Genomic DNA, 72,089 nt, shown 5'->3' with positions numbered 1-72,089 from the left:
AAATGGATAGAACTAGGAAATATCATCCTGAGTGAATTAACACAGTTAGTAGATACTAGTCCAAAGCTTGGAATACCCAAGATGTAATTCATAGACCATATGATGCTCAAGAAGGAGGAAGAACAAAATGTGTACACTTCAGTCCTTCCTAGAAGGGGAACAAAATACTCAAGAGGGAGGGGAATATAGGGACACAGTGGAGCAGAGACTTAAGGAAAGGCCATCTAGATGCTGCCCCATCTGGGGTTCTATCACATCTGCAGCCACCAAACCTAGTCAGTATTGCTGATGCCAAGAAGTCCTTATTGATGGGAGCTTGATGTGGATGTCTCCTGAGAGACTCTGCCAGAACTTCACTGATATAGACAAGCATGCTTGAAGCTAACCATCGGACTCCATGGGGACTCCAATGAAGGAGTGAAGGAAGAGCTGAAACGGTGTGCAAACCCATAGGAAGAACAACATTATCAACCAACTAGACTTACCAGTGCTCCCAGGGATTAAACTACTAACCAAATAGTACTCATGTAAAAGCCTAATGCTTCAGTTGCATATGGAGCAGAGGATGGCATTGTCTGGCATCAATAGGAGGAGAAGCCCTTGGTCCTGTGAATGTTCCTTTCTCCAGTGCAGGATAACGGTATGCTATTGAGGTGCGAGTGGGTGGATGGGAGGAAAAGCATCCTCATGGAAGCAGGGGGTGGGTTCTGGGAGAGTGGGTAACTGGGCAAGGGAATAACATTTGCAATGTAAATATATAAAATATCAAGTTAAAAAATGTTACCACTGCTTTTAATAACCCTATATAAGTTTTTAAAATCCACCGGCCAAAATTCTTACTAAGTCTGTTTTCTGTTCCCACATGGACTATGATGGATTAAAAGCATATCTGGGAATATCTTCTCAATATTAGACATAACATCTGAATATATGATTATTTACACCCATTTTTTGTTCAAGATGAATCCAATGCCAAAGAAAATTTCCTCTTTTTGATTAGCATGGAAATTATATTCAAAATAAGCTAATAAAATAAAGGATACCTGAGTGTATACTCATTCACATACATATTCAGATATATGAATATGTGTGTACATATGTATATATAATGTAGGCCTCCTTCACAAGGCATCTAGGCCTTAACAGTTCCCTTAGGCCTACACATTGCATCTAGGCCTTCATGCTTTCCCTAGACCTTTAACAGCCAGCAGCTTTGACCTCTGAGCCATCAGTCTACAGAGGAATTCATAGGGAAACCCTGTCTGAAAAACTAGGGGAGGGAGACAAACAGATTAACAGATTGATCGCTCTCTCTCTCTCTCTCTCTCCCTCTCTCTCTCTCTCTCTCTCTCTCTCTCTCTCTCTCTCCTCTCTCTCTCTCTCTCTCTCTCTCTCTCTCTCTCTCTCTCTCTCTCTCTCCGTGTGTGTGTGTGTGTGTGTGTGTGTGTATTCAACTGAGGAGGCACTGGCAAGTAAATGATTGCCCCTCCTCTGTAAGCCACGCCACCCCAATACTGCCTTTCCTTTTCCTTAGTTTGTTTGGTTTATTCCAAGTTAATTGTATCTGTTTCTTTAATTTCCTCTTCATTTCTTAGTTGAGTCAGGGGTCTTTGCACATAAGCCCTGGAAATCAGTACCTGGATCAGGTCTGCAGCCTGCTCACAGGGTTCTACCCACCTCCACCACTCAAGTGATGCAATAAAAGACATGCAGCACCGCACCTGGCTTCTTTTCACTGAACATTTACTTTAGTTCCAATGTTCATTCAGGTCTGAGAGAGGAGGGAGGGAAGGCGGAAGAGAGACAAAGTGAGTGACAGTGAAACAGTGAAAGAGAGGGAGAATTGTAGGTTATTGTTCCATCTCTTCGATCACTGTCTGTTGTTTGCCATCTTGGCAACCATGCCCCGAAACCCTACCTTCGGTAAGACCAAGCATAATGGCAGCAACCATATAATTCCTACTTAGTTGCACTGAACACCCCAGTCATCACTACCTGTGGAGAATTGTAAGGGGGCTCCTCTGATCTAGAGAGTAGTACCCTTGAATGAGATGAGAAGCACAACAAGCATTATTTGTTTTGAAATATAAGACGTGGAAAGAACTATATGTGTGGATTTACAGACAGAAAGACAGAGAGACAGACAGACAGACAGGATGGGCAAGACAGAACAGGACAGGACAGAACAGGACAGGACAGGAGAAAAAAAACAAGAACACAAACAAAAACTCAAAATGGAAGTCTGGTTCCAAATAGTCTCAGTCTGCACTGTTACTCTAGTGTTCGTGGTCCAGCTTATAAAAGCTTATACATGGATGATTTTGGGAAATGCTGCTGGGTGTTCGGTTCAGGTCCAAGATTATTGCGGGTAACTAGACAACAAACAATGCAGTTAGACTGACTTCTACAGTGTTTGGCTTCTGAGTGTGTTATCACACAGAAGAACCTACCAGAATATGTAATGAATTCCACCAGTAACAGCAGAAACAACCAATGAGAAAGTGTCCTTTACTTATTTTCATTTATATGAGTATACTAAAGCCCTTTTCATATACACATGGCAGTAGAGTACACGGGATATCGCTTTGCAGAGTGTTGTGAGCCACTATATGGTTTCTGTGGAATGAAACTCAGGACCTCTGGAAGAGCACATTCTCCAGCCCCACCCAACCCCACCCCCTCTCAGCTAGCTCCTGTCCACCCCTCCCCCTTCCCCCACATACAGGGAGGAGGCCTTGTGTGTGTGGAGGGGAGAGATGGAAGTATCTCTTGAGAGAGGGTTCGGGTCTCCCAAACAAATAAATAACTAGAATCTTCATTTATTTACTTTATTTCATCGAGCATACCGTGGCAGAGAGAAAAGGAACACGGCCAACTGGTAGAGCTCCTTTCATTTTGTTTCAAAAAGGAAAAGCCAAAGAAACAACAGTCCCTGGTTTTCCTGAAAGGAACATAATGGGAAAAGTTGAAACATCGACTCGCCACTTAATATTTTGGTTTTCAATAAAAGGGCCAACAGATCTACCTCCTATTTGGTAAAAAAGAGAATAAAAAACCACAAAAACGTTCTGTCAGCCAACTTCCCTTTAAACGTCTGTTAAACAGGAAAACTGTTTTTTTTTAGCATCATTTTAAATACTTAAATATGTATTTGTGTGTGTGTCTGTGTGTGTGTGTGTGTGTCTGTGTTTGACTGTCTGTCTGTCTGTCTGTCAGTGTCTTCTGTATGGAGAGGATGTGCGGTAACACTCGGGACGGGGTGGTCTGGGACCCGTTAGTGATGCCGCGCCGCACCGCCCCCCCAGTCACCTTCCCGGTAGGGCCTTCCCAGCGGTCCTGTAGCCAGTTTTGGCTCACCGCCGTGGTGGAAGGGCGCCTGGCTGCGGCCTGTCGCTGAACGGGGGGAGGGGCGGTCACCCACCAACCCCACCCACGGCCGCACCTGCGCCCCCGCGCCAGCCTCCTGAGCGCCCGCCGACCCCCCTGTTGGGAGGAACAGGGACTGTGACGGCAGGACGCTTAGAGGGGGGAGAAAAACGCGCCGGGGTGAAGGGGTCGGGAGGAAAGGGGAGTGGGAAAGATCTGCCAGGATCACCGGCACAGCCAAACGCGCGTCTCTGGGTTGAATCTTCTGGGCGGACTGCGCTGACCACACCCGTTTACCTCTTAACGGTTTCACGCCCTCTTGAACTCTCTCTTCAAAGTTCTTTTCAACTTTTCCTTACTGTACTTGTTGGCTATCGGTCTCATGCCGGTATTTAGCCTTAAGTGGAGTTTACCACCCGCTTTGGGCTGCAATCCCAGGCAACCCAACTCCAGGAAGATCCTGGCCCGGTGGGCCGGGCTCGCTATGAGTCTCACACTGTCCAAGGGCTGGGCCTCAATCAGAAGGACTTGGGCCCCCCACGAGCGGCGCCGGGAAGTGGGTCTCCCCTACGCCACATTTCACGCGCCACGGCACGCGGCGGGGATTCAGCGCTGGGCTCTTCCCGGTTCACTCGCCATTACTGAGGGAATCCTGGTTAGTTTCTTTTCCTCAGCTGACTAATATGCTTAAATTCAGCAGGTCACCACGTCTGATATGAGGTCGAGGTCAAGAGGGGAAGGAGGAAAGGAGGGCGCGCGCGGCCGCGGTCTGACGGACGAAGAGGAGAGCGGGAGGTTGCCGGGGGTCCCAGGCCGGGGCCTGAGACCTCTCTACCCCGGCCAGCTCCCACATCCCGGGGACAAGTCGTCTCAGCACCATGCTGGAGCGTCACTCCAGCTGGCACCCAAGCGGACGGCCCCACTAGAGGGAGTGGGGGAGGAGAGGTACCTGAGACCAGCCCCGGCGGGTGCAGTATCCTCCCACCCCCAGTCCGACCCTAGCAGGTTGCTCTCTCTGCACGCACTGGCAGGTGTGTGGCTGTGGCCCAGTGGGCGGGGCCCACGTCCCACCAGACTGGAGGCGTGATGACTGACCTGGGCGACACAGCCCCTCTCCCGCCCAGGCACCTGACCGGCCCCCGCCGATGTGTCCCCACGGTGGGGAGAGTGGGCGAGGACGGGAGCGGGAGCGGGAGCACCGGAGCGAGCAGGAATGAGCCTTGAGAAGGATGGCCTGCACGCCGATCTGGTGGATGGGGAGATCTAGGCCCACACAGACCCACCGGGCATGGATGACCGCCGGACACCGCCCAGTCTGAACTTCGGGAGAGGGAGGGTTGAGGGGAGAGGCCCTGTGAGCAGAGTCCAAGCTGCAGAACCCCTCGAGTGCACAGAGGGGGCTCGCAACACGCCACCCCCCCCCCAGGCATCGAAACCGAAGGGCCAGTGACAGCGATTCATCCTCAAGCGCCTCTCAGACAAGTGTAGCCCCGGGAGGAACCCGGGGCCTCTAGTGCGTTTGTAAGACTCTCAGAGAGAATCTTCCCTCAGCAGGGAGATCCTCAAGCCCAATGACCAGTTCGAGTCCACAGGCTGCAATCTGCAAGAGGATTTTTATTGATCAGGATACACAGGTATCTGTGGGTGTCCGAGTCAATTCGGAAGACTGGCGCGCCTAACAGAACCAGAGGCGGGTTTTTATAGTGTATTGGGGAGCAGAAGCAGGCTTACAGAAGCAAATGCGTGGTTGGTGGATTCAAGTGGGGCACACAGCAAGAGAATACGTGCAGGTTGGGGCTTCCGGAATATCAGGGGCTAGGGGCTTATCTCTTGTTAGGTGGCCCATAAAGCAATATCAATAATTTAGATTGGTTTCTGTATTTTGTTTTCTTTTATGGTCTGTTTCGTCTAAATGATGGGTCAGCTTGTCCCACAAAGCTTGGACACATCTGAACTTTCCCAGGCTTATTTTAGTTCTGAGTCTGTGTATCTAAAAACTTACTTTTTACTTCTATAGTTGAGGGCCTTGGGCTTGTACAATTCCCTTTCTTGGAGAGGGTCTTTCATGTTCATAGTTTCCATGATCAATGCATCCTGCAATTCACATTAATTCTCACAGCTAGCTGCATTCTTCATCTACGCACAAGCCAAGTGATCCACCTCTAAGAGTCTTATCGGTATCTGGGGTGTGAAAGGACTCATATGCATGCTAACACTGGCACAAGCTCCCCCCGCCCACTCCTGCTGCACCAGAAGAGAGGGGCCAACTGTGAGGCGGCTCCACCTCAGGCCGGTCAGCGGGAAATTAAAGAATACATGTGAAAAGAAAAAAAAGACAGGGTCGGGAACGGAAAGGCGGGACACACAGGACATGGAATGCCGCAAACCCAGCACCCTGCGGCGGGCAGCCAATGGGCGGGCAAGTCGGGAGCTCGGGCCGGGACCCCATGGGCACCCAGAGTGGGCCCGCAACATGGCCCCCCGACCGCCGCCTCTGGAAGCACCAGCGGCCAGAGGGGGTCTGCTGAGTCTCAGGGAGCACCAGGTGGAGGGAGGAAATGGGAAGCTCTCCTGCTTATGACCGACGGGCGGTAGGGCGACCCCTCCCCGGGGTCTTTAAACTTCCGCGCTGGAACAGGACAGCTAGGTACCCAGACAGGAGCGGGGCTGACACTCGAGGCCCCAAAGGCTGGGCAGGCTGCGAGAGCCCACCCGTGGCACAGGGACCCCCTGCACGCGACAGAGACACCCCAGCACCTTCAGAATGGGAGAGCTGTGGTAGAGGGGCAGCAGGTGCCTTGAGGAGAGTGAGCAGGTCCTGGCCACCGCGTACCACCGCCCCCCCCCCCCAGTGCACAGGAGATGAGATCACGGAGCAGGTCCAGAAAGAGGCACAATGACCTCGGTACGCCTAGGGCCTTGGCTGGCCAACCGGCAAGAGAGGTGCTGGCAGTGGAAGCAGCAGTGGTGGAGGCAGAGGCAGGCGCACGGAGGCAAGGATGTAGGCAGAAGAGCAAGGGAGAGAGAGAGAATGGAGGAGGTCCCTCGAAGGACCAGACCTGACACCCTCCCCACACCGCTCCTTAACGACCCCTGCCTTTCCCCAAAACGCTCACTTGGCTGGTGGCTGAGGCACAGGCCAGGAATGCAACCGGGACCGGGGACGCGCCTCCCAGTGAGAGGAGGGACTCACACAGGCCTGAGAAAGGACCAGACACCCCCTCGGCCTTCTCCATTAATGATCCTTCCACCAGTTCACCTACAGAAACCTTGTTATGATTTTTACTTCCTCTAGATAGTCAAGTTGGACCTTCTTCTCAGCCCTCCGACAGGGCCATGGGCTGATCAGGCCTCACTAAACCATCCAATTGTTAGTAGTGAAGGGTGGTGTGTACAAAGGGCAGGGACTTAATCAACGCAAGCTTATGACCAGCACTTACTGGGAATTTCTCATTCATGGAGAATAATTGCAATCCCCGATCTCCATCATGAATGAGGTTCAATGGGTTACCCGTGCCTGCCTTTGTAGGGTAGGCACAGGCAGAGCCAGTCAGTGTGGTGCTAATGCAGCCCAGGACATCTAAGGGCATCACACACCTGTTATTGCTCAATCTCGGGTGGCTGAACTCCACTTATCCCTCTAAGAAGTTGGGGGACGCCGACCGCTCAGGGGGTCGGGTAACTAGTTAGCATGCCAGAGTCTAGTTCGTTATCGGAATTAACCAGACATCGCTCCACCACCTAAGAACTGCCATGCACCACCACCCAAGGAATCGAGAAAGACCTATCAATCTGTCAATCCTGTCTGTGTCCGGGCCAGGTGAGGATTCCTGTGTTGAGTGAAATTAAGCTGCAGGCTCCACTCCCGGTGGTGCTCTTCCGTCAATTCCATTAAGTTTCAGCTTTGCAACCATGCTCCCCACGGAACCCAAAGACTTTGGTTTCCCAGAAGCTGCTTGACTATCATGGGAATAACACCACCGCATCACCAGTCCGCATCTGTTTAGTTATGTACCCCCATTTGTTTTTCTTTTTCTTTCTCCATTTCTCATACTTTTTCTTTCATTGGGGGAGGGGATTTTTTTAATTCACATTTTAAATATGATTTTCCTGATTTGCCCTCTAGAAACCTGCTATTATTTTCCCTCATGCCTCCTGTTCTGAGGGCAGTTCCTCACTCATCCACTCACTCCTTCCAACCTGCCCATTCTGACACTTCCCTACACTGGGGCATCAAGCCTTGACAGGACCAAGGGCATTTGCTCCCATTGGTGCCTGAAAAGGACATCCTCTGCTTCATATGCAGATGGAGCCATAGGCTCATCCTTGTGTATTCTTGGGATGGTTGTTTAGTCCATGGAAGATCGAGGGCAGGGGTTTGGTTGGTTGATATTGTTCTTCTTATGGGGTGGCAAACCCGTTCAACTACTTCAGTTCTTTCTGTAACGACTCTCTTTGGAACCTTGTTCTGAGTTCAATGGTTGATTTCAAGCATTCTCCCTTCTTCCCTCCCTCTCTTCTTCCCTCCCTCCCCACACCGCTCTATGTTTGTATGTTTGTGTGTTTGTGTGTCTCTGTGTATGTGTGTGTGTGTGTGTCTGTCTGTCTGTTTGTCTGACTGTATGTCTTTCTAAGTGAATGTCACTTTTCTTTTCTTAGATAAAGTGATGAGATAAGAGTCTTACCCAAGCTATGCAAATACGTCCTTTAGGCTGAGGCCAGAGTATTTTTTCCCTCTGTTCTACTATTTATAGACCTAATACTAGGAGCTTCTAGCCTCCATGTAATCCAACCTTCCAAGCTGACTGATTCAATATGGTTTCTCTTGGCATCTTCATGAGTTGTTCTACTTGGACTCACATTAACTTGGAAAATGTGTTACAATCTTCTGGATCCTTCTAATTCTCCTGCTTTTTCTGTTTTCCCCAGTGAATAGTTTGTTCTCTCAGAACCTGAATCTGTAAAATCATGTCCAGAAAACTTCCATAAACACACACCACACAGCACAACTTCTCTTTCTTGCTCTACTTCTCTCTGTCTTCCTTTTGTCTATTTTTGTCTCTCTTTCTCTACTCTTGTCCATTCTCTGATTCCTAAGCTGTTCTCAGGTGAATTGGGCATATTTTATCTGTGATACATTCTGTCACTTTTTTCTTTGAATTACTACTTTATCTGGCCCTCAGTTATATGACACTTTCAAACATGGCTACTTCCTGATATAAACTAACCTTACAATGTACAATCATTTTGCTAATATCTACCTACCTAGTTCTTACCTGGACCTATTGGTTGTAAAGAATTAACCTTTCAGGATGCCTATATTCATGGCAGAATATTTCTGACATTTCATATATGATGTCCTGTGTCTCAAAGTTGAGGGTATTAGAATAAAATAATTCTACCCATTTTCTAGAAGGTTTAAAGATTCAACTTAAGTCTTATTTTATGATCCCATTAGCGGCCATCAGTCCAAAACACAAAGTCACTAAAACAAATCCTAGTTGCATCAGGTAGGGTGGGAAGATATCCCAGTGATTAAGCAGGCAGGACATGGGAAGAAGATTGTTTATTGGTCTATATTTATGGCTTGCTCAGCCTTTGTTTTTATAAAAGCTAGAACAATAAACCCAGGAGTGGGACAACCTACAGTGACCTGGGCCCTCCAACAAAATTATTGATCAAGAAAGTGCCCACAGGCTTTTTCATTGGACAATCTTACGAAGAGTTTTTTCTCAGTTAAGATTTCTTCTTCCAAGTTATCTCTAGTTTTATATCACATTGATAAAAAAAAAACCTTATATAGTTTGTAGGTGAGAGTTTGTGGGTGTATATCTCTAAGCTTATGTATTGAAGTGATATCATTAAAAATTTTACAAAAGAATGGCTAATAATAACCTGTGTGTGTGTGTGTGTTTCTTTAATCCCGCAGGCTTTCGACCGATTCTCGGTACAATCTCGGTGTGGGCATTGGGCACCGACAGTGAATGTCAGTGAAATTATGTGTGTATATGTGTTTCGGCATGCCCACAGATATTATATGCATCATAATAGGGTATTAAAGAGGACAATGTCTTAATCTAAAGAAATGCTTTAGATTGTAGCACACACCAGCAAGAAAACATTCCTTTTTTGGCATGGGGTAGCAATTGTGCTTGAAAACAATAAATTATGAAATATACTAGAAAGAGTGAAATAGCTCAGTAGGTGAAGATATTTGTTGGCAAGGCAGTTAACTTTAGTTTGGTCCTTGGGACATACACAATGGAAGGAGGAAATGAATGCAATAAATTGTACTCCGTCATCCACATGTGTGCAATCACATGCAGAAACAAGCAAATACTCAACTAAAAGAATCAGAAAATTAGAATTCTATAAATATAGGACTTAAAATATATGCATCAATTTAAGTAAGGAAATAGGTTGACATGAGATATGGTAAGAATACTGTAAAGCTGATACATACCCAGACTTAGAGTAAGTATCCCTATACATATGTGTGTTCTGTTTCTCCCATTTCTGGAGCAAGAAAAAAATTACATACATGGAATTTCTGCTTAGTATTACAGAGAAACAGAACATAATATTGATAATTAAAAAAAGAATACATATATAGTTCATATGAAGGCAACTTGGTCTTACAGAGATAAGCTAAACAACTCCTGGATACTATAAGTTCAGACTCATGAACATGTATTACTCAGATTGGTGAATGAAAAACTTAAATATGGGGCATGTAGATTCCAGAGACTTTTCCACAGTGGAATTGTGTAACCAGGGTGACCAGACAATAGCACTTGCATTTGTATCACTTAGAATTATAGAGACCTTTCTTTGCACGGTGAAGGAATAGGCATCTACACTGAAATGTACTATATGTAACTAGAGAAATAAAACAAAATGTTCTCCTTTATAACCAAATCAGGAATACTACTAGGACATTCCAGGTTTCTTAGTCACATCGTGAAATAGAATCAAGTGACCTTGTTCCAATATAATATTCTTCATTCTTTCTGAGATATGAGGTAGAGGATGAAAGAAAATACCCCCAACAACCTGGGTTTAGAGTAATATATTAGTTAAAAATATCAAGTGTATGAGTCCAAGGGTATCTGACATCCATCAGGAGTCATGGAATACTTCCACTGGACTCTCCACAGTGGTTGCCTGTGTAGGATTTGGTTGCTGAATCAGCACTCATCTTTCAAATGTAGAAGACATCAAAATATAGACGAGAGGGATCATCCTCACATTCATTTACAAAGCACCCCCACAAATTTTCTATTGTCTTACTTGGAACGGATAAATTTAAAAGAGTAAAACAATATTATTATACTCAAGGAAAAAGCTTGTGTCAAAGAAACAAAACAATTAAAGGTAAAAGTCTATGTTTTTCAATAGAGTGACTATAAGGAAAAGAAGCACCCTTTAAGCAGCCATTGTTATCTTCTTCAAATTTATGGAGCATGGATGTTATAAAATGAATAATAAGATAGAATAACAATGTAGGGTGAGAAGCTAATTTAGAGAGAAGAAATTAAAATCAAAGCAGCTCAGAGCAACCAAGAAGCCTGTGGTAAAACCAAATCTGCAGCAACACAATTGTAAGCAATACCCATTATGGAAAAGTAAAAGACAATTCAAAAGGCACATTAATATATATGATGGACACTTGTGTCAACTTGGATTTAGATGCCTCTAAATCTGGTGCGGTTTGTCTCCTATCGAAAAGGCAAAATGTTCCCCTTCAGAAATTTGAAGTAGATTGAATAATTTTACCCTCTTTGTCCTAGTTAAAAAAAAAATAAGGCCAGAAAATAATTTAAATTGTAAACGTGTGTATGTGGGGTGTGTGTCTTTATTAAATTATGTGTGAGTACTTGCATGTCTAGGGTTGCCTGTGGAGGCTAGAAAAGGAAGAGTATTGGGTCGCTGAAACTGAAATTACCAGTGATTATGAGTCATCTTGTTCTTTGAATCTGACATGGGTCTTCTTCAGAAGTAGTACATGTTCTTAACTTCTCCGTCATCTCTCCAGTCTCCTGTAAAAATAAGTTAAGAAAATGATTTCTGTTGCCTAAAGACAAGGAGGCTGAATGAATACAATGATTCTGAGGTTATTTTTAAAGATGAAATTCATTATGATAGACAATGGGCATAATATATCTAAAATTAAAAGAAGATAAAGTGCAAACAATAAGGAACAGTGTGCTGTATGAGAGATGTTGCAGGGTAAAAAAATGACATGAAACTTTCTAAAGAGGCTTCAGTTGCTTATAAAGTCGCAGTACTTTGTGTGTATATGTTTGTGTGGGGGTACATATGTCTGCAGGTGCATGTCCACAGGTGTGAATAAGGAGGTCAAAGGTCAATGCTGGGTATCATTCTCAGTCACTCTCTACTGTATTGATTTTGTGACATGTCTCAAGCTGACCATGGTATTACCATTATAGCTAGACTGGGGCTCTGTCAAGCCACAGGGTTTATTTCTTCTCCATTTAACAGACACCAGGATGATTAGCTTGGAACACAGTCCCATGACTTTTTAAATGTTCTCTGGAGACTCCACTCAGATCCTCATGCATGTATCAGAAATAATTTTGCAGAGGTGCTACCTCTTTCTGGCAGTGGCCATGTAGCTGCTGCAAGGAATAGCATATGAGTGCTTCAGTGACAGGATTCTACTGTGGCAAGTGCATTTAAACCACTTCTCAAATTTCACAAGGGAAATTTGGTGGCCTTTATATTTAGTACCAAGTTTACATGCCCTACAAGCTCTCCTTTCCTTCATTGTACTCCATATAGTCATTATCAAACTTGTATCACTTCATCAGTCATTGACAAGGCCATCTGGAGTCACATAGGCTATGTCACTGTGGATGATTCTACATATTTCTCAAAACTCTATCAAGGGATAAAATGTTCTTCACCTTTTTTGTATCTATCAATCCTCCAGATGTTACCATAAATCCTAGGAATTTGAGACTTATAATCATATCTTTAGAGAAGTACCCAGTCATACTGAGCAAGTCTGTGTCAGTTGTGGAGAGAAGTAGTTCCTGCTTACATAACTGTTTTTAAGAAGCTATATCTGATCAGTGGAGACATGGAAAATGCAGAGATTATGTTGGACTGATAGAGACTTGAAAATGGCTCTTAGAATGATTACATCTTACAAAGATCTATATATTAGAAAGATGTCTAGAAGATCTGCTTTGTAAAATGAACTTGTCTGTCTGCAATTAAAAGGGAATTATGATAGGAGATAATAACTAGGTATAGTTTACCAACAAATGTTTAATTCGACTTCTCACCATGCATAACTATGTAACCATGTTTGCTACCAGACAGGTATGTCTTCCTGTTTACAGGACAAGCCTGGCAAGACATCTTTTTGTCTTGGTGAAATTGTGCTCTTTAATGCAAAACAAGTTTAGGTGGTGACTGATCCAAGGAATGGGAGAAGGAGGAAGGGGAACTATTGGGGGATTTGTGTAAAGATAGAGCTTTTCAAATGTGGATATTATGATTTCTTTTAATAATGTAAGCAATGATATCACTGCTTGGGTAAGCACAATTGTCATTGTATAAATATAGAAGGCTCAAGTTATTTGTGGACACATGCCTGAAAATCAAAAGGTGGTCAGTGTCTTCACTTTTGTTAACTCCCCTTCTCCATCTCAGGACCTAAACATTATAGCTAGAACTGGCATTGGCATCTTCTTGGTTCCTAAATTTTAATTTTTTAAAAATTTTTATTAGATATATTTCTTTACTTCCAATTCAAATAATATTCCCCTTCCCAATTTCCTGTATATAAGCCCCCATTCCCTCCCATCCCCCTCCCCCATACAGGTATTCCCCCTATACATCCACTTTATTCCCCCACCCCCATATTCCCCTGCACTGGTGGTCCAACCTTTGCAAGGCCAGGGGCTTCCCCTTCCCCTGGTGCCCCAACAAGTCTGTCCTCTGCTATATACGCGGTTGGAGCCCTGGATTATTCCATGTATAGTCTTTCGGTACGGGTTTAGGCCCTGGAAGCTCTGTTTGGTTGGCATTGTTGTTTTGATGGGTTGCATGCTCCTTCAACTCTTTCAATATTTCGTCTAATTCCCTCCAAGCGTCTTGTTCTCAGATCAGGGGTTTGCTGCTAGCATTGACTTCTGTATTGGAAATGCTCTGGATGTGTCTCTCAGGAGAGATCTATATCCGCCTCCTTTCAAGATGCATTTTATAACTTCATCAATCTTATCTAGTATACATATATGTACACATACATATACATATATATACACATGCATACACATATATACATACACACACACATACACACACACATATCTATATCTATATCTATATCTATCTCTATCTCTATCTCTATCTATATCTATATCTATATCTATATCTATATCTATATCTATATCTATATCTATATCTATATCTATATCTATATCTATATATATCCCCTTTTAAGAAGGAATGGAAGCATCTGAATTTTGGTCATCCTTCTTCTTTAGCATCCTGTGGTCTGTGGATTGCATCTTGGGTAATTCGAGATTTTTGTCTAATATCCACTTATCAATGAGTGCATAACAAGTGTGTTTTCCTGTGTTTGAGTAACCTCACTCAGGATGATATTTTCTAGTTCATTCCATTTGCCTATGAATTTCATGAAGTCATTGTTTTTGATTGCTGAGTAGTACTCCAATGTGTAGATGTACCACTTTTTGGAATCCATTCCTCTGTTGAAGGGCATATGGGTTCATTCCAGCTTCTGGTTATTATAAATAAGGCTGATATGAAGATAGTGGAGCATGTGTCTTTGTTGTATGTTGGAGCATCTTTTGGGTATATGGCCAAGAGAGGTATAGCTGGGTTCTCAGGTAGTGCAATCTCCAATTTTCTGAGGAAACTCCAGACTGATTTCCAAAGTGGTTGTACCAGTTTGCAATCCCAACAACAATGGAAGAGTGTTCCTCTTTCTCACATCCTCCCCAGCATCTGCTGTCAACTGAGCTTTTTATTTTAGCTTTTCTGAATGGTGTGAGGTAAAATTTCAGGGTTGTTTTGATTGCATTTCCCTGATGACGCAGGATGTTGAACATTTCTTTAGCTGTTTTTTGGCAATTCGATAATCCTCAGCTGAGAATGATTTGTTTTCCCCATTTTTTTTTTTTTGGTTCTTTTTTTCGGAGCTGGGGACCGAACCCAGGGCCTTGCGCTTCCTAGGCAAGCGCTCTACCACTGAGCTAAATCCCCAGCCCCTGTTTTCCCCATTTTTAATAGGGTTATTTCACTCTTTCGATTCTAACTTCTTGAGTTCTTTGTATGTTTTAGATATTAGCCCTGTATCTGATGTAGGATTGGTAAAGATCTTTTCCCAATCTGTTGGTTGCCATTTCATCCTATTGACAGTGTCTTTTCCTTTACAAAAGCTGTGCAGCTTTATGAGGTCCCATTTGTCGATTCTTGATATTAGAGCATGAGCCATTGGCGTTTTGTTCAGGATATTTTGCCCAGTGCCCATGTGTTCGAGACACTTCCTCATTTTTTCTTCTCTTAGTGTGAGTGTATCTGGTTTGATGTGGAGGGCCTTGATCCACTTGGACTTAAGCTTTGTACATGGTAATAAGAATGGATCAATTTGCATTCTTCTACATGCTGACCTCCAATTGTACCAGCACCATTTGTTGAAAATGTTATCTTTCTGCCATTGGATGGTTTTAGCTCCTTTGTCAAACATCAAGTGACTATAGGTGTGTGGGTTTATTTCTGGGTCTTCAATTCTAATCCACTGATCTATCTGTCTGTCTCTGTACCAATCCCATACAGTTTTTATGACGATTCCTCGGTAATACTGCTTGAAGTCAGGGATGGTGATTCTCACAGAAGTTCTTTTAATGTTGAGTATAGTTTTCGCTATCCTGGGTTTTGCAAATTGCTCTTTTTATCTCTATAAAGAATTGAGTAGGGATATTGATGGAGATTGTGTTGAATCTATAGATTGCTTTTGGCAAAATGGCCATCTTTACTATATTAATCCTGCCAATCCATGAGCATGGAAGACCTTTCCATCTTCTCAGTTCTTCCTCAATTTTTTTCTTAAGAGACTTGAAGTTCTTGTCATGCAGGTCTTTCGTTTGCTTGGTTAAAGTCACACCAAGATATTTTATATTACTTGGGAATATTGAGAAGGGTGTCATTTCCTTAATTTTTTTTCTCAGCCTGTTTATCCTTTGAGTAGAGGAAGGCTACTGAATTGTTTGAATTAATTTTATACCCCGGCACTTTGCTGAAGTTGTTTATCAGGTTAAATAGTTCTCTGGTGGAACTTTTGGGGTCACTTAAGTATACTATTATATCATCTGCAAATAGTGATAATTTGATTTCTTCCTTTCAAATTTGTATCCCCTTGACCTCTTTTCACTGTCTGATTGCTCTGGCTATGACTTCGACTATTAGATTGAATAAGTAGGGAGAGAGTGGGCAGTCTTGTTTAGTTCTTGATTTTAGTTGGGTTGCTTCAATTTTCTCTCCATTTAGTTTGATGTTAGCTAGTGGTTTGCTGTATATTGATTTTACTATGTACAGATATGGGCCTTGAAATTCTGATTTTTCCAGGACTTTTATCATGAAGGGGTGTTGAACTTTGTCAAATGATTTTTCAGCATCTAATCAAATGACCATGTCATTCTTATCTTTGGGTTAATTTATATAGTGGATTACATTGATGGATTTTCGTATATTAAACAATCCCTGCATCCCTGGAATGAAGCCTACTTGATTATGATGGATGATCATTTCGATGTGTTCTTGGATTCCATTTGTAAGATATTTATGAGTATTTTTGCATCAATAATCATAAGGGAAATTGGTCTGAACTTCTTTCTCTTGGTTGGGTCTTTGTGTGGTTTCAGTATAAGATTAATTGTATAATCTTATTATATAATTATTAATTCATAGAAGGAATTTAGTTGTGTTCCATCTGTTTCAATTCTGTAGAATAGTTTGAACAGTATTAGTATGAGGTCTTCTGTGAAGCTCTGGTAGAATTCAGACCTGAATCCATCTGGACCTGGGATCTTTTTGGTTGGGAGACTCTTAATAACAATGACTGCTTCTATTTCTTTAGGAGTTATGGGAGTGTTTAGATGGTTTATTTGTTCCTGATTTAGCTTTGGTACCTGGTATCTGTCTAGAAAATTGTCCATTTCCTCCAGAATTTCCAGTTTTGTTGAATATAGGCTTTTGTAGTAGGATGTAATTTTTTTTTAATTTCTTCAGATGCTACTGTTATGCCTCCCTGTTCATTTCTGATTTTGTTAATTTGGATACACTGTCTGTGACCTCTTGTTAGTCTAAAGGTTGATCTGTCATGTTGATTTTCTCAAAGAACCAGCTCCTGGTTTTGCTGATTCTTTGTATACTCATTTTTGTTTCTACTTGGTTGATTTCAGCTCTGATTTTGATTATGTCCTGCCTTCTACTCCTCTTGGGTTTATTCATTTCTTTTTGTTCTAGAGCTTTTAGGTGTGCTGTCAACAGTGGCCCTTAGAATTGGGGGTGATTTGGAGGGGGGGTTCTGGGTCTCCTTGGGTATTCCATTGTCTTTATAGGTGATATCTTCTGTCCTAATGTGGTCTTTATCTGGTTGGCTATTTTAACCACTACCTCTAAGGAGAGATCTCCTTAGTTGGATGGGGGAAGGTGGAGTAAGGGGAGAGGCAAGTGGAAGCTCCTTTGTTTTTTTAATGGAGTCCTGCCCTGGGTGGGGGGGAGAGAGGGAGGAGCAGACAGACTGTTTAGTGTCTCCTTTGAAGCCTTGGGGGTTTTCTGCATCAGCTCAGAAACAGAGCACATCCCCTAGGTGATACAGGACTTAGAAGTTTGACCACACTTACCCCACACTGCCACAAAGGGGGTGTTGGGCTGTGGAAAGCTGCAAGAACACTGCCGGGGAGGGGGGGCCGGGGGGGTCGCAGGAACTGAGGAATTTTTTTTAATGTTGTGTTTTTGTGTGTTTTGGTGTACTGTCTGTTACAGAAAAGAGGGGGAATGGTTTGTCCAATGGGAACATTCCCTTGGCCTATCGGCCTTGGTGGATTCCACAGGAGTCCAAAAGGTTAAGCCTTCCTGCAGATTAAAGAACTAGCAGGTGCCCTGTGGCTTTAAGTGTCTACTCTTTTCCCAGGTTAGGTAGGGAGTCTGCCAAAACCAATTGCAGGCTGTTTCGCAGGCTGTCAGGATTTGGACAGGGGCTAGAGGGACCTTCAGCCAACTCCAGGTAGTAGCTCTGGCCAGGAGCCTTCAGTTACCCCTTCAGATTGACCTAAGCTTGAGATGGGGCTGACTGAAAACTCAGCAGGAAAAGAAAGGTTGCTAGTCTCCAGAGTTGGGGGAGGTGACTCACCTTCCCACACTGCAGTTTTGTTGATCATTGTTCCAGCACTACATTGTAGGGCTCTGGTGCCAGAGTGCTCTCTGCAGTGATCTCTGACCAGGCTGGCTAGTTGTGTGGGTACAGGTAAAGGGAGAAAGATCTCAGGCAGGGAGGGGGAACATTTATTTGCCACCACAACTGCCTGTCATAATCCTTATCCCCACTGCCTGCCACTTGGGCTGGGCTGAACCAGCAGGGGACTGAGTAGCCAGTGAGGAGTGCAAGGGAGATTCTGGCAGTGATGATTTCTGGAGAGCAGATCTCATCTCCAAGTGGCAGAGTAACAACTCTTATAACAGAAGCTCGTAGACAATGAAATAATTCCTGCACGCCTTTCATTGTGCTTAGTTTTGTGAATGGGTCAGTGTCTGACAAAATGTACTTCCTATTGGTTTGTCCTGAGAGCTTGGGAAGACCTCCTCATATACTCATTTGTAGGTGTGGTCCTGCTTCTACCTCTGATCTGTCTTGAACCTACATGACCTGTGGTGCAGTGCTTGCAGCATTGCCCTATATGACTGGTCTGTCTCAAACCTCTGTAAAGGGGTCTTTGGGGGGACCTGTTATCCTGGGAAATTGGGAAGGCACCAGCAGTCCCCTTTAAGTGTCCTGGGGATTCAACCTATCTCCTATCAGGGTACTTTTCACTGCTTGCCCCTCTAGTGAATTACATTGATGGATTTCCATATATTGAACCATCTCTGCATCCTTGGGATGAAATCTACTACATCATGATGGATTATCATTTTGATGGTTGCTTGGATTTGGTTTGTAAGAATTTTATTGAGTATTTTTGCTTTGATATTCATAAGGGAAATTGCTCCGAAGTTCTCTTTCTTTCTTGTTTTTTTGTGTGGTTTAGGTATAAGCATTGTTGGTATCATGTGTTGCCTTTAGCTGTAACACCATACATTCCCAGAAGACGTTTTGGCTCAAGTCTCACCTCCACCTGGGCATCTTTACCTCACAGTACAAATAAAAGCAGACTCCCTCCACCGTCACTCTATTTTCTGTTCTTTTTCTGGCCCCTTCCCCTTGTATTTAATAAGGGAATTATTAAATCTCACCATATGGAACCGTGTTGGTATTGGTTTGGTGTGCCCTTTCTGGTCGGGCGCAGCCAATATTTAATAGCAACAATCATAATTATGGTTTCTTAGAAGGAATTGGCTAGTGTTCCTTCTTTTTCTATTTTGTGGAATAGTTTGCACCATATCGGTATGACATCTTCTATGAAGGTCTCATAGAATTCTGCACTAAACACATCTGTTCCTGGGCTTTATTTGGTTGGGAGACTTTTAAGAACTGCTTCTATTTCTTTAGTAGTTATGGGACTGTTTAGATGCTTTGTGTGATCCTGACTTAACTTTTGTACCTGGTATCTGTCTAGAAAATCATCCATTCAATATAGATTTTCCAGCATTGTTGAATATAAGCTTTTGTAGTAGGATCTGATTATTTTCTGAATTTCCTCAGATTCTCTTGTTATGTCTTACTTTTCATTTTTGATTTGTTAATTTGATACCCTGTGCCCTCTGGTTAGCCAGGCTAAGGGTTTATTATCTATCTTGTTGATTTTCTCAAAAAAAACCAGCTCCCACTTTTGTGGATTCTTTGTATATTCCTTTTTTGCTTCTATTTGGTTGATTTCAACCCTAAGTTTAATACAATTTCCTGCCTTCTACACTTCTTGGGTGCATTTGCTTCTTTTAGTTCTAGAGGTTTTAGGTGTTCTGTCAAGGTGCTAATGTTTGCTCTCTCTCCAATTTATTTTTGAGCTCTGAGTTTTCCTCTTAGCACTGCTTTCATTGTGTTCCATAAGTTTGGGTACGTTTTACCTTTACTTTCATTAAATCCAAAAAAGTCTTTAATTTATTTCTTTATTATTTCCATGACCAAGTTATCATTGAGTAGAGTGTTATTCAGCTTCCATGTATATGTGAGCTTTCTGTCACTATTGTTATTGAAAACAAGCCTTAGTCCATGGTAATCTGATAGGATGCATGAAATTATTTCAGTATTATATCTGTTGAGGTCTGTTTGTGATCAATTATATGGTCAGTTCTGGAGAAGGTACCATGAGGTTATAAGAATGTATATTCTTTTGCTTTAGGATGAAATGTTCTATTAATATCTGTTAAGTCCATTTGGTTCATAACTTAGGTTAGTTTCTCTATGTCTCTGTTGACTTTCTGTTTCTATGAACTGTCCATGGTTAAAGTGGGGTATTGAAATCTCCCCCTGTTATTGTGTGACATGCAATATATGCTTTGAGCTTTAGTAAGGTTTCTTTTATGAATGCAAGTGCCCTTGCATTTGGAGAATAGATATTCAGGACTGAGAGTTCATCTTGTTGGACTTTTCCTTCGATGAATATGAAGTGTCCTTCCTTATCTTTTCTGAAAACTTTTAGTTGAAAGTTGATTTTATTCGATATGAAAATGGCTACTCCAGCTTTTTTCTTTGGACCCTTTGCTTCGGAAATTATTTTCCAGCAATTTACTCTGAGGTAATGTCTGTCATTGTCACTTATGTGGGTTTCCTGTTTGCAGCAAATACTGAGTCCTCTTTAAGTATCCACTCTGTTTTACATGTCTTTTTATTAGAGAAGTGAGTCCATTGATATTAAGAGATATTAAAGAATAGGATTGTTGTTTCCTGTTATTTTTTGTTGTTAGAGGTGGAATTATATTTGTGTATTTTTCTTCCTTTGGTTTTGTTGCAAGAAGATTACTTCTGTGCTTTTTCTAGGGTTAGTTTTCTGCCTTGTGTTTGAGTTTTCAATCTATTATTCTTTGTAGGACATAAATATCTATCTTAAAGAAATACAGCACAACACAGGTAAGGAATAGAATCCCTAAAGAAGGAAACACAGAAATCTCCTGAATTACTACAGGAAAGCACAAACTAACAGGTAAAGGAATTGAACAAAGTCATCCAGGAATTAAAAATGGAAATAGAGACAATAAAGAAAGCACAAAGGGTGACAACTCTGGAGATGGAAAAGGAAGGAAGGAGATCAGGTGTCAGAAACACAAGTATTTTCAATCAGAAATCAAGAGATAGAGGAGAGAATCTCATCGGCAGAAGATAACAGAAAACACTGACACAGCCATCAAAGATAATGTAAAACGCAAAAAGCCCCTAACCCAAAACATTGAGGAAATCCAAGACACAATTAAAAGATCAACCCTAAGGATAGTAGGTATAGAACAGAGCTAAGATTTCCAACATAAATGTCCAGTAAATATCTTCAACAAAATTATAGAAGGAAACTTCCCTAAAGAAAAGAAAGACATGCCCATAAACATACAAGAAGTTTACAGAACTCCAAAGAGATTGACCAGAAAGGAAATCTGTCCCATCACATAATAGTCAAAACACCAAATGCACAAAACAAAGAAAGAATATTAAAAGCAGTAAGGGAAAATATCAAGTAACATATAAAGGCAAACCTATCAGAATTACACCAGACTTCTCACCAGAGACTATTAAAGCCAGAAGATCTTGGCAGATGTCATACAGACCCTAAGAGAACACAAATACAGGCTACTCTATCCAGAAAAACTGTTAATAAACAAAAATGGAGAAACCAATATACTCCATGACAAAACCAAATATACAAAGAACCTATGCATTTATTATGTGTATCTAACTGTGTCAGACAGTAATCTATATACACATGTAAATAAGTTACATATTTACTAAATTACTCAAAAACATTTTACAATATTCAAGTAGACATATGTGCACACATGCCTACATATATACACATATACAAATGTGGCTGGTATATACCCACGGGTTAGCTGTCTTTTTTTCACATGTGTCTTCATAAATGTGTGTGGTCTGTTTGTGTGTATGTGTGTTTCTGTGTGTGTTTGTGTGTGTGTGTGTGTGGCATGTGTGTGATGTGTACATATTTATGTGTGAATGCACACCCTTTTGTGTGGAAACACATGTGAAAGTCAGAGGAAAAGGTCATGTGTAGGTTCTCACCCCTTACCTTGTCCTGGGTAGCCTCTATTGCTACTACCACTGAGTAGTCAAGGCTACCTTGATCAGAAGCATCCAAGACTTATCTTCCTATCTCTTTCCACGTTACCATGTGACCTGTGGTATCCACATCAACCATGCCCATGCTTATTTCATATAGATAAGTTTTTGATATGGTGGGTGTTTGCGGCAAGGTCTTTTCCTTAATGAATAAAGATTTCAGGGCACCAATCACTGGACATATACTTACAGGTTAGACTTCCAGGTTGGAGGGAGAAAGAGAGGATGAGAAAAAGGACCTGTGGATTTTTGGATTGTGGGAGAACTTGGGGTAGGTGATATAATGAACTAGAGCCTCCCACTTAGATTTCCGATCACTCAGGATCACCACTGAAGGATTTCATTTACTAAGGCTTACTAATAAGGAATATTAGTAATTGTACTCAGTGATTGAATTACCTGTTGATTCTAAATTAAGTTTGCGTTGTGTTTGTCTTCCCACAGCTTCTCAACTGTTTTCCAGAGATAGGTACAACCCCACTCCCACCCCCACCACCCAGCCAGCCGATAAATGTGGATGCTCGAATCTGAGGTTTGTCATGGTAGTGACTTTCTAAGGTGGCATAGCTAATTGGATGAAGAGATTCCTGGAGCTACAGGTCAGGAAGTCTCTCAATATGAGAACAGCCCACCAGGACCAAATGACCCATTGGTGCCATGTGACCTGCTGGTACATGGGGTAATATGGGATGGTGCCCTCTTCGGTATTTCACGCTGCAGGTGTTCAAATTCAGTTTGAACCAAAATGAGTACTTTGGTATTAAAGCCTAAGTTTTAACCAATAACAATATTCCAGCACTGACATTATATTTCTTAGCATAAAGCATCCTATGGGATCTGTACGGTTCAGAATGAGTTCTCTGTATTTGATCTTTTCACAAGATTCAACCCAACTCCCAGCACCTTTGGAGGACACCAACTATACTATAGGCTGTTCTCCTATGGCTCACGTCTGGACAAACCACACCAGGCCAACAGGGCTCCACGTGGAGAGGTTTATTGGAATGGTAGAGACAAAGGCCAAGGGATGAAGAGAGGTAGGAGAGAAAGAGAGGAGAAAAAGGGAAGAGAGGAGAGACAGGTGGAAGAGGGCAGAAAGGATCTCCCTTTTATGTGAAATGTGGTATAACTGTAACATGAAATGTATGCTGGAAATGGATGACCGTTGCCTTGACAACAGATGCTCAGGGGACCAGATGACATCATTGCTGGAGGCAAAAGCAGTTCCTGATACCAACATTTGGAAATTTAGGTCACCAACTGGGACCCTCCTTTGTACCTCTAGCATACCTGTCAAAAAAAAAAAAAAACTAGATCTAACCATGCAGGGATGGCACCTTGTGTTTGTACCTTAGCAGCTGCTGAACCCCTTATTCAAGAATAAGAAAAACTAATATTTGGGTTGCCTATAATGGTCTTCTCCTTTTATAACATGTCACAGCTCCTACCTTTCAAAGGTTTACAGAATCTACCTCCCTCCAAGGTTCTTTCTCTTCAGGTAGCACTAATAGAAGACTCCACATTAACCTTTCAATCACACCTGTCTTTCCCATCTTCTTTCTCCACCAAAACTAACCACTCCTTATCTCACCCCTGCATTAAAACCTTAGAGGAATTATTACCTCACCCTTCACACATACAGCAGGGCAATTTGCCTCAGACCATCTATACCTGGTATACAGATGGAAGCTCCTTTCTACATGAAGAAGCCATAAGAGCCAGCTGCCTCATAGTGACAGACGCTGAGGCACAGGCCCTTCCTGCTCATACCACCAATCAACAGGCTGAAGTAGAAGTCTTTACCCATGCCTTTCAACTTGCACAGGGACAATCCCTCAACATCTACACAGATTCTAAACATGCTTTCCATATCATCCTGACCCATGTCACTAACTGGAAGGAGCATGGGGTACTTATGACTAAAGGAGGATCAGTAACTAATGCAAACCAAATTATGGCCATGCTAAAGCCTCCCATCTCCACATAGCTATTGGGTTTGTCCTTTGCAGATCCCACCTGATGAATGACTCTATTATCTCCAAAGGAAAAAATGGAGCTGAAGAGGTAGCCAGAACTGAGGCCCTTAGGGGCCTGCACTTGTCTCACCCTCCCCAGGACATTCTTACCCTGCAACCCACATCCCCACTCCCACTCCCTAACACTCATCAAACTCTGTCCTATCTTCGCCACATCTTTCATCCTAACAGCAAGGCATTGTCTTATTTTGTTAAAACCCACCTGAAGCCTACTCCTACAGGATGGGAGAAATGTCTTTCCACTTGGACATCTATGGCAAGAAAGCTACAGACCGTGAACTTTCACATTTTGATGAGCAGAGAGAAAAATTGAGGATGTATCCTGATGACCACGAAGCAGGTCAGCCAACATCTGTGCAGCTGCTGGTGAGAGGGGATGGGAGAAGGCATTGTGGGAATCTCTGTGACCACTGAGACTCAGGATAGGAAAACATCCAGTCTGTTAAACTGAATTTTGGATTCACAAATACAGAGTCAAAAAACAAAGAAAGAAAGAAAAGAAAAGGAAAAAAGAAAAAGAGAGGTCAGGTTCAGAGCTTTTGGTCTTTCAGTGACTTGAGTGTGGTCCTTGATTCCTTTGGAGTTGAGCTGTGTTCAGGGTGAGAGATATGAATCTATTTTCATTTCTCTGTATGCTGCTATTCACACCATCTGTCTGTCAAGACGCTGATCTTTTCCCCAGTGTGTTATTTTGTTTGCTTTGTGAAAAACAAGGTGTTTTTACCTGTATGGAATTACATCTGGAGCTGAGTTTTCAATTCTATACATTGATCAATGAGTCTATTACGTCAATAAAATGCTTTTTTTTATTACTGTAAGCTTTTTAATACAACTTGAAATCTGGGGAAAAGTTTAAATCCGCTGTAATGACATGTATTCTGTGTTTTTCTTCAGTTTACCATACAAAGTTATCCATTCAACCATTTCCATGGACATAAATATCAATAATTTATCAATTAAATTCAAATACATTCAATTAGTCAATTTCAGGTTAGTCTACCAAATCAACTGCAAGACGTCAACTCAAATATGAGGGATGATTCTACTACAAAAATCATAACTTGTTAAAAGTTATGGCATCTATATTTTTTATTTGAATATGTGCTTAGACAATATCCCCTGTAAATTTAACTTGGCTTAAAACTCATGAACAATATAATGTAGCAGTTTGATCCAGTTCTTCCACACAGCGCCATGCTCCGAGAACTAAGACTCAGACTCAAGATATATTTACAAATACCTTGACTGTATAGTGAGGCTCTTCTCTAAGTAGATCACAATTTAGAATAACTGACTTATTTTAACCTACATTCTGTAACATGCCCACTTAACCATGTTCAGGTTCTATGTGTCACTCTCCTCACGTCTTCCAAGGTGAATCTCCTGCCGCATTCTATTTCAGAATTATGATTTCTCCCAGATTTCCCACTTCTTATTTACCACCTAAATAATAAGCCGTCAGATTTATTATTAACAAGTGCCATAGTCATATCGATATTAGATATTCTCTCAATAATACCCCTTTGAAGTACAATAAATGTCTCTTTTTCAAATATAAATTGAATAAAATTATATAAATTATAATAGTTATAAGGTGTGATATATATTTACAATGTCAAGTCCATAGTATGTGGTAATTAAGAAAAATATCCTATTATCTATCCTGTCCTGGTGAGTTCAGAGTTCTGGATCTAAATCACATTTTATCCTAACTTGCATTAACAACCTAACACCATCTTTTTAGGTCTAATAAATCTTCTTAAATATAACAACTTAACCTTTTATTGAGACTATGATTATCTTGTATTCAACCCCAAAAGACAACTAAGAAGAAATATTTCCTGATTAAGTAAGAAGTGCAGACAAACACTTTCAAAGTTTTTAAAATGGCAGACAGTTGGCTGTGGAGACCACTTCAAAGTATTCTAAGACGTTGGAGCAATGTCTTCAGTCCTCTTGTTCAAAGTATCTAACAAACCTTATGTCAGCTTCCCGGAGATGTTTCTTGCCTTGTAATTGCCCTGCAGTAAATACGATCTATACCATCTGTTTTATGATTCGGTACCTTCCAAGAGAGTGGGTGGGAATGTGCTGTCTGTACTTACTGGTCTATGGTCTAACGTCTAGGGTCTAAGCAAGGTACAGCTTTAAAGATTCTCACTCTTAAGAAATGGCTGCACTTGATCCATTCTTATCACCCTGTACAAAGCTTAAGTCCTATGGATCAAGGACCTCCATATCAAACCAGATACACTCAAACTAATAGAAGAAAAAGTGGGGAAGAATCTTGAACACATGGGCACTGGAGAAAATTTCCTGAATAAAACACCAATGGCTTGTGCTCTAAGATCAAGAATCGACAAATGGGATCTCATAAAACTGCAAGGCTTCTGTAAGGCAAAGGACAGTGTTGTAAGGACAAAAAAATCAACCAACAGATGGGGAAAAGATCTTTACCAATCCTACAACAGATAGAGGGCTTATATCCAAAACATACAACGAACTCAAGAAGTTAGACCGCAGGGAGACAAATAACCCTATTAAAAAATGGGGTTCAGAGCTAAACAAAGAATTCACAGCTGAGGAATGCCCAATGGCTGAGAAACACCTAAATAAATGTTCAACATCTTTAGTCATAAGGGAAATGCAAATCAAAACAACCCTGAGATTCTACCTCACACCAGTGAGAATGGCGAAGATCAAAAACTCAAGTGACAGCAGATGCTGGCAAGGATGTGGAGGAAGAGGAACACTCCTCCATTGTTGGTGGGATTGCAGACTGGTACAACCATTTTGGAGATCAGTCTGGAGGATCCTCAGAAAATTGGAAACTACCTGAGGACCCAACTATACCTCTCTTGGGCATGTACCCAAAAGATGCCCCAACATATAACAAAGACATGTGCTCCACTATGTTCATAGCAGCCTTATTTATTATAGCCAGAAGCTGGAAAGAACCTACACGCCCTTCACCAGAGGAATGGATATAGAAAATGTGGAATATCTACACAATGGAATACTACTCAGCTATCAAAAACAATGACTTTATGAAATTCATAGGCAAATGGAGGGAAGTGGAAAATATCATCCTGAGTGAGGTAACCTACTCACAGAGAAACACACATGGTATGTATTCATTGATAAGTGGCTATTAGCCCAAATGCTCGAATTACCCTAGATGCACAGAAGACATGAAACTCAAGAAGGATGGCCAAAATGTGAATACTTCACTCCTTAAAAGGGGAACAAGAATACCCTTGGCAGGCAAAGTTTAGAATAGAGACTGAAGGAACACCCATTCTGAGCCTGCCCTACATGTTGCCCATACATATACAGCCACCAAACTAGAAAAGACGGATGAGGCAAAGAAGTGCAGGCTGACAGGAACCGGATGAAGGTCTCTCCTGAGAGACACAGCCATAGTATGGCATACACATAGGCGAATGTCAGCAGCAAACCACTGAACTGAGAACGGGACCCCCATTGAAGGAATCAGAGAGGACTGGAAGAGCTTGAAGGGGCTCATGACCCCATATGAACAACAATGCCAACCAACCAGAGCTTCCAGGGACTAAGCCACTACCAAAGATTATACATGGACTGAACCTGGCCTCCAACCGCATAGGTAGCAATGAATACACTTGTAAGAGCACCAGTGGAAGGGGAAGCCCTTGGTCCTGCCAAGACTGAACCCACAGTTAAAGTGATTGTTGGGGGTGTGGTAATGTCTGGGAGATGGGGAGGGGAACACCCATATAGAAGGGAATTAGGAGGAGTTGGGGGATGTTGGCCCAGAAACCAGGAAAGGGAATGACAATTGAAATGTAAATAAGAAATACCCAAGTTAATAAAGATGGAGAAAAAAAAAAGAAATGGCAATCAAACAGGTATCTTTCAGTTTCAATATCAACAAAGTTCTTAAATTAATAAAATTATGTTTAAATGCCATATTCTCTGAGTGTTTGGTACTTTTGAAGGACTTCTATTTATAGCCTATTTCAACAACGAAACATTGTTAGGCCTTTTTACAAAGGCTTAATCTGTAGGATTGTAAACTTTATCTGGAATAGGCTTCATGCCATAATGCCTATGAAATAGTATTTTAATGAACCTCTATTGCTAAGCATCATCAGTTTTAATCTGTAAAGGTATATCTAAGATAGCCTTCATTTCTAATAAATGTGTAATCTCAGCATTATCCTCCTCAGAACTCAAGGCAGAAAGCCATTGTAACATTTACCAATGTTACACTGTATCAAATTTTCCAAATAAAATTAAAACACAACCTATTGTATGGCATTGCTTTTATTTAGGGTTAATAAGCAGAATCTGTATTCTTATTTCAATATATTATATGCCTATGAGCTGCCATCCTAATTTCTCAAGCTCCTGTGGAACCATTCTAACTGGAACTACATTTTTTTATTGTACTATAGTAAATTACAGATTGTATTCTTCTGAGGGTTTCCTGTTTTGCTTTAAAGATGCTTTCAACCTCTGCTTTATGATCTTTAATCTAGTATTTAATTTCTCAATCTCCCACATCTTCTTTATTCTGATTTCTCCCAAAGAGGACATAGAGAACTATAATGATTGAAATATAACCATTTGCATTCTTATAAACAAAGCAAGATCATATGAAATCCAGATACCCTGTGTCATTGTGCTTTCCCTCATCCCAAATATAGAAAACATTTTTTGTTTTTAATCTCAAAACATCTCTCAAAGGACATTGTTTTACCAATTTTAAGTTTAATGCCCCACAAGTTTAGCTGCCTATGGCTTTTATTTTGTGTATTGTGTTGTTTTTATCCCAGCACTAGTTTTGTAATGGCAGACCTGGCCAAGCCTTTTCAACCCTCTATGTTTCTGATCTGCCTAAGCTTCAAGGCTACAGGACAAACCCCTTCAGCACATTTTCAAACTTGCTGGGAGAAGTTGTAGCTATTGTGCCCTCAGGCTTTGGCCACTTTTACTTCTTTTTTAAATAGAATAGGCTTCTTTTCCAGCTAACCTGACACCTGCCCCAACCTCATCCTAACCCCTGCCTTAAGCTTGGGTTCTAATTGCTGTAAATTGAGTGTCATTATATAGTAATTAAGATGGGCTTCCTTTTGTCTGCCCTTTCAATAGCAGAGGCATTGCTGTGGCTCCACACAGGGGGTCCTGGGGTGGAGGAAGAGAATACTAACTGCTTTGACTCTGTTCAGGGACAGGAGAGTACAGGATTTGATGAGCAGAGATGTGGGCAGGTGTCCTGTGTTTCTTTACTAGACAAAATGAAAACTTGAGTTCAAAGCGCACATTAAATCAGACACCATCATACTCATGCCTATAACAATAATGCTAAGTTAAATAGGAGGTAGAGAGAAGAGAATCTAATTTCAAGTTTACTGGTTAGCTGGCCTGTAGTATATCTCCCTCAAATACCAAAGAAATCAGTGTCCACATCTGAGGTCATTCTGTTATCTCAACACATACACTTGCATGCATGTGAAAGAATAAAAAATGCAGCCAAAAAGTCAGAAGCTTAAAAATGCTACCTCACCCCTAAGGAGCCAAATTCCAGCTCTCTGTCTGTAAGTAAGAGGTCATATTTCTTGAGCCTGCTCTCCCAGGATCCAGATAAAAGGGCTTAAGGCCCTCAGATACGTGATCCTATCCAAGAGAAGAAGAGGCTTCTTCCAGGAACTAGCTGACCATAAAGTTAGATTATACTCTCAAAAGCAATCTTGAGAGACCGGAAGCTTCTCCACATGATTTTTCACTGGTATTCTCCACATTTTCCAATGACACCATACCTGCCCCCTTGGGTTGTGACTTCTTCCTTCAAATAACCCTTCTCCAAGCTACTGGGGGTCGAACTCCTGTGCCCCTGCGTGGTATATGAGTCCTGACCACAGTGCAATGGTTCCTATTGATAAGCCTCATGTGATTAAAGCAAAGACAGTCTTGTCTGAGTTCTTGGGGGGTCTTGTCATCCTGAGACTTGAGTGAGGGTCTCCCATAAAACAGAAACACACACACACACATACACACACACACACACACACACACACACACACACACACACACACACACACACATGAATACTTTTAAGAAGAAAGAAAAGGGCAAATCTAATAAAATAAGAAAATACAGTAAAACTAGAAATAGATGAAAAGAAATTAGCTATTGTTGGTGAGCATCTTGATGGATATGAATGAGTTAGTTAACTGATGCCTATACACTGTTCCATAGATGTTTGTGCCACCAGAGAAAAGAAAATGAATCCTACAACATTTAAGAACTTGTATTTGAATATAAAATTTATTGCAGGAGATAGAATAGTCATAACATTCTTTTGTAAATGTTTTGATATAATTCATTACGATAAATTAGATAGATAAGAGCTTAGAAATGGGATTAACACAAAATCAATTCCTTGTTAATATAAACGAAGAAATTTTATTTGATTTAACTTCTAGTAAATGTAGGCTCTTATTACTGTTACATTTCAAAAAATCTAAGGCTCCAGGTGAAATTCAAAGTGTTCATGTACTTTAAAAACTTCTAAAATTATTTTAATTGTTTAAACCTTGATATTTTAAGATGGCCTTCTCTTTCTAACCTTAACTTTGTGAGACATAAAATTCTGAAAAGTAATTCATATGAGGTGTTGTTTATACAATTTACCAGATCAGGAATGTTGATTGATTTTAAATTTCAAATGTGGCAATCATGAACACTGGACTGAGAGAATGGGGTTTTAAACAAACAAATCATGTGGTACTAGCTTAATTGAGTTGGAGTCAGCTCTGACAGAGAAAATCTAATTGTCAGCCACTGAGTACGAAAGACCCCCAGAGTGGGGAGACCCTCACTCAAGTAAGGAGACCCTTACTAGGTCAGGATCTAAGGGCCTTATCTTTCAGCCATTTTATCTAGGTTCTGGGAGAGCAGGCTCAAGAAATGTGACCTTCTACCTATTACAGGTGGAGATCAGGGTCTGGAATTTGAGGTATTGAGGGATTCTTAGGGGTGAGATAGCATTTCTAAACTTCTGACTTTTTGGCTGTATTTTTTATTCTTTCAGTAAAGAGAAAGTCTTATTTGATTTTGTCACTGGCAAGCCTCCTTCCAATTACAGGGACTGGGCTGACATAGTTCAAGAATCCAAGAGGATTAAAGGGAGATATTGTTAGGCAGATTTTGACTCTGAACTCAGCTCAGTCTCTTTCTAGCCCTGTGACTAAAGTGTTTGCACCTTCTTCACAACATGACTACCAGAGCATTATCACAGTGAAGGAGCTTTATGAATCTCAAATTTTCATTTTGACTTCTTTTTATGTGTGTGGAATGGGCACATAAAAGAGAAAGATGTCTGATGCTCCTGGAGTTAGCATTTCTGCAGAAATGACCAGCATATTGGTTAACCATTCAAAATGACAAGAATTGACTAACGTGACAGATCCTTTTTAATGCAGGGTTAGGGAATTTTCCATAAGGGTTAGATAACTCCTAATATAACTGGTAAGGACAAAGTAGTCACACTAGTACAGTTTTGAGTGGCTGCTATGTTAGTTTCATTTTATTTGGTGAGACCTTGAAGAATTTTAGAAACCAGCTAAGTTTTGGCCTTGTTTTCTCTTTACCTAGGTGTCCCAGGAGCTGACACAGCTCCAGAGTTTCGCTGCCTAAGTCAGGGCTGTCACAGACTAAAGACCTATTGTCAGTGTCCCACTCTAAGGAACCCAGTATACTTTTTGGGGAATTGAACATGTTTGTTCCCTAGGTTTTTAGTCTTCTCACTATCACCTTCTACATGTGGTATAAAAATGGTGCTGAACTTTTTAATTAAGTTAACTTATATTAATACTTCATAAATGTAAAGAAGTTCTCCACCAGGCATTTGGAATAAATTTTAAGTGAAAATGACAAATGCAGAGTTAAAAATAAAAGACTTATTTTTATTTTTTGTGTGTGACTGCTTGTACATATGTGTATTTGAGTCTGCCAAATGAGTACAGATGTCTCCAGAGGCTAAAGAAGTGGAATGATTCCTGCAGCAGTGCTCTTAACTGCTGAATCATCCTTTGAGTTGACAAATATAGGCATTTAATGAACATATAAACAAAACCAAAAAACAAACTGGCAACTCCTTCTGGTAAATGTTAAAAGTATAATTAGATCTTTATCAAGGAATCTCTCTGTTTTAATTTTTAAAATAAAAGTGTGAAATTGAATGGAGCCCCTGCCAGCTGTAAAGCAAGCACAGGGGAGTGAACAGCTCCACTTCTCTGCAAATACCCTACACACTATCATCTTCCAAGTTCAGGCTAATTGTTGAGGGCATGGGGATGGCAACAGAGTTTTTCTTCTAATCCTGTCAGCTCCTTGAATTCCCACTGAGATCTACCACAGCAGAGGACAGTCTGCCCCTGTTCCTTGAATTTCTAGCTGTATTCCATACACTATTGCATTTTGTGTTTTGCTTTTCTAAGGAATTCCTTTAAGACAATATTTTTTCTTTTCCCTTTTAAATTAATTTCCCATGGCCTTATTTGATACTTTATATACTAATACATAATTTTCTTTTAAAATCATTGCTCTCCATCGTGTTATCTCCACTCCTGCCATTAAGTTTGTTTAAACACATTTTTTTCAGAACTGGTGATGTGTCTCAGCACTGAAAAGCACTTGTGTTAAAAAAGCCCAGAGTTAGATCACCAGCTATGGTGGTTCCTAGCTGTACAAAGTCCACTTCCCCAAAAATCTGAGTCATGTTTTAGATTTGTGAGCACCTGAAAAAAATGTACATAAGGAAAAACTTAAAAAAGAATTTTAAAAACCTTGTTAAAAAATCTTTGTTAAAACTTTATTTTAAACAGAGCAAATTCAAATATTTTATTACAAAACAAAAGTATAGGTGATATAGCACAAATTCTTTCTTTGGGTATATTATTAGGTCTCTCTGAGCTTTCAAATACCTTATTTGTGAAAAAATTGTACAGAATTTTCATTATATTATCAAATAATGAAGAATGGATATGTCTTGACTCTGTAGATTTATAGCAAGTTTTGATTAAAATGTTAAATATGATGGAAAGACTACACATGGACTGACCAAGGGTCCAACTGCACATGTAGTAGAGAATAGCCTTGCTGGGGCACCAGGGGATCGGGAAGACATTGATCCTGCCAAGGTTGGACCCCCAGCGCAGGGGAATATGGGGGGGGCAATAAGGGAGATGTATAGGGTAATAGCTGTACGGAGGAGGGGGAAGGGAGGGAATAAGGGCTTATGGACAGGAAACCGGGAAGTGGAATAAGGTTTGAAATTTAAGTAAACAAATATAACTAATAAAAAATTTAAAAGATGGTGAATATATATTCTGGTGTGATTAAAATGTATACTTTCAAGACGCAATGGCAATAACTATGTAAAGATGCTCCCAGGAGCAGAGGAATGCAAACATCCCTACAGAAAAGGAAACATGCATATGCACACTCCAGAGTATGTTCTGAGGTATAATAGAAGGTTTTGGGGGATGTAATAGTAGTAGTTTCTCCAGGAGACTTCAAACTCAGCCTCTCTTATTTCTATTTGATTTATATAATTAAAGTATTAAACACCATTTCCAGTTTCTGCATGCCACCAGAAATGACTCTGTCCCACAGTTCTCTGTACCCAGATTCCATAGGGGAGAGAGCTGGACTCTCAGAAAGGCAGACAGTCCTGAGAGGTCAGGGGAGACCACCAATTCTGCTCATAATCTGGACAAGAGGAACCTGTCTAGAGCCCTCCAGACACAGGAAGCTAGGAGCAGCCAGGGACAGGAGGCCTCCTGGCTTTGCCTGTACCTAGAGCTGAAAGCCAGTCACCAAGCATGCTGACACACTTGAGAGCAAAGGTAAGACCACCACTTCTGCTCCAAGAGACACGCCTGGAACCCTCAGGAAGAGTCTGGGAAAGGATCTTCCAGTTTCTGCCTGAATCCAGACCTGACCAGGACCTATGGTTCTCTTCTCTGTACCCAGATCCCGCTGGGAGAAAACAGGTCTGTGTGGGACACACAGGCTTATAGGAGGGTTAAGCCACTGTCAGAGATAGCAAGGCCAGCTGAAACCAGAGACAACCTGATGGTGAGAGGCAAGAGCAGAAACCTAAGCAACAGAAACCAGATGATACTGGGTAGATGTCATATAGACCTTCAGAGATCATAAATGCCAGCCCAGGCTGCTATATCCAGCAAAACTCTCAATTAACATAAATGGAGAAACCAAGATATTCTTTAACAAAGCCAAATTTATACAATATATTCCCCAATTCCAGCCCTACAAAGGATAATAGATGGAAAACTCCAACACAAGGAGAGAAACTGCATCCTAAGAAATGATAGAAAGTAATGTTCTTGCTATAAACCTGAAAGAATAGAGCCAAACAAATGTGATTACTCCTCTAGCAACAAAAATAAAAGGAAACAATAATCACTACTGCTTAATATTTCTTAATATCATTGGACTCAATTTCCCAATAAAAAGCCATAGACTAACAGACTGGATATGTAAAAAGGACCCAGCATTTTCCTGCATACAGGAAACAGAAGTCAGTAAAAAAGAAAAAGATTACCCCAGAGTAAAAGCCTGAAAACAATTTCCCAAGCAAATGGTCCCAAGAAACAAGCTGGAGTATATACTCCAATATCCAATAAAATTGACTACCAACCAAAAGATTTCGAAAGTGTTAAGCAAGGACAATTCATATTCATCAAAGAAAAATACACCAAGGTGAACTCTCAAGCCTGAATATCTATGCTCCAGGTGCAAGGGAACCTACATTCATAAAAGAAACCTTTCTGAAGCTCAAAGCACACATTGAACCTCCCACAATAATAGTGGAAGATTTCAACACCCCATTCTCATCAATGGACAGATCATGGAAAGAGAAACTAAACAGAGACATAGAGAAACTAACAGAAGTTATGAACCAAATCAATTTAACAGATATTGATAGAACATTTGATCCTAAAAACATACCTTCTTCTCAACACTTATGGTACCTTCTCCAAAACAGACCTCAACAGATAGAGGAAATTTGAAATAATCCTCATGCATCCTATCATATCACCATGAAATAAGGCTGGTCTTCAATAACAAAAAAAGAAAAAATATGACAGAAATTCCACATACACATGGAAGTTCAACAATGTTCTACTCAATGATAATTTGACCAAGGAAAAAGTGAAGAAAGAAATAAATGAGGGCAGAGCACACCCAATCTTATGGGACACAATGAAAGCAGTGCTAAGAGGAAAACTCACAGATCTGAGTGCCTACAAAAGAAACTGCACAGAACATATATTAGTAGCTTGACAGCACACTTAAAAGTTCTAGAGCAAAATAAAGCAAATACCCCCAAGAAGGATAGATGGCAGGAAATAATCAAACTCAGGGCTAAAATAAACCAAATAGATAAAAGGAAAAACAAAAACAAAAAAACCCCACAAAAACCCAAACAAACATAAAGAACATGATAATCTCATTAGATGCTGAGAAACAATTTGAGAAAATTTGAAACTCCTTCATGTTAAAAGTCTTTAAAAAATTCACAACCCATGCATAAATATAATAAAAGCAGTATACAAGAAACCAGTAGCCCCATCAAACTAGATGGAGAAAAACTTGAAGCATTCCCTCTAAAATCAGGGACTAGACAAGGCTGCGTACTGTCTCCTTAATTATTCAATGTAGTATTCAAAGTTTTAGGCAGAGCAATCAGAAAACAAAAGATGGTCAAAGGAATCCAAATTGGAAAGTAAGAAGTAAAAATATCTCTATTTGTAGTTGATATGATAGTATACTTAAGTGATCCCAAAAGTGCCACCAGAGAACTGCTAAGCCTGATAAAGAAATTCAGCAATGTGGGTGTGTATAAACCTAACTCAAACAAAATCAGTAGCCTTCCCCTATTCAAAATCTGGGAAAGAAATTATGGAAATGACACCATTCAGAATAGTCACAAATAAAATAAAATATTTCAGTGTGACTCTAACCAAGCAAATGAATTATTTATTTGATAAAAATTTCAAGTCTCTGAAGAAGAAATTGAAGATCTCAGACAATGGAAAGACCTCCCAGTGCTCATGGATTGACAGGATTAATATTTTAAAATTTCCATTTTGCCAAAATCTATCTACAGAGGCAATGAAATACACATCAAAATTCCAACTCAATTTTTCATGGAATTTGAAAGAGCAATTTGCAAATCATTTGGAATAAGAAAAAACCCAGGATAGCGAAAACTATCCTCAATAATACAAGACCTTCTAGAGGAATGAGCATCCCTAATCTAAAGCTATATTACAGAGCAATATTAATAAAAAAAAGTATAGTATTGGTACAGAGACAGGCAGGTAGATCAATAGAATAGAATTGAAGAACCAGAAATGAACCCACACACCTATTGTCACTTGATATTTGACAAAGGGTATTTTCCATCCAGTGGAAAAAAGATAGCATTTTCAATGAATCTTTCTGCTTCAACTGGAGCTCAGCATGTAGATGAATGCAAATCGATCCATTCTTATCGCTGCAAACATTCCTGTGGAATAACAGATACCTATGGAATATTTTCTCTCATTTTCAAGTTGCTGGAGATTCTGAACTTTGGGGGATTTCATTTCAGAAAAAGAAACAATGATCATTCCAGGGGAGATATCACTGAAATTCCCAAACCCATAACCCACAGACAATGATGGGCCTCATGAGTTTTTCTACATCTAGGAATTGTTAGCTGCATATCAACCCCATGGAAGAGGCCTAGGCTCATGAGACTCTTCTCTTTTTGTTTTGAATATCTTCCATCGCCCTTTATGAGTAAATGAGATTGTTTAAAGACTAAATCATCCTCTTTGCAGTCTTACAACTCAGAAATATCCAAACGAGAGGAGGATGAGGATGAGGAGGAAGAACAGGAGGAAGAGGAGGGAGAGGAGGAAGAGGATGACAATGCCACAACAACAACAACAACAACAACAAAGCATGGATTAAAAGTAATATCACTAGGTCAGTTGTCAGCATTCTCTGTCCATGGGATAACCAAAAGAGTTTGTCATGATCTCAGAAGTTACTGGACTGGCAACTACAGAGCATCCATTGTATGCTGTGTCCCATTACATATCTAAAGTTGAAGTTTCTTCCTATGTTTTTAGTCTCCGTAGTGGATTGCCCAAAATGATCATTTCACCCATGTCTGATCTGATGATTTTTAAATAATAATGCTGTTTTCTGGCTCTCTCTGAGAGTAGTCTATAGGCAACTATAGTGGCTAGAGGAGAGAGAGATTTTCCTCAATGGTTTGCTACGGGTAAGTTGCACATGTTCCTGTGAGAAACCCTAATTAAAATAATTAACCCCCACAGAAAATGACAGAAAAGTAGAGGCAGAATAAAAGGAAAGGTGGAGAGAGAGAAAGAGTGTGACAGGAAGAATGAGAGGAAGGGGAATGGATGGGATCAAATTATTAGCATGTATGAAATGCAAGATGATGAAATCTATTAATGTTTGACTCAATACCTAATAATAAAAATCTTTAAAAATATTCTAGGGCAGTCTTTTTTTTCCATTTTCAACTGTCAGACCTAAGACTCTCATTTATAGTCCATGTTCCTATCCCCACTTCTATACATGGTGCTAGGAAGCACCATGGTCAGAAAGCAGCTTTATTCTCTTGTGGTTAATTTCAATTTCTTGAAGGATTATAACTTATGACATTCACTATTATAAGACTGATGACTGATGGTCTTGTCTGTACTATTGACTTATCATCCCATGTGATTAATGAGACATGCTATAGTAGAATTCCCAATATTTTTCATGACACTAAATCATGTTGATTACTCTCCTACCATCTTTCAAATGCATCTCCTATCTTAGCTATATTGTATCTATTGGTTTACATGATTATGACTTATATGTGATCATTAGGGACAAAGAAGTGTTTCCCTACTGTAGATCACCCTCCAGTTTTTGTAAGAAGTTTGATGTGATATTGGTGCTACTACTTGACATACTAAGCCCACTTTCTGTTCACACTTGTGAACTTGGTTTCCAGTGATGGCCATGTGCTTGAACACATCTTGTGCTTTCTTATACTTCAGTATCTGTTGAGTAAACTATGTATATTCCATTCTCATTTCTGTGTTAACTGAAAGACTGACTTGACTTCTGTGAGTGTTGATGACACAAGTATGGGCAAACCAGTAAAGCAAGTCTTTTCTGAAATCCAGCCTGTAAAGTATCTTCATGATTGTAAGTACATAGCAAAAAAACTACATGCTAATGTCAAGATGATGGATAAAGCTACAGAAAAAGTGTAATGGAGATGATAAGAAAATGTATGCCAACTTGAGAGAGAATGATCCACTTTTGTACTTTGGAGAACTGAAGATACAAGAGTATACAGAGGGAACTGAACTGGACACAATGGTAAAAGTCAAGCAATATTTTAAGAGCACAGTAGCAAGATTCTTCATAATTATTACACGTATACCCACTTAATCCAACACATGGTGTTGCAAAATAGAACAGAGCATTTGACTATGAGACAGTAGGAGCAAACACTTACTTGAGCTGGGACATACAGATATCTACAGAAGGGAGGATATGTCTAAAGTGTGTTAATAGTATGAAACAAGTCATTTAGGAAAATAAAAAGACAACAAAGAAATGGTTCATTTTGTGTAGCCTTTTGTTTGCTTTGAAATAATTATCAGAGATTCAAAAGTTCATTGGGAAGTGAAAAGGAGTGTGACTTGACAGGATGAGTGGATGAACCAGTGAGAGACAGCATTGACAATTGGTAGGCTTGAACTCATAAAGGCCCTATCAGCTCTAGAGATAAAGTGGAAAAGGAGCAAACAGGTTGTGTGGTTTAAATGGTAACTCCCTCATAGGCTTACCTATTTGAACATATGGACCACAAGTACTGATGCTATACGGATGCTTGTGGAATTTCTACGAGGTGGAGCATTGTTGGAAGTGGGTCACTAGGAAAGGGCCTCGAGGCTTTGTAATCAGGCTTAATTTTCATTTTTTGTTCTTGGATTCCTGAATATATATACATTGTGGCCAACTACTTCTTACTCTTGCTGCATTCTCTTCTATGTCTGCTGCCAGGCAGTTCCCAGTTTGATATATCATATCCTTCTGAAATAATGGACAAAATGAACTTTTTCTCCCCTAAGCTATTTGTTCAGGATACTTTTATCACATTTATCATAAGGTATCTAGGAAAGGGACAAGGAGAAAGTGCTATGTAGGGAGGAGAAAGAAGTTGATGAGATGTAGAAATAAAGAACCAAAATAAAACTTTAGTAAATTTTTAACATGTCTTCATTTTTTGCCTTCATTGGCTAAATGATAGAGTATATGACTTTACAATTTCTCATGCCTTCATTGGGGACTGCAGTGGTTTGATTAAATCTTTCTTTCTGTGATGCTTAATTCCAGTGAAAACTTAATGAGTTACAGATCATGGTGGTTGCCCACCTTGGTTTGTGAGGGCATTTCAAGGATGGTAGGGTTAGCAAGGAACAACCAACCTGAATTTTGAAAAGACAATTCCTGGACTGACATCTCATGTAAGTGAAAATGAGAAAGTGGGCTAAGGACCAGCATTCATCTCTCTGCTTCCTGACCGTGGATGCAGAGTAACATAGCAGCATCATGTGTGGGCAACTGTGACAGACATCCCTGAGGAGATGCACTGGATCATCAAAATGTGAAACAAAATAACCAATACTTTCTTTAGTTGGTTCTGTTATATGTTTTGTCACAAAAATTGGAAAAATTAACTGGTATACTTAGTGTTCTCCCAAATTCAGAGTTGCTATATATGACTCCTCTCTTTTATTCTTATATGTCTATATCTTGAGCACCTGTAGTTCACTGCTACTCAGTTATTTAATTATAATCTCTTTGTTTCTAATATTTGCAGATATTTTCTTAATGATGCATGTCTTGCTGAATGTAAAATGCTACAAATACTTCTGTCCCTATGTAAGTAATAGATCTTAAAATAATCATAAGAATTTTACAACAAGTCCCTTGGGTTATAATATTTCTGACATGGTGTGGCTTCATGTTTAGTTAGCTGCTACATGCAGGAGATTATCCAAGGAAAGATATCCATAAAGAGTGGAAAGTCACACTGTACATTGAATGACATTTCTAGCATGGTCTTACAGACTTTGAGGAAAAATCATGAGCGGAATGCCCCAAGACTGGATTTTGCTTTTATTACATAGTCTGTTTTCAGACTGGGACTAAGATTCCTAGCATTGTGATTTATAGGGCTATATAAGTACTTAAATGACTTCATGAAATACTTAGTCAAATAGATAGAACTAGAAAGTGTCATCCTGAGTGAGGTAACCTGATCTCAAATAACACACACGGTATGCACTTACTGATAAGTGGATATTAGCACAAAAGCTTAGAATACCCACTATATAATCCACAGACCACATGAAGCTCAAGATAAAGGAAGACCAACGTGTGAATGCTTCTATCCTTCTTAGAAGGAGAAACAAAATACTCACAGGAGGAAGTGAGAAGACAAAATGTGGAACAGAGACTGAAAGAAAGGCCATTCAGAATCTGCCCCACCTGGGGATCCATCCCATATACAGTCACCAAAATCAGACACTATTGTGGATGCCAAGAAGTGCATGCTGAAAGGAGCCTGCTATAGCTGTCCACTGAGAGGCTCTGATACAAATTAAGATGCTTGCAACTAATCATCAGACTGAGCACTGGGATACCTAGGGAGGAGTTAGAGAAAGGACTGAAGGAGATCCAGATGTTTACAACCCCATGGGAAGAACAAAAATATCAACAAACCAGACATCCCATATCTCCCATGGACAAAACCACCAATCAAGGAGTACCCATGGAGTGACTCCTGGCTCTAGCCACATCTGCAGCAAAGAATGGCCTTGTCAAGCATCAATGGGAGAAGAGGCCCTAGGTCTTTTGAAGGCTTGATGCCCCAGTATTGGGGGATGCCAGGGAGGGGAGGCAGGAAGGAACAGATGGGTAGGTGGGGGGCACCCTAATTGAAGGAGGGGGATGGAGGATAAGATAGGGGTTCTTTGGAGGGAAAGAAGGAAAGATTACATTTGAAATGTAAATAAAGCATATATCCAACAAAAGAAAGGAAAATAGAAAAAAACTCTCTTTAAGTGCTGTTGTGTGAATGTATGCACATGTGTCTACCCAATTTATTTTAATATATAATGATATCAATAGAACAAAAGCAGAAGATCTAGTAGCAGTTTTGTGTATAATTTTGAACATTATCATTTTAATTTAGGCCGAAAACACGCTTACATTTTGCTGGGTTTTTGAGTAAATGAAATTTAATAAAATATATAGTTCTAATCCTTAAGTAACTCAAATACTGCATATATTAATTATTCCTACTTATTTTGTAAAGGTCTTTTCTTGGGGACATGCAATAAGTACACACATACAGAAGAGTGAGGGATAGAGTGAAATGAGAGAAGAGAGAAGAGAGGACTAGATGACTTATGAAAAAAGCCATGTCAGACCAAAGTGACAACTGTATCAAAGTCCAACTTGGTGATGCAATGAGTTTTTGGGGGATGAGAAACAGGGGTTTCACTGGAGAGTACTTTAGAGCATTGCTGACACAAAAGCAGCTGCCTTACCAAAATACCCCACTTCAACGTAGAAGGTGACTCACAAAAACAACACAAGTTGAATGAAACTCTACAAGTCCAAAGATTTATCTCCTGTCACTGCTTCTTGGTCATCATTGCCTCCCTCTGAGCTTCCCTAAAATTGTGGGGTGGGGAGTGTCTAGACTAAGTCAAGTTTCCACCTTTCAAGATATGTAGGTTTCTTCCCTCCTACAGTGCATGTTCCAGTTTGGGGAATCTGACCTTCTACAATGAGAATGTGATCATTTCACAGGAATTGGAAATGTACTGGGAGACGGTTGGGTAAGGTTTTAACGTGAAAACATGAGGACTTGAGTTTGAATGCCCGAAATTTACATAAAAGTCAGATGCTCTAATTTGTTTTCTGTTGCCCTAATAAAACACTTACCAAAACCAACTTCATGAGAAACGTGTGGATTCCATCTCATACATCCAGGGTATAGTTCATCACCTAGGGAAATTTGGAAGGAATATAGCAGGGGAAGCTGGAGGATTATGCTGAGGTGGCATATATAGATAAGTGTTGATTTTATGAGGACACACATTACATATTTGTAGTTGATGTAAAAACTACATAATGAGCAAACAGGAATTGAAAACCGAACAGTTTACCTTGGGAACACAGAAGAAAAATACTCAATAAAATTTTTGCCAATCAAATGCAAGAATACATCCAACAGATCACTCACCAAGAACTAATAGGCTTCATCCCAGAGAAGTAAGGATTGTTGAACATAAGAAAAACAGTAAAGTAATGCATTATGAAAATAAAGCAAAAAAAATTCTAAGGATCATTTCATTAGATAGTGAAAAGTCTTTTTTTTTTAAATTTTTTTTCATTTTATTAACTTGAGTATTTCTTATTTACATTTCGATTGTTATTCCCCTGCCCGGTTTCCTGGCCATCATCCCCCTAACCTTTCCCCTTTCCCTTCTCTATAGGTGTTCCCCTCCCCATCCTCCCCCCCATTACCGGCCTGCCCCCAACCATCACTTTCACTGGGGGTTCAGTCTTGGCAAGAACAAGGGCTTCCCCTTCCACTATTCATTGCTACCTATGCAGTTGGAGCACAGGGTCAGTCCATATATAGTTTTTGGGTAGTGGATTAGTCCCTGGAAGCTCTAGTTGGTTGGCATTGTTGTTCATATGCGGTCTCGAGCCCCTTCAAGCTCTTCCAGTCCTTTCTCTGATTCCTTCAACTGAGGTCCTGTTCTCAGTTCAGTGGTTTGGTGCTGGCATTCGCCTATGTATTTCCTATTTTCTAGGTGTGTCTCTCAGGAGAGATCTACATCCAATTCCTGTCGGCCTGCATTTCTTTGCTTCATCCATCTTGTCTAATTGTGTGGCTGTATATGTATGGGCCACATGTGGGGCAGGCTCTGAATGGGTGTTCCTTCTGCCTCTGTTCTAAACTTTGCCTCCCTATTCCCTCCCAAGGGTATTCTTGTTCCCCTTTTGAAGAAGGAGTGAAGCATTCGCATTTTGGTAATCCTTCTTGAGTTTCAAGTCTTCTGTGCATCTAGGGTAAACCAAGCACTTGGGCTAATGACCACTTATCAATGAGTGCATACCATGTGTTTTTTTCTGTGAGTTTGTTACCTCACTCAGGATGATACTTTCCAGTTCCATCCATTCGCCTGTGAATTTCATAAAGTCATTGCTATTGATAGCTGAGTAATATTCCATTGTGTAGATGTACCACATTTTCTGTATCCATTCCTCTGCTGAAGGGCATCTGGGTTTTTTCTATCTCCTGGCTATTATAAATAAGGCTGCTATGAAAATAGTAGAGCACGTGTCTTTGTTATACATTGGGACATCTTTTGGGTATATGCCCAAGAGAGGTTACAGCTGGGTCCTCAGGTAGTTCAATGTCCAATTTTCAGAGGAACCTCCAGACAGATTCCCAGAATGGTTGTACCAGTCTGCAATCCCACCAACAATGGAGGAGTTTTCCTCTTCCTCCACATACTTGTCAGCATCTGCTGTCACCTGAGTTTTTGATCTTAGACATTCTCACTGGTGTGAGGTGAAATCTCAGGGTTGTTTTGATTTGCATTTCCCTTTTGACTAAAGATGTTTAGGTGTTTCTCAGCCATTTCGTATTCCTCAGCTGGAAATTCTTTGTTTAGCTGAACTCCATTTTTTAATAGGGTTATTTGTCTCCCTGCGGTCTAACTTCTTGTGTTCTTTGTATACTTTGGATATAAGCCCTCTATCAGTTGTAGGATTGGCAAAGATCTTTCCCCAATCATTTGGTTGCCGTTTTGTCCTAACAACAGTGTCCTTTGCCTAAAAGAAGATTTGCAGTTTTATGCGATCCCCTTTGTCGATACTTGATCTTAGAGCAGAAGCCATTGGTGTTTTATTCAGGAAATTTTCTTCAGTGCCCATGTGTTCGAGATGTTTCCCCACTTTTTCTTCTATTAGTTTGAGTGTATCTGGTTTGATGTGGAGGTCCTTGATTCACTTGGACTTAAGCTTTGTACAGGGTGATAAGCATGGATCGATCTGCATTCTTCTACATGTTGACCTCCAGTTGAATCAGCACCATTTGCTGAAAATGCTCTTTTTTCCATTGGATGGTTTAGGCTCCTTTGTCAAAAATCAAGTGACCATAGGTATGTGAATTCATTTCTATGTCGTACATTGTATTCCACTGGTTTATCCATCTGTCTCTGTACCAATATCATGCAGTTTTTATCACTATTGCTCTGTAATACTGCTTGACTTCAGGGATAGTGATTCCCTCAGATGTCCTTTTATTGCTGAGGATAGTTTTGGGTTTTTTGTTATTCTACGTGAATTTGTAAATTGTTCTGTCTAACCCTCTGAAGAATTGGATTGGTGTTTTGATTGGGATTGCCTTGAATCTGTAGATCGCTTTTGGTAAAATGGGCATTTTTAATACATTAATACTGCCAATCCATGAACATGGGAGATCTTTCTATCTTCTGAGATCTTCTTCAAATTCTTTCTTCAGAGGCTTGAAGTTCTTATCATACAAATCTTTCTCTTGCTTGGTTAAAGTCACACTGAGGTGTTTTATATTAATTGGCACTATTATGAAGGGTGTCGTTTCTCTAATTTCTTTCTAGACTTGTTTCTCTTTTGTGTAGAGGAAGGCTACTGATTTATTTGAGTTAATTTTATACCCAGCCACTTTGCTGAAGGTGTTTATCAGGTTTAGTAGTTCCCTGGTGGAGCTTTTGGGATCACTTAAAAATGCTATCATGTCATCTGCAGATAGTGATATGCGAAAAGTCTTTAATAAATTCCACCACCCCTTCATGGTAAAAGAATTTACAAGATTAGTGGAAAAGCAACATATCTTGATTCACTTCAAGTCGATAGCTAACACCAAATTGAATGGATAGAAATGCCAAATAATTCCACTAAAATAAGGAACAAGACAGTCCACTCTGTTCATACTATTCAACATAGCACTTGAAGTTTTATCTATAGCAATAAGACAGCCAAATGAGATCAAGGGGACACAAATTGGAAAGGAAGAGTTGAAAGTATCATTAACTTTGGATGAAATGAGAGTACATTAGTGATCCTAAAAATTCTACTAGCTATCTCCGAGAGTTGATAAACACTTTTAGCACAGTAGTTGCATACAAGAATAACTGTAAGTACTCAGTAGCCTTTCTATATAAAAATGATAAACAGACTGAGGAAGAAAATGAGGAAACAATCACTCTTCACATGAGCCTCAAAATGTAGATAATGTCTATCCCAGTCAATGAAAGATTTCTATGCTTATAAGCTTATAATCTTTGAAGAAAAAATGAAGAAGATACCAGAAAATGGAAAGATCTCGATCCTCAGGGATTGGTAGGATTAACAGCAAAAATGGTCGTTTTTATCAAAAAAGTCTACTGACTGAATGCAATCCCCATCAGAATTCCAACACAATTCTTTAAAGACCAGGAAATGACAATTCTCAACTTCATAGAGAAAACCAAAATCCAAGAACGCAGGATATCTAGAACAATCCTGAATATGAAAAACAAAACAAAAAAGAACAACAACAAAAAGAACAACAAAAATGTTGGAGGTATTACTTTCACTGATTTTCAAGTCATACTATAAAGCTACAGTGATAAAACCCACAAGGTATTGGCATAAAAACAGATACAACAACGAACAGAATTGAATTGTAGGCCCAGACATAAATTCACACCTAAGGACAGGGAAGCCAGAAATTATCATCTGTAAAGAAAAATCTTCAAAAAATAGATTTTGTCAAACTGGGTGTCTCCAGGTGGAAGGATGCAAATGATGCCATATTCATTATCCTGCTCAAATCTCAAGTAAAAGTAGATCAACGACCTTACCATAAAACCAGAAACACTGAACTTGATGGAGGAGAAATTAGAAAATAGCCTTAAACACTTTGGCATATGACACAACATTCTGAACAGAACACCAATACTATATGCTATAAGATCATCAATTAAAAATATAGGGCTATTTCCATGGCAGCCGGAGCTAGTTATACCCAGTCTTGAAAAAAAATACAAATAAACAAATAAATAAGTAAATGAGTAAATACCTCAAAACAGATTTTGCATTTTACGTCAGAGAAGAAATAAATGTATTCTTCATTACAAATGGAAATCTTAATTTGCAAGGACTTAATACAGGACAAACAAACTTATTCTGTAAGTATTTCACAGATTTAACATTGTAAAAACTGGAACTTAATCTTCACTACAAACAAAACCCTCAACCTGCAAGGTATATTTTTATTGTTTTGTTTTCTCATTAACTTGTAATGTATATTGTTCCTGTTTTAGTCTCACAGGAAGAGAGAGGGTAATCAAACAGCATTATGTTTATGTAAATAATTGTCAAAGAATAAGCTTAATAATAAGATGCTTTAAAACATCTCCAAATGAAAAAAATCATTAAAACAAAATATCAAACAACAAATACTAAAGATGGTGTTAGCCATTTTCTAACCTCATGATTGTGATTGCTGGGGAGTTTGTATGCTTTAGACACAAGGCAGCTTTACGTAGTGAAACTGTTCTTCTTTATTGTCTTTAATATCTTGTCCTTCATGCACTCAGACCTTTTCATGAAATAAAGCAGGCTCACAGCACTTAATAAAATGTGGAACTGCACCACTAATGAATCCTGGCAGTCTTTTTTCATTATGTGCCTAATTTTCCTTAGAGAGCACAAACCTTCGGGTGGGGTCTTCTCATTCTTAAATCATCTTCAATTGGCAGTGAAAGGGAATATGCTCCTTCTCTGTTGAGTTCAGAGAGTCTAGTCTTGCTAACAGATAGAGAATAGATGAGCTCTTCACAGGCCGCACTATCTAAAATTACACTTGTCTTTATAGGCTGGGACTTTGAGTTTTTGCTTAGGTTTCTTTGAGACTGAAACTCAAACCAAACAAAAGAGAGAGATTAGGGATGGCTCCCTGGTTTTCCTTCTTTTGAGACAAAAATGGCATCAATAACACTCCATTTATTCAAGGTCATTCAATATTCAGTTTCTGCACAGCAAGATAAAAGAGTGGGCCCCTGGCTTTCTCTTCCAGAATATATTAATATTAATATTCTGAGATAATAGGGATAAATGGCTGTCTGGAGCAGATCTGTAGCCTTGTTTCTCAGGCTCCTATTTGATTGGGGAGTCCTCCAAAATGTCTCTTTCTGGAGCTTTGTCCCCTCAATCATTCTACTGCTGTAATTGGAAATATGAGCCTGGAGACTCATTTTATTCATTAACAACGATTTTCCATGATGAATTTTTTCCTCAGAGTGCCTCAAGTGGTAGTTTTGTAGAAATAACAAATTTTCCAATTTTGCCTTTTTTCAGAACTGCATATACTATGCCTTTGGACAGGGGTTTACATGGAACACAGATGTTGACATCATGCATCCAGTTGTGTTACTTGCCACCTTATTTCCTTGAGACAATGTCACTGATTAAACTTGGAGCTAAGCTGGCAGTTAGCAAGGCCAGTGATCCTCTTTTGTCTGTGCCCCAAATCTCATGCTTGGCTTTTTATATTGTTGCTAGGGATTAAATCAGATCTTTTTGCTGACACAACAGGAACTTTTCCATACTGAACTACTTTTCCATGCCTAAATCATGCTATTTTATTAATATCTCTTTTGTGTAAAGGAAAACACAGAGAACTACATCAATGTCATAAATCATTTATTGAACTGAAGGCCCCATGTTCTATGGTAAAGCATCCAATAGAGTCAGTTTTGCTGACTATCCTCACCAGTCTTCTCCAGGAGCCAACAGCTCATAGTGAACTGTTTTTATGAAGCGTTAAAGAGATAAGGAAACATTTAGCCCATGTCTCCTGGATCTGTTGTTACCAAACTTTCTCCATACTTGATTCTTGGGTACTTTTTAATATTTTGTACTTGTTCCCTGTAAAACAAGATATTAAAAGGGTCTTCTGCAGGTCCGTTTCAGACCCTATACTTAGTACTGAAGTTAGTGAAATGTCAGTGTCCATCTTAGCTACAATCATATGAAGTCACATGTGTGAGAGAGTTTTGAAATTCCAGGGATAGCAGTATGCATTATGCTTTTTTTTCCTATCAATTTCTGCTCAACAAACCCATGAGTAGTTCCAATGTCTTGAACAAACATCTGAAGGCCTCCAATGGGACATGTTGCTCCATTTTGAGAACTAATCTTTGTGAAAGCTGCACTTACTACACCATTAGTTAGGGTTTTCATTACTGTGAAGAGACACCATGACCTAGGTGAATATTTTAAAGGACAGCATTTAATTGGGGCTTGCTTTACAGGCTCAGGGGTTCAATCCATTATCATCAAAGCAGAAAGCATGGTCCTGGAGGAGTTGAAATTGTGATATCTTATTTCAAAGGCAAGCAGGAGATGACTGGTTCCTACCTGGCTAGAAAGAGGGTCTCAAAGCCCATGCCCACAGGGACACATTTCCTCCAACAAGGCCACATCTCATGATAGTACCACTTCCAATTTGCCAAATATATTCAAACCACATTCTACTCCCTGGTTAGAATAGGACAGTTCAAATACATGACTCTAGAGAGGTCATACCTAGGCACAGCACAATGCAAAATACATTATTCCATCTTTACAGTCCCCATAGTCTATAAGAGTTTCTCCAATGTTAGGAGTTCAAAGTTCAATGTTTCTTCTGAGATTAGGTAATCTCTAAACTGTAATCCCTTAAAAATCAAAAACAAAAAGAAGACCACATACTCCCAATATCATGCAGAATATACATTCTCATTCCAAAATGTCATGGTAAGAAAACACTGGATGAAACAAGATGAAAATCAACCTGAGCAAACTCCAAACTCTGCATCTCCATGTCTGGTGTCAAAGCCAAAGCAATCGTCAGATTTCTGAGTCTTTCCATCCTTGTTCACTTCTATTGCCAGATCCTGCATTTAACAGCAAGAAACTTCTTCATTCTCTGTTCTTCCATTCCCTGTTTCAAACTTCCTTCAGCAGTTTGCCTACAACTCTGGTATCTCTAACATCTTGTGGCATCCAAGACAATTTAACCTTTACAGCATCTTGTTCGAATGTCTAAGATCCACACATGATTTTCTGGGCTCCTCCAAAGGGTTTTGCCACTTCTCTAGCTCTCTAGCACTCTAAGCTCTTATTGACTCTAATTCCCTGATGCTTTTCTTGGTGATCATCCCACGGTTCTGGAATCTCCAATATCCTGGGGTCTTCACCTACAATCAGGTTTCACCAGTAGTCTCTCATAGACTCTCTTCATGATGCTAAGCCTCAACTTCTTTTCATGGTCCCTTCATTCCTGAGACCTCAACTGTTACTAAGGCTGTTCCTTCAACAGTGGCCATCCCTACACTCTCACACTGCCAAGCCTCATGTGATCTCATGACCCCTTCATACATTTAAAGCCAATTCTACATTGGTGATTCTTACACATTACAAGTCCAGCTGCAGCAGGAGATACAACCTTGAACATCTCTGGAACACAGCTTCTTTGTACTCCAATTAGATGGAAACAGCATGGAAATCTGGGGCAAGTCTCTTTACAAGGGACTGTATGCTTTGAATCAGCATCCTATATATGGTGCAGTTTCTCCCACAGACAGGATCTATGGGTCCAGGAATCAAGAGGTGGAAAAGCGCATTCACTACCACTCCTAGTAGCCCACTAAATGTTGTCTCTGCAACCCTAAATTCTGCTGGGCAAGAAGTTTGGAGAGAATGCTAGCAAGGAACTGCAAGCAGTTGCATAGAAAAAGGAAACTTTCCTTCTTTCACTGACCTTATGTATGCCTCCAGCAGAAAATATTTCCCAGATTAAAGTGTGTACCACAACATCTGGATCTATGGTATTCTTTACTTGAAACTTGATCTGTCTCAGGCTGACCTTGGTCAGAGATCTGATTTCCTCTCTCTCCTGGGATTAAAGGCATGTACCACCTTTCTCTGACTAAGCTTTTCATGGTGACTATCTTTCTAGATTCATATCAAAAGCATGTGTTTTTCAGCCTCAAGATCTGAAAATCCACTATAAGATATGGGCAATATATCTTGATATTGACAGACAATTTTTTCAGTGACATAAACAGAATATATTTTTGAAAAACTTTAAGCACTAAAATTTCAATAACTGGAAACCAATTACACATTAAGTCAAAAATAGGTTATCATTGTGTTATTATCATCTGCAATACTCCCTATCAGTGTTTTTATACAACAAACTTATATTCAATACACTTCCTGAATAGAATGCAATCATTTTTGCTTGATTGACTGCTGTATTTTCTATGATGAGAAACTTGAATGTGAGTGCCAGGGAGCACTGGTAACTATATGTGGATTCCTAAACATTATTTGTCATTAGATATATCTGATTCTGAAATTTTAAAATATATTCCAGTTGCATTAGCTTTATTATATATGACTTTTATTTCATCCTACTTCAAATTCATCCAGCAAAGAAGTGACACATGAAGAAATAAGTAATAATGTATGCTTCAAGTATAAATATGACAATAAAAAGTTTACAAATCCGCAATAGTAACAAGTGGACTGTTCCAAAAATAGAAAATTTTCATGAATGGAATCAAAATTTCTAGGCGAATTCAGTGAGTTCCCAATGGGACATGCTTGTACGAGTGTACTTTTCAATATATAGCACCATTTTAATAAACGGAATCTAAGTACCGTTTTGAATAGAGTAGGTTCCCAGTTGATTCCCATGTAATGAGGGTACTTTTCAAGATACAGCAACATTTTAACGAACTGAAACACTGTTTCTTTGTGAATTCAGGTAGTTCCCATTAGCAGGCTCTAGTAATATGTGTACTTTTAATGATTTATCAAAATATCGTGAGCCGACTCTAAATAACTTGGTGAATTTGGTTAGTTAGCAATAGGCCGCAATAGTAATAATTAGACAGTTTGGGATATAGAAAAATTTTCACGAATTGAATTATAATTTCTAGGCGAATTCATAGTTCCCAATAGTACATGCTTGTATGAGTGTAGTTTTCAAGATATAGCAACATTTTTACGAGCGGACTCTAAGTATCATGGTGAATTCAGTAGGTTCCCAAAAGGATTCGAATGTAATAAGGGTGCTATTCAAGATACAGCAACATTTTAACGGACTGAATCACTGCTTCTTTGTGAATTCAGGTAGTTCCCTATTGCAGGCTCTCGAAATATTTGTAATTTTAAAGACTGTCAAAATTTCGTGAGCCGAATCTAAGTAACTTGGTGAATTCAGTTAGTTCCCAATAGGCCGCAATAGTAACAAGTGGACTGTTCGGGATATAGAAAAATTTTCACGAATGGAATCAAAATTTCTACGTGAATTCAGTGAGTTCCCAGTGGGACATGGTTCTATGAGTGTGCTTTTCAAGATATAGCAACATTTTAAAGAACGGAATCTAGTATCATGGTGAATTCACTAGGTTTCCAATAGGATTGGCATGTAATAAGGGTAATATTCAAGATACAGCAACATTTTCAAGAACTGAAACACTGTTTCTTTGTGAATTCAGGTAATTCCCATTAGCAGGCTTTAATAATATGTGTAATATTAAAGATTTATCAAAATATCGTGAGCCAAATATGTAACTTGGTGAATTCAGTAAGTTCCCAATAGGCTGCAATAGTATCAGGTGGACCGTTCGGGATATAGAAAAATTTTCAGGAATGGAATCACAATCTCTAGGCGAATTCAGTGAGTTCCCAATGGGACATGCTTGTATGAGTGTGCTTTTAAAGATATAGCAACATTTTAACGAACTGAAACACTGTTTCTTTGTGAATTCAGGTAGTTCCCATTAGCAGGCTCTAGTTATATCTGTACTTTTAAAGATTTATCAAAATTTCGTGAGCTGAATCTAAGTAACTTGGTGATTTCAGTTAGTTCCCAATAGGCCACAATAGTAACAAGTGGACTGTTCCGGATAAAGGAAAATTGTCATGAATGGAATCAAAATTTCTAGGCGAATTCAGTGAGTTCCCAATGGGACATGCTTGTATGAGTGTACTTTTCAAGATATAGCACCATTTTAATAAACGGAATCTAAGTACCATTTTGAATACAGTAGGTTCCCAATTGTTTCGAATGTAATGAGGTTACTATTCAAGATACAGCAACATTTTAACGAACTGAAACACTGTTTCTTTGTGAATTCAGGTAGCTCCCATTAGCAGGCTCTAATAATATGTGTACTTTGAATGATTTATCAAAATATCGTGAGCTGACTCTAAATAACATGGTGAATTTGGTTAGTTACCATTAAGCTGCAATAGTAATAAGTGGACTGTTCGGGATATAGAAAAATTTTCAGGAATGGAATACATTTTTCTAGGCGAATTCAGTGAGTTACCAATGGGACATGCTTGTATGAGTGTGCTTTTCAAGATATAGCAACATTTTAACGAACGGAATCTAAGTATCATGGTAAATTCACTAAGTTCCCAATAGGATTGGCATGTAATAAGGGTACTATTCAAGATACAGCAACATTTTCAAGAACTGAAACACTGTTTCTTTGTGAATTCGGGTAGTTCCCATTAGCAGGCTTTAGTAATATGTGTAATATTAAAGATTTATCAAAATATCGTGAGCCGAATCTCAGCAACTTGGTGTATTCAGTTAGTTCCCAATAGGCCGTAATCGTAACAGGTGGAATGTTCAAATATAGAAAAATTTTCAGAAATGTAATCAAAATTTCTAGGCGAATTAAGGAAGATCCCATTAAGGACATGCTTGTATGAGTGCACTTTTTAAGATATAGCAACATTTTAACAAACAGAATCTAAGTATCATTTTTAATACAATAGGTTCCCAGTAGGATTCCCATGAAATAAGGGTACTATTCAAGATACAGCAACATTTTAACGAACTGAAACACTGTTTCTTTGTGAATTCAGGTAGTTCCCATTAGCAGGCTCTAGAAATATGAGTTCTTTTAAAGATTTATCAGATTTCGTGAGCAGAATCTAAGTAACTTGGTGAATTCAGTTAGTTCCCAATAGGCCATATTAGTAAAAGGTGGACTGTTCGGGATATAGAAAAATTTTCATGATTTGAATCCTAATTTCTAGGCAAATTCAGAGTTCCCAATAGTACATGCTTGTATGAGTGTAGTTTTCAAGATATGGCAACATTTTAACGAGAAGAATCTAAGTATCATGGTGAATTCAGTAGGTTCCCAAAAGGATTCGCATGTAATAAGGGTGCTATTCAAGATACAGCAACATTTTAACGGACTGAATCACTGCTTATTTGAGAATTCTGGTACTTCCCTAAAGCAGGCTCTAGTAATATTTGTACTTTTAAAGATTGTTCAAAATTTCGTGGGCCGAATCTAAGTAACTTGGTGAAATCATTTAGTTCCCAATAGGCCGCAATAGTAACAAGTGGACTCTTCGGGATATAGAAAAATTTTCCCAAATGGAATCAAAATTTCTAGGCGAATTCAGTGAGTTCCCAATATGACATGCTTGTATGAGTGTACTTTTCAAGATATAGCAAGATTTTAACGAATAGAATCTTAGTATGTTGATGAATTAAGTGGGTTCCCAATAGGATTCGCATGTATTAAGGGTACTATTCAAGATACAGCAATATTTTAATGAACTGAAACACTGTTTCTTTTTGAATTCAGGTAGTTCCCATTAGCAGCCTCTAGTAATATGTGTACTTTTAAAGATTTATCAAAATATCGTGAGCCGAATCTAAGTAACTTGGTGAATTCAGTTATTTCCCAATAGGCCGCAATAGTAACAAGTGGACAGTTCGGGATAGCGAAAAATTTTCACGAATGGAATCAAATTTCTAGATGAATTCAGTGAGTCCCCAATGGGACATGGTTGTATGAGTATACATTTCAAGATATAGCAACATTTTAACGAACGGAATCTAAGTATCATTTTGAATACATTAGGTTCCCAATAGGATTCGCATGAAATAAGGGTACTATTTAAGGTATAGCAACATTTTAACGAACTGAAATACTGTTTCTTTGTGAATTCTGGTAGTTCACATAAGCAGGCTCTAGTAATATGTGTACTTTTAAAGATTTATCAAAATATCATGATCTGAATATAAGTAACTTGGTGAATTTGGTTAGTTCCCAATAGGCCGCAATAGTAATAAGTGGACAGTTCGGGATATAGAAAAATTTTCAGGAATGGAATCACAATTTCTAAGGGGAATTCAGAGAGTTCCCAATGGGACATGCTTGTATGAGTGTACTTTTCAAGATATAGCAAGATTTTATCGAATGGAATCTAAGTGTCATGGTGAATTCTCTAGGTTCCCAATAGGATACGCATGTAATAAGGGTACTAATCAAGATAAAGCAACATTTTAAAGAACTGAAACACTGTTTCTTTGTGAATTCAGGTAGTTCCCATTAGCAGTCCCTAGTATTATGTGTACTTTTAAAGATTTTTCAAAATTTCGTGAGTAGAATCTCAGTAACTTGGTGTATTCAGTTAGTTCCCAATAGGCCGTAATCGTAACAGGTGGAATGTTCAAATATAGAAAAATTTTCAGAAATGTAATCAAAATTTCTAGGCGAATTAAGGAAGATCCCATTAAGGACATGCTTGTATGAGTGCACTTTTCAAGATATAGCAACATTTTAACAAACGGAATCTAAGTATCATTTTTAATACAATAGGTTCCCAGTAGGATTCCCATGAAATAAGGGTACTATTCAAGATACAGCAACATTTTAAAGAACTGAAACACTGTTTCTTTATGAATTCTGGTAGTTCCCATTAGCAGGCTCTAGTAATATGCGTACTTTTAAAGATTTATCAAAATATCATGATCTGAATCTAAGTAACTTGGTGAATTTGGTTAGTTCCCAATAGGCAGCAAAAATTTTCAGGAATGGAATCAAAATTTCTATGCGAATTCAGTGACTTCCCAATGGGACAAGCTTGTATGAGTGTACTTTTCAAGATATAGCAATATTTTAACGAACGGAATCTAAGTATCATGGTGAATTCAGTGTGTTCCCAATAGGATTCTCAGGTATTAAGGGTACTATTCAAGATACAGCAACATTTTCACGAACTGAAACACTGTTTCTTTGTGAATTCAGGTAGTTCCCATTAGCAGGCTCTAGAAACATGAGTTCTTTTAAAGATTTATCAGATTTCGTGAGCAGAATCTAAGTAACTTGGTGAATTCAGTTAGTTCCCAATAGGCCGCAATAGTAACAAGTTGAATCTTTGGAATATAGAAAAATTTTCACGAATGGAATCCAAATTTCTACGTGAATTAAGTTACTTCCCAATGGGACATGCTTATATGAATGTACTTTTCAAGATATAGCATCATTTTAACGACCAGATTCTAAGTTTCAAGGTCAATTCCGTGCGTTTCTTATAGGATTCGGATGTAATAAGGGTACTATTCAAGATACAGCAAATTTTATCGAACTGAAACACTATTTTTTGTGAATTCAGGTAGTTCCCATTAGCAGGTTCTAGTAATGTGTGTACCTTAAAGATTTATCAAAATTTTGTGAGCCAAATCTAAGTAACTTGGTGAATTCAGTTAGTTCCCAATAGGCCGCAATAGTAATAAGTGGACTGTTCGGGGTATAGAAAAATTTTCACGAATGGAATCAAAATTTCTAGACGAATTCAATGAGTTCCCAATGGGACATGCTTGTATGAGTGTACTTTTCAAGATAAAGCAACATTTTAACGAACGGAATATAAGTATCATGGTGAATTCAGTGGGTTCCCAATAGGACTCGCATGTATTAAGGGTACTATTCAAGATACAGCGACATTTTAACGAACTGAAACACTGTTTCTTTGTGAATTCAGGTAGTTCCCATTAGCAGGCTCTAGTAATATGTGTACCTTAAAGATTTATCAAAATTTCGTGAGCCGAATATAAGTAACTTGGTGAATTCAGTTAGTTCCAATTAGGCCGCAATAGTAACAAGTGGACTGTTCGGGATATAGAAAAATTTTCACGAATGGAGTCAAAATATCTAGGCGAATTAAGTGACTTCCCAATGGGACATGCTTGTATGAGTGTACTTTTCAAGATATAGCAAAATTTTAACGAACGGAATCTAAGTATCATGGTGAATTCAGTGGGTTCCCAAGGATTCACATGTATTAAGGGTACTATTCAAGATACATCGACATTTTAACGAACTGAAACAGTGTTTCTTTGTGAATTCAGGTAGTTCCCATTTGCTGGCTCTAGTAATATGTGTACTTTTTTTTTTTACATTAAATTCCATTTAATGTAATGTTTACACAACCACAATAAATGTGGAAATATATTCGCCCACAAAAATGTTAGGGACACAAGCTTTCATAGTAAGTATAATGAGATGAATAGACATATGTGCACTGTATATTCATATAGATATATTTTCACAAAGGTGATTATTAATGACAAAAAACTATAAAGTCATGGAAGTTTAATTAACGGTAATTCAATTTTGCTCATTTGGAACTATTGTCATCATGAAAATTTTCTTGAATATAAAGATACAAGGTAACAGTATTCAATAATTTTGGGTCTTACGCCTCATTTTAAATTGTTGTATCTGAAATCCTGAAATATATAAAGTTACTGCTGCATATTTCATAGAAAAAATATGCTCTCAGATTCAGTTGAAATTGCAGATTTGACCAAATCTATTATGCAACAATTTAATGTGTTAAGCATTTAACCACATTCTATAATATTATTGGATATTTATTTATTTATTTACATTTTTTTTGATTTTTTTTATTAACTTGAGTATTTCTTATATACATTTCGAGTGTTATTCCCTTTCCCGGTTTCCGGGCAAACATCCCCCTCCCCCCTCCCCTTCCTTATGGGTGTTCCCCTCCCAACCCTCCCCCCATTGCCGCCCTCCCCCCATAGACTAGTTCACTGGGGGTTCAGTCTTAGCAGGACCCAGGGCTTCCCCTTCCACTGGTGCTCTTACTAGGATATTCATTGCTACCTATGGGGTCAGAGTCCAGGGTCAGTCCATGTATAGTCTTTAGGTAGTGGCTTAGTCCCTGGAAGCTCTGGTTGCTTGACATTGTTGTACTTTTGGGGTCTCGAGCCCCTTCAAGCTCTTCCAGTTCTTTCTCTGATTCCTTCAATAGGGAACCTATTCTCAGTTCAGTGGTTTGCTGCTGGCATTCGCCTCTATATTTGCTGTATTCTGGCTGTGTCTCTCAGGAGCGATCTACATCCGGCTCCTGTCGGTCTGCACTTCTTTGCTTCATCCATCTTGTCTAATTGGGTGGCTGTATATGTATGGGCCACATGTGGGGCAGGCTCTGAATGGGTGTTCCTTCAGTCTCTGTTTTAATCTTTGCCTCTCCCTTCCCTGCCAAGGGTATTCTTTTTCCTCATTTAAAGAAGGAGTGAAGCATTCACATTTTGATCATCCGTCTTGAGTTTCCTTTGTTCTAGGGATCTAGGGTAATTCAAGCATTTGGGCTAATAGCCACTTATCAATGAGTGCATACCATGTATGTCTTTCTGTGAGTGGGTTAGCTCACTCAGGATGATATTTTCCAGTTCCAACCATTTGCCTACGAATTTCATAAACTCGTTGTTTTTGATAGCTGAGTAATATTCCATTGTGTAGATGTACCACATTTTCTGTATCCATTCCTCTGTTGAAGGGCATCTGGGTTCTTTCCAGTTTCTGGCTATTATAAATAAGGCTGCGATGAACATAGTGGAGCACGTGTCTCTTTTATATGTTGAGGCATCTTTTGGGTATATGCCCAAGAGAGGTATAGCTGGATCCTCAGGCAGTTCAATGTCCAATTTTCTGAGGAACCTCCACACTGATTTCCAGAACGGTTTTACCAGTCTGCAATCCCACCAACAATGGAGGAGTGTTCCTCTTTCTCCACATCCTCGCCAGCATCTGCTGTCACCTGAGTTTTTGATCTTAGCCAATCGCACTGGTGTGAGGTGAAATCTCAGGGTTGTTTTGATTTGCATTTCCCTTATGACTAAAGATGTTGAACATTTCTTTAGGTGTTTCTCTGCCATTCGGCATTCCTCAGCTGTGAATTCTTTGTTTAGCTCTGAACCCCATTTTTTAATAGGGTTATTTGTTTCCCTGCGGTCTAACTTCTTGAGTTCTTTGTATATTTTGGAAATAAGGCCTCTATCTGTTGTAGGATTGGTAAAGATCTTTTCCCAATCTGTTGGTTGCCGTTTTGTCCTAACCACAGTGTCCTTTGCCTTACAGAAACTTTGCAGTTTTATGAGATCCCATTTGTCGATTCTTGATCTTAGAGCATAAGCCATTGGTGTTTTGTTCAGGAAATTTTTTCCAGTGCCCATGTGTTCCAGATGCTTCCCTAGTTTTTCTTCTATTAGTTTGAGTGTGTCTGGTTTGATTTGGAGGTCCTTGATCCACTTGGACTTAAGCTTTGTACAGGGTGATAAGGATGGATCGATCTGCATTCTTCTACATGTTGCCCTCCAGTTGAACCAGCACCATTTGATGAAAATGCTATCTTTTTTCCATTGGATGGTTTTGGCTCCTTTGTCAAAAATCAAGTGACCATAGGTGTGTGGGTTCATTTCTGGGTCTTCAATTCTATTCCATTGGTCTATCTGTCTGTCTCTGTACCAATACCATGCAGTTTTTATCACTATTGCTCTGTAATACTGCTTGAGTTCAGGGATAGTGATTCCCCCTGAAGTCCTTTTATTGTTGAGGATAGCCTTAGCTATCCTGGGTTTTTTGTTATTCCAGATGAATTTGCAAATTGTTCTGTCTAACTCTTTGAAGAATTGGATTGGTATTTTGATGGGGATTGCATTGAATCTGTAGATTGCTTTTGGTAAAATGGCCATTTTTACCATATTAATCCTGCCAATCCATGAGCATGGGAGATCTTTCCATCTTCTGAGGTCTTCTTCAATTTCTTTCCTCAGTGTCTTGAAGTTCTTATTGTACAGATCTTTTACTTGCTTGGTTAAAGTCACACCGAGGTACTTTATATTATTTGGGTCTATTAAGAAGGGTGTCGTTACCCTAATTTCTTTCTCGGCTTCTTTCTCTTTTGTATAGAGGAAGGCAACTGATTTATTTGAGTTAATTTTATACCCAGCCACTTTGCTGAAGTTGTTTTTCAGCTTTAGTAGTTCTCTGGTGGAACTTTTGGGATCACTTAAATATACTATCATGTCATCTGCAAATAGTGATATTTTGACCTCTTCTTTTCCGATCTGTATCCCTTTGATCTCCTTTTGTTGTCTGATTGCTCTGGCTAGAACTTCAAGAACTATATTGAATAAGTAGGGAGAGACTGGGCAGCCTTGTCTAGTCCCTGATTTTAGTGGGATTCCTTCAAGTTTCTCTCCATTTAGTTTAATGTTAGCAACTGGTTTGCTGTATATGGCTTTTACTATGTTTAGGTATGGGCCTTGAATTCCTATTCTTTCCAGGACTTTTATCATGAAGGGGTGTTGAATTTTGTCAAATGCTTTCTCAGCATCTAATGAAATGATCATGTGGTTCTGTTCTTTCAGTTTGTTTATATAATGGATCACGTTGATGGTTTTCCGTATATTAAACCATCCCTGCATGCCTGGGATGAATCCTACTTGATCATGGTGGATGATTGTTTTGATGTGCTCTTGAATTCGGTTTTCCAGAATTTTATTGAGTATTTTTGCGTCGATATCCATAAGGGAAATTGGTCTGAAGTTCTCTTTCTTTGTTGGGTCTTTGTGTGGTTTAGGTATAAGAGTAATTGTGGCTTCGTAGAAGGAATTCGGTAGGGCTCCATCTGTTTCAATTTTGTGGAATAGTTTGGATAATATTGGTATGAGGTCTTCTATGAAGGTTTGATAGAATTCTGCACTAAACCCGTCTGGACCTGGGCTCTTTTTGGTTGGGAGACCTTTAATGACTGCTTCTATTTCCTTAGGAGTTATGGGGTTGTTTAACTGGTTTATCTGTTCCTGATTTAACTTCGATACCTGGTATCTGTCTAGGAAATTGTCCATTTCCTGAAGATTTTCAAATTTTGTTGAATATAGGTTTTTATAGTAAGATCTGATGATTTTTTGAATTTCCTCCGAATCTGTAGTTATGTCTCCCTTTTCATTTCTGATTTTGTTAATTTGGACACACTCTCTGTGTCCTCTCGTTAGTCTGGCTAAGGGTTTATCTATCTTGTTGATTTTCTCAAAGAACCAACTTTTGGTTCTGTTGATTCTTTCTATGGTCCTTTTTGTTTCTACTTGGTTGATTTCAGCTCTGAGTTTGATTATTTCCTGCCTTCTACTCTTCCTGGGTGTATTTGCTTCTTTTTGTTCTAGAGCTTTTAGGTGTGCTGTCAAGCTGCTGACATATGCTCTTTCCTGTTTCTTTCTGCAGGCACTCAGCGCTATGAGTTTTCCTCTTAGCACAGCTTTCATTGTGTCCCATAAGTTTGAGTATGTTGTATCTTCATTTTCATTAAATTCTAAAAAGTTTTTAATTTCTTTCTTTATTTCTTCCTTGACCCGGTTATCATTGAGTAGAGCATTGTTCTATTTCCACATATGTGGGCATTCTTCCCTTATTGTTATTGAAGACCAGTTTTAGGCCGTGGTGGTCCGATAGCACGCATGGGATTATTTCTATCTTTCTGTACCTGTTGAGGCCCGTTTTTTGACCTATTATATGGTCAATTTTGGAGAAAGTACCATGAGGAGCTGAGAAGAAGGTATATCCTTTTGCTTTAGGATAGAATGTTCTATAAATATCCGTTAAGTCCATTTGGCTCATGACTTCTCTTAGTCTGTCTACATCACTGTTTAATTTCTGTTTCCATGATCTGTCCATTGATGAGAGTGGGGTGTTGAAATCTCCCACTATTATTGTGTGAGGTGCAATGTGTGTTTTGAGCTTTAGTAAGGTTTCTTTTACGTATGTAGGTTCCCTTGTATTTGGGGCATAGATATTTAGGATTGAGAGTTCATCTTGGTTGATTTTTCCTTTGATGAATATGAAGTGTCCTTCCTTATCTTTTTTGATGACTTTTAGTTGGAAATTGATTTTATTTGATATTAGAATGGCTACTCCAGCTTGCTTCTTCTGACCATTTGCTTGGAAAGTTGTTTTCCAGCCTTTCACTCTGAGGTAGTGTCTGTCTTTGTCTCTGAGGTGTGTTTCCTGTAGGCAGCAGAATGCAGGGTCCTCGTTGCGTATCCAGTTTGTTAATCTATGTCTTTTTATTGGGGAGTTGAGCCCATTGATGTTGAGAGATATTAAGGAATAGTGATTATTGCTTCCCGTTATATTCATATTTGGATGTGAGGTTATGTTTGTGTGCTTTCATTCTCTTTGTTTTGTTGCCAAGACGATTAGTTTCTTACTTCTTCTAGGGTATAGCTTGCCTCCTTATGTTGGGCTTTACCATTTATTATCCTTTGTAGTGCTGGATTTGTAGAAAGATATTGTGTAAATTTGGTTTTGTCATGGAATATCTTGGTTTCTCCATCAATGTTAATTGAGAGTTTTGCTGGATACAGTAATCTGGGCTGGCATTTGTGTTCTCTTAGGGTCTGTATAACATCAGTCCAGGATCTTCTGGCCTTCATAGTTTCTGGCGAGAAGTCTGGTGTGATTCTGATAGGTCTCCCTTTATATGTTACTTGACCTTTTTCCCTTACTGCTTTTAATATTCTTTCTTTATTTTGTGCGTTTGGTGTTTTGACAATTATGTGACGGGAGGTGTTTCTTTTCTGGTCCAATCTATTTGGAGTTCTGTAGGCTTCTTGTATGTCTATGGGTATCTCTTTTTTTAGGTTAGGGAAGTTTTCTTCTATGATTTTGTTGAAGATATTTACTGGTCCTTTGAGCTGGGAGTCTTCACTCTCTTCTATACCTATTATCCTTAGGTTTGATCTTCTCATTGAGTCCTGGATTTCCTGTATGTTTTGGACCAGTAGCTTTTTCCGCTTTACATTATCTTTGACAGTTGAGTCAATGATTTCTATGGAATCTTCTGCTCCTGAGATTCTCTCTTCCATCTCTTGTATTCTGTTGGTGAAGCTTGTATCTACAGCTCCTTGTCTCTTCTTTTGGTTTTCTATATCCAGGGTTGTTTCCATGTGTTCTTTCTTGATTGCTTCTATTTCCATTTTTAATTCCTTCAACTGTTTGATTGTGTTTTCCTGGAATTCTTTCAGGGATTTTTGCGATTCCTCTCTGTAGGCTTTTACTTGTTTATTAATGTTTTCCTATGCTTCCCTAAGTGTGTTCAGGTCTTTCTTGAAGTCCTCCAGCATCATGATCAAATATGATTTTGAAACTAGATCTTGCTTTTCTGGTGTGTTTGGATATTCCATGTTTGTTTTGGTGGGAGAATTGGGCTCCGATGATGGCATGTAGTCTTGGTTTCTGTTGCTTGGGTTCCTGCGCTTGCCTCTCGCCATCAGATTATCTCTAGTGTTACTTTGTTCTGCTATTTCTGACAGTGGCTAGACTGTCCTATAAGCCTGTGTGTCAGGAGTGCTGTAGACCTGTTTTCCTCTCTTTCAGTCAGTTATGGGGACAGAGTGTTCTGCTTTCGGGCGTGTAGTTTTTCCTCTCTACAGGTCTTCAGCTGTTCCTGTGGGCCTGTGTCTTGAGTTCACCAGGCAGCTCTCTTGCAGCAGAAAATTTGGTCTTACCTGTGGTCCCGAGGCTCAGGTTTGCTCGTGGGGTGCTGTCCAGGGGCTCTCTGCAGCGGCAGCAACCAGGAAGACCTGTGCCGCCCCTTCCGGGAGCTTCAGTGCACCAGGGTTCCAGATGGTCTTTGGCTTTTTCCTCTGGCGTCCGAGATGTGTGTGCAGGGAGCAGTCTCTTCTGGTTTCCCAGGCCTGTCTGCCTCTCTGAAGGTTTAGCTCTCCCTCCCATGGGATTTGGGTGCAGAGAACTGTTTATCCGGTCTGTTTCCTTCAGGGTCCGGCGGTGTCTCTGGCAGGGGTCCTGCCGCTCCTGGGCCCTCCCCCACGGGAGCCCAGAGGCCTTATACAGTTTCCTCTTGGGCCAGGGATGTGGGCAGGGGTGAGCAGTGTTGGTGGTCTCTTCCGCTCTGCAGCCTCAGGAGTGCCCACCTGACCAGGCGGTTGGGTCTCTCTCTCACCGGGTCTGGGAGCAGAGAGCTGCTGCGGGCCGGGATCCGCGGGTGTGGGACTTTATAACCTTTTTTTTTTTAATTTATTTAATACTTAATAATAATTCTTTGGTTTCCGGGCAAACATCCCCCTCCCCCCTCCCCTTCCTTATGGGTGTTCCCCTCCCAACCCTCCCCCCATTGCTGCCCTCTCCCCAAGAGTCTAGTTCACTGGGGGTTCAGTCTTAGCAGGACCCAGGACTTCCCCTTACACTGGTGCTCTAACTAGGATATTCATTGCTACCTATGAGGTCAGAGTCCAGGGTGAGTCCATGTATAGTCTTTAGGTAGTGGCTTAGTCCCTGGAAGCTCTGGTTGCTTGGCATTTTTGTACATATGGGGTCTCGAGCCCCTTCAAGCTCTTCCAGTTCTTTCTCTGATTCCTTCAACTGGGGTCCTATTCTCAGTTCAGTGGTTTGCTGCTTGCATTCGCCTCTGTATTTGCTGTATTCTGGCTGTGTCTCTCAGGAGCGATCTACATCCGGCTCCTGTTGGCCTGCACTTCTTTGCTTCATCCATCTTGTCTAATTGGGTGGCTGTATATGTATGGGCCACATGTGGGGCAGGCTCTGAATGGGTGTTCCTTCAGTCTCTGTTTTCATCTTTGCCTCTCTCTTCCCTGCCAAGGGTATTCTTGTTCCCCTATTAGAGAAGGAGTGAAGCATTCACATTTTGATCATCCGTCTTGAGTTTCCTTTGTTCTAGGCATCAAGGGTAATTCAAGCATTTGGGCTAATAGCCATAAATCAGTGAGTGCATACCATGTATGTCTTTCTGTGAGTGGGTTAGCTCACTCAGGATGATATTTTCCAATTTCAACCATTTGCCAACGAATTTCTTAAAGTCGTTGTTTTTGATACCTGAGTAATATTCCATTGTGTAGATGTACCACATTTTCTGTATCCATTCCTCTGTTGAAGGGCATCTGGATTTTTTCGAGCTTCTGGCTATTATAAATAAGGCTACGATGAACATAATGGAGCACGTGTCTTTTTTATATGTTGGTGCATCTTTTGGGTATATGCCCAAGAGAGGTATAGCTGGATCCTCAGGCAACTCAATGTCCAATTTTCTGAGGAACCTCCAGACTGATTTCTAGAATGGTTGTACCAGTCTACAACCCCACCAACAATGGAGGAGTGTTCCTCTTTCTCCGCATCCTCGCCAGCATTTGCTGTCACCTGAGTTTTTGATCTTAGCCATTCTCACTGGTGTGAGGTGAAATCTCAGGGTTGTTTTGATTTGCATTTCCCTTATGACTAAAGATGTTGAACATTTCTTTAGGTGTTTCTCAGACATTCGGCATTCCTCAGCTGTGAATTCTTTGTTTAGCTCTGAACCCCATTTTTTAATAGGGTTATTTGTCTCCCTGCCATCTGACTTCTTGAGTTCTTTGTATATTTTGGATATAAGGCCTCTATCTGTTGTAGGATTGGTGAAGATCTTTTCCCAATCTGTTGATTGCCATTTTGTCCTAATCACAGTGTCCTTTGCCTTACAGAAGCTTTGCAGTTTTATGAGATCCCATTTGTCGAGTATGGATCTTAGAGCATAAACCATTGGTGTTTTGTTCAGGAAATTTTTTCCAGTGCCCATGTGTTCCAGATGCTTCCCTAGTTTTTCTTCTATTAGTTTGAGTGTGTCTGGTTTGATGTTGAGGTCCTTGATCCACTTTGACTTAAGCTTTGTACAGGGTGATAAGCATGGATCGATCTGCATTCTTCTACATGTTGACCTCCAGTTGAACCAGCACCATTTGCTGAAAATGCTATCTTTTTTCCAGTGGATGGTTTTGGCTCCTTTGTCAAAAATCAAGTGACCATAGATGTGTGGATTCATTTCTGGGTCTTCAATTCTATTCCATTCGTCTATCTGTCTGTCTCTGTACCAATACCATGCAGTTTTTATCACTATTGCTCTGTAATACTGCTTGAGTTCAGGGATAGTGATTCCCCCTGAAGTCCTTTTATTGTTGAGGATAGTTTTAGCTATCCTGGTTTTTTTGTTATTCCAGATGAATTTGCAAATTGTTCTGTCTAACTCTTTGAAGAATTGGATTGGTATTTTGATGGGGATTGCATTGAATCTGTAGATCGCTTTTGGTAAAATGGCCATTTTTACTATATTAATCCTGCCAATCCATGAGCATGGGAGATCTTTCCATCTTCTGGGGTCTTCTTCAATTTCTTTCTTCAGTGTCTTGAAGTTCTTATTGTACAGATCTTTTACTTGCTTAGTTAAATTCACACCGAGGTACTTTATATTATTTGGGTCTATTATGAAGGGTGTCGTTTCTCTAATTTCTTTCTCGGCTTGTTTCTCTTTTGTTTAGAGGAAGGCTACTGATTTATTTGAGTTAATTTTATACACAGCAACTTTGCTGAAGTTGATTTTTAGCTTTAGTAGTTCTCTGGTGGAACTTTTGGGATCACTTAAATATACTATCATATCATCTGCAAATAGTGATATTTTGACTTCTTCTTTTCCGATCTGTATCCCCTTGACCTCCTTTTGTTGTCTGATTGCTCTGGCTAGAACTTCAAGAACTATATTGAATAAGTAGGGAGAGAGTGGGCAGCCTTGTCTAGTCCCTGATTTTAGTGGGATTCCTTCAAGTTTCTCTCCATTTAGTTTAAGGTTAGCAACTGGTTTGCTGTATATGGCTATTACTATGTTTAGGTATGGGCCTTGAATTCCTATTCTTTCCAGGACTTTTATCATGAAGAGATGTTGAATTTTGTCAAATGCTTTCTCAGCATCTAATGAAATGATCATGTGGTTTTGTTCTTTCAGTTTGTTTATATAATGGATCACGTTGATGTTTTTCCGTATACTAAACGTTCCCTGCATGCCTGGGATGAAGCCTACTTGGTCATGGTGGATGATTGTTTTGATGTGCTCATGGATTCGATTTTTCAGAATTTTATTGAGTATTTTTTGCGTCGATATTCATAAGGGAAATTGATCTGAAGTTCTCTTTCTTTGTTGGGTCTTTGTGTGGTTTAAGTATAAGAGTAATTGTGGCTTCATAGAAGGAATTCAGTAGTGCTCCATCTGTTTCAATTTTGTGGAATAATTTGGATAATATTGGTATGAGGTCTTCTATGAAGGTTTGATAGAATTCTGCACTAAACCCGTCTGGACCTGGGGTCTTTTTGGTTGGGAGACCTTTAATGACTGCTTCTATTTCCTTAGGAGTTATGGGGTTGTTTAACTGGTTTATCTCTTCCTGATTTAACTTCGGTACCTGATATTTACCTGATTTATTATAATTACGTGAGCCGAATCTAAGTAACTTGGTGAATTCAGTTAGTTCCCAATAGCCCGAAATAGTAATAAGTGGACTGTTGAGGATATAGGAAAAATTTCACGAATGGAACCAAAATTCTTAGCGAATTTAAGGAGTTCCCAATGGGACATACTTGTATGATTGCACTTTCAAGATATAGCAACAGTTTAATGAACGGAATCTAAGCATCATGGTGAATTCAGTAGGTTCCCAATAGGATTCGCATAAAATAAGGTTACTATTCAAGATACAGCAACATTTTAACGAACTTTCTGGTTCTTTGTGAATTCAGGTAGTTTCCATTAGTAGGCTCTAGTAATATATGTACTTTTAAAGATTTATCAAAATTTAGTGAGCCGAATCTAAGTAACTTGGTGAATTCAGTTTGTTCCCAATAGGCCGCAATAGTAACAAGTGCACAGTTTCAGATACATAAAAATTTACACGAATGAAATAAAAAATTCTAGGCGAATTCAGTGAGTTCCTATTGGGACATGCTTTATGCGTGTACTTTTCAAGATATGGCAACATTTTAAGGAACGGAATCTAAGTATCATGGTGAATTCATTAGGTTCCCAATAGGATTCGCATGTATTAAGGGTACTATTAAAGATTCAGCAACATTTTAACGAAATTTAACACTGTGTCATTGTGAACTCAGGTAGTTCCCATTACCAGGCTCTAGTAATATGTGTCCTTTTAAAGATTTTTTAAAATTTCGTGAACCGAATCTAAGTAACTTGGTGTATTCAGTTAGTTCCCAATAGGCCGCAGCAGGAACAAGTGGACTGCTCGGGATACAGAAAAATTTTCAGGAATGGAATCAAAATTTCTAGGCGAATTCAGTGAGTTCCCAATGTTACATGCTTGTATGAGTGTAGTTTTCAAGATATAGCAATATTTTAACGAACGGAATCTAAATATCATGGTGATCAGTAGGTTCCCAATAGGATTCGCATGTAATAAGGGTACTATTCAAGATACAGTAACATTTTAAAGAACTGAAACACTGTTTCTTTGTGAATTCTGGTAGTTCCCATTAGCAGGCTCTAGTAATACGTGTACTTTTAAAGATTTTTCAAAATTTCGTGAGTCGAATCTAAGTAACTTGGTGAATTCAGTTAGTTCCCAATAGGCTGTAATAGTAACAACTGGACTGTTCGGGATATAGTAAAATTTTCACGAATGGAATCAACATTTCTAGGCGAATTCAGTGAGTTCCCAATTGGACATGCTTGTATGAGTTTACTTTTCAAGATACAGCAACATTTTAACGAACTGAAACACTGTTTCTTTGTGAATTCAGGTAGTTCCCTTTAGCATGTCTAGTAATATGTGTACTTTAAGATTCATCAAAATTTCGTGAACCGAATCTAATAACTTGGTGAATTCATTTAGTTCCCAATAGGCTGCAATAGTAACAAGTGGACTGTTCGGGATATAGAAAAATTTTCACGAATTGAATTTAGCGCATCTTATAGGGAACCTACTGAGTTCACCGTGATACTTAGATTTGTTTCGTGAAAATGATGCTATATCTTGAAAAATACACTTATACAAGCATGTCCCATTTGGAACTCACTGAATTCGCCTACAAATTTGATTCCATTTGTGAAAAGTTTTCTATATTCCGAAATGACCACTTTTTACTATCATGGCCTATTGGGAACTAACTGAATTCACCAAGCAAATGAGATTCGGCTATTGAAAATTTGATCAATCTTTAGAAGTACACTTCTTAGGAGAGCCTGCTACTCGGATCTACCTGAATTCACAGAGAAATATGTTTTAGTTCATGAAAATGTTGCTGAATCTTGGATGGTACAAGTGCATTATTATAAGCGCATTATAACAAGCACATCCTACTGGGAATCTACTGAGTTCACCATGATACTTAGATTCTGTCCGTCAAAATGTTGCTATATCTTGAAAAGTACACTTATACAAGCATGTCCTATTGATAACTCAATGAATTTGCCTAGAAATTTTGATTCCATTTGTGAAAATTGTTTTATATCTCCAAAAGTCCACTTATTAATATTACTACCTATTGGAAACTAAGTGATTCTATCAAGTAACCTAGATTCGGCTCCCGAATTTCTGATAAATCTTTAAAGTACACTTATTACTAGAGCCTGCTTAAGGAAACTACCTGAATTCATCAAGAAACTGTGTTTCAGTTCATTAAAATTTTGCTGTATTTGAATCGTAACCTTATTACAAGCGCATCCTATTGGGAACCTACTGTATTCATCATGATACTTATATTCAGTTCGTGAAAATGATGCTATATCTTGAAACGTACACTTATACAAGCAAGTCCTATTGGAACTGAATAAATTCGCATAGAAATTTTGATTCCATTTGTGAAAATTTTTTTATATCCCGAAAAGTTCACTTATTACTATCTCAGCCTAGTGGGAACTGAGTTCGCCAAATAACTGAGATTTGGCTCTTGAAAATTTTGATAAAAATTTAATGTACACTTCTTACTATACACTCCTAATACGAACTACCTGAATTCACAAAGAAACCGTGTTTCCGTATGTCAAAATTTTGCTGTATCTATATAGTACCCTTATTAGAAGCGCATCCTATTGGGAATTCACTGAATTCACCATGATACTTAGATTCGGTTCCTGAAAATGATGCTATATCTTGAAAAGTACACTTATACAAGCATGTCCCATTTGGAACTCACTGAATTCGCCTAGAAATTTTGATTCCATTTTTGTAAATTTTTCTACACACAAAAAAGAAGTCCAAATGAAAATTTGAGATTCATGAAAGTTCCTTCTCTGTGATAATGCTCTGGCAGTTATGTTGTGAAGAAACTTGCAAATACTTTAGTCACAGGGCTAGAAAGAGACTGAGCTGAGTTCAGAGTCAAAATCTGCCTAACAATATCTCCCTTTAATCCTCTTTGATTCTGGAACTATGTCAGCCCAGTCCCTGTAATTGGAAGGAGGCTTGCCAGTGACAAAATCAAATAAGACTTTCTCTTTACTGAAAGAATAAAAAATACAGCCAAAAAGTGAGAAGTTTAGAAATGCTATCTCACCCCTAAGAATCCCTAAATACCTCAAATTCCAGACCCTGATCTCCACCTGTAATAGGTAGAAGGTCACATTTCTTGAGCCTGCTCTCCCAGAACCTAGATAAAATGGCTGAAAGATAAGGCCCTTAGATCCTGACCTAGTAAGGGTCTCCTTACTTGGTGAGGGTCTCCCCACTCTGGGGGTCTTTCGTACTCAGTGGCTGACAATTAGATTGTCTCTGTCAGAGCTGATTCTCCAACTCAACTAAGCTAGTACCACATGTTTTGTTTGTTTAAAAACCCATTCTCTCAGTCCAGTGTTCATGATTGCCACATTTGAAATTTAAAATCAATCAACATTCCTGATCTGGTAAATTGTATAAACAACACCTCATATGAATTAGTTTTCAGAATTTTAAGTCTCACAAAGTTAAAGTTAGAAAGAGAAGGCCATCTTAATATGTCAAGGTTTAAACAATTAAAATAATTTTAGAAGTTTTTAAAGTACGTGAACACCTTGAATTTCACCTGGAGCCTTAGATTTTTTTTTAAATGTAACAGTAATAAGAGCCTACATTCACTAGAAGTTAAATCAAACAAAATTTCTTCGTTTATATTAACAAGGAATTGATTTTGTGTTAATCCATTTCTAAGCTCTTATTTATCTAATTTGTCATAATAAAGTATATCAAAACATTTAAAAAAGAATGTTATGACTATTCTATCTCCTGCAATAAATTTTTATATTCAAATACAAGTTCTTAAATGTTGTAGGATTCATTTTCTTTTCTGTGGTGGCACAAACATCTATGGTACAGTGTGTAGGCATCAGTTAACTAACTCATTCATACCCATCAAGATGCTCACCAACAATGGCTAATTTCTTTTCATCTATTTCTAGTTTTACTGTATGTTCTTATATTATTAGATCTGCCCTTTTCTTTCTTCTTAAAGTATTCGTGTGTGTGTGTGTGTGTGTGTGTGTGTGTGTGTGTGTGTGTGTATTTGTGTGTGTGTGTTTCTGTTGTGTGGGAGTCCCTCACTCAAGTCTCAGGATGACACGGCCCCCCAAGAACTCACACAAAACTGTCTTTGCTTTAATCACATGAGGCTTATCCATAGGAACCAGTGCACTGGGGTTGAGACTCATATCCCACGCAGGGACACAGGAGTTTGACCCCCAGTAGCTGGGAGAAGGGTTATTTAAAGGAAGACGTCACAACCCAAGGGGGCAGGGATGGTGTCATTGGAAAATGTGGAGAATACTAGGGAAAAATTACGAGGAGAAGCTTCCTGTCTCTCAAGATTGCTTTTGAGATTGTATTTAACTTTATGGTCAGCTAGTTCCTGGAAGAAGCCTCCTCTTCTCTTAGATAGGATCACCTATCTAAGAACCTTAAGCCCTTTTATCTGGATCCTGGGAGTGCAGGCTCAAGAAATGTGACCCCTTACTTACAGGCAGAGAGGTGGAATTTGAGGTATTTATGGCTCCTTATGGGTGAGGTAGCATTTTTAAGCTTTTTACTTTTTGGCTGCATTTTTAATTCTTTCACATGAATGCAAGTGTATGTGTTGAGATATCAGAATGACCTCAGATGTGGACACTGATTTCTTTGGTATTTGAGGCAGATATACTACAGGCCAGCTAACCAGTAAACTTGAAATTAGATTCTCTTCTCTCTACCTCCTACTTGCCTTAACATTATTGTTATAGGCATGAGTATGATGGTGTCTCATTTAATGTGGGCTTGGAACTCAAATTTTCATCTTGTCTAGTAAAGAAACACAGGACACCTGCCTCCATCTCTGCTCATCAAATCCTGTACTCTCCTGTCCCTAAACAGAGTAAAAGCAGTTAGTATTCTTTTCCTCCACACCATGACCCCCTGTTTGGAGGCAGAGCAATGCCTCTGCTTTTGAAGAGGGCAGACAATAGGAAGCCCATCTTAATTACTATACAATGACACTCAATTTACAGCAATTAGAACCCAAGCTTAAGGCAGTGGGTAGGATGAGGTTGGGGCAGGTGTCAGGTTAGCTGGAAAAGAAGCCTATTCTATTTAAAAAAGAAGTAAAAGTGGCCAAAGCCTGAGGGCACAATAGCTACAACTTCTCCCAGCAAGTTTGAAAATGTGCTGAAGGGGTTTGTCCTGTAGCCTTGAAGCTTAGGCAGATCAGAAACATAGAGGGTTGAAAAGGCTTGGCCAGGTCTGCCATTACAAAACTAGTGCTGGGATAAAAACAACACAATACACAAAATAAAAGCCATAGGCAGCTAAACTTGTGGGGCATTAAACTTAAAATTGGTAAAACAATGTCCTTTGAGAGATGTTTTGAGATTAAAAACAAAAAATGTTTTCTATATTTGGGATGAGGGAAAGCACAATGACACAGGGTATCTGGATTTCATATGATCTTGCTTTGTTTATAAGAATGCAAATGGTTATATTTCAATCATTATAGTTCTCTATGTCCTCTTTG

The sequence above is a fragment of the Rattus norvegicus genome, chromosome 2 (assembly GCF_036323735.1).
Source record: "Rattus norvegicus strain BN/NHsdMcwi chromosome 2, GRCr8, whole genome shotgun sequence".
NCBI classification, from domain to species: domain Eukaryota; kingdom Metazoa; phylum Chordata; class Mammalia; order Rodentia; family Muridae; genus Rattus; species Rattus norvegicus.
The sequence above is the reverse complement of the archived record's forward strand: the minus strand, read 5'-3'. Positions refer to the sequence as shown.